The sequence below is a fragment of the Humulus lupulus genome, chromosome 3, assembly GCF_963169125.1.
Source record: "Humulus lupulus chromosome 3, drHumLupu1.1, whole genome shotgun sequence".
In the NCBI taxonomy this organism is placed as follows: Eukaryota; Viridiplantae; Streptophyta; class Magnoliopsida; order Rosales; family Cannabaceae; genus Humulus; species Humulus lupulus.
The window spans coordinates 80,887,145-80,959,233 of record NC_084795.1 but is presented as its reverse complement, the minus strand read 5'-3'; the positions used below and the strand labels follow the sequence as shown (position 1 = coordinate 80,959,233).

The following is a 72,089-nucleotide window of genomic DNA, read 5'->3' as shown; positions in this document are numbered from 1 at the left end:
AGAGAGAAAAGCATAAGGTGATTATCCACCAAAATTGTAATCCTCCCAAGGCTTGTGAAACTCAAGAACCCTAGTTCTTTGATCATATTATTAGGATTCAATATCAATAAGAACACTAAGTGGACGTTGGTCATTACCATCCAGTTGGGGCTGAACCACTATAAATCACTTGTGTCATTTTCTTTCCATTTGATTCTCTTCTTAATTTCCTTTTATTCTTTGTCGTTCATTTGACTCTGTGTCGTTGGCCAAATCAAGGGTCAATAGTATTACCTAAATCTAGGGGCAAAAGCCCCCTGGAGCAAAGAAGGCCACGACCTACGCTTGGTCCCATACTCCTCAAAAATGGCTGACCTAAAGGTTAAGGTGTTATTTGCAACAATAGTGCCTCTAGGGTAACTCATATAATGGCGCAACACTAAGTGATCCACGCACTGAAGCAAGGTAATGTTACAGTCTGGATTGTTAGGGTGGCAGTGGATGAGCTGATTTGGGTTAAATCTAACTAGCCTACAGTCGGTGACAGCCCTATCTAATTCCCTATAAGGGTATGGGTTACCTTGGCTAGAGGGGCCGGCTGCTGCCCCCGATGCAGCTCGTTCTAAATCAGGTTCTAGAGCAGCCTCAGGAACCCGCCTCTTCCGCACAAGAGGCACCCCATCTTCCTCTTGCTCCTCACCTTCAGCAGATTCTGAGTCTTCCTCTTGGGAAGGTGGGAGCTCGTGGACTACCGGAAGGGTAGCCAACGTCTAGCCTTTGCCGATCAACTTACATGCCAGCATCGTGACATCATTCATGAACTAGCGATAGTCCTTCTCGCTAGGTGGGAGCTCAGACAGTGTTTCATACTGACCCAAAGGGTCATTGACTTCTCCGTCCTTCCAAATATGGCTGCACAGAAAATAAACTCGATTAACGCATGCACAAGGAGTATGTCTTTTAAAAAGAAAAAGAATGATTTTACGAGCTGAGAAAAGAAAGAAGACTTACGAGGATGGTTGAAGTATCAATGCTCACAGTTTTGAAACCCATTCGACATAAAGAACTGATCCTTGTAGTCATTGGGGTGGCTTGGGAGCTCGATGACCGAAGTAGAGTTCAGGAATCTAGTGAGGTAGTAGAATCTGTCAACTCGCCCTTTTTTCTCTGGAATGGCCTTAAGGCAGAAGAAGTATAGAATATTTTCCGAAGAAGGGACCTCCCACTCATGCTTCAAAAAGAGATATTTCAGCCCTGCCAGAAGTCTGTATGAATTTGCGGGGAGCTGAAAAGATGCCAACTTCACGTAGTTCAGGAAGTCAACAAAGTATTGATCTAAAGGAAGTAAGGCTCCTGCCTTTAAATGCTCGTCACTCTAGGTCGCGAAGTCGTCCTGGAGAGGCACACAACTCCGTTCCCCTTTGAACGGAGGTCGGGCAACAAGGACTCTGGACCCGACCTCTGTATTATGGCTCAACATAATTTTGTTGACCCTTCCTTGGGTCGTAATCTTGGAGGTGATTGTCTCTGCCTCGAAGAACGTATTGGGATCAACCACAATCTCCCTCTCCACCACTAGGCCGAAGTGAGGAAGGGGAGATTCGGAGGCGATCTCTTTTCCCTTGTTCGCTTGTTGAGCAGATGAGCTAGATGCGTTCTTCTTTAATGCATTCTGCTTAGGTGCCATTAGATCGCCTAACAAACAAGAATGATGAGTTACTTAGTTGGCGACCTAAGATTTTGTAAAGGTTATGATGCAGATGTACGAGGGAGAATGATATCCCTGATATATGAGCTGAGTTAGTCTAAGCCCGGTGCATGATCCCATGCGCTACCCTACGCTACGCGCCCCGGTTTCCCCACAGACCCCTGATGTTTAGGGATCCAGGTGTCAGAAAATTCGGCCACTCCTGTCCTTGGGAGGCAATTTAGAGCAAAATCACCCAAGAAGCATGTTCCCTAAGTAGTCTGATTTCGAACCCTAACCTTTCATCTTCTATATCCCAAATGGGTATTTCCAAAAAATTTCCATAAGCTACCCAAACTTACCAAGAAATTACCCAATTCTATGAATATCATAGTTTTAAGAGATATTCTAAGACCTTCTAAGTAAATCCAAGTTGAAGCCTATTTGCCAAAAACATTGAGAAAACAACCTAATATCGACTACGGTGAAGCATGGATGAGCATGATAAATAAAACACAGAAATTAGTAAAGAAAAAGTTTCTTCGAAACGATAAGACTTATAGTGTGTTCGTCGATAGAAGAAGTAGATTTCGCAAGGGAGAGTTCCTGGAAGACTCCTGAGTAATTGAGCAACTGGGTTTCGGAGATATTTTGCAACAGATGGTTTTGGGGTTTTTCTCTAAGAAAGAAGAAGGGTTTGAAAACGCAAAAAAGAGAAGATGAAGAAAGATTTAGAATAAAAGGTGATGGACTATGGAAATTGTCTACCCTATTTATACGTAAATGGCATTGATCAATTTGAGCCATCTGATTTGGTCAGTACAAGATCTAAAGGCTATATTTCAGAGGACAGAAAGGCAGCAAAAAGTTGACAAGACAATTATTGCAGTCCTCGAAACCCGAACAGACGTCAATTGTAGTGTTCCACTTGTCCAGTACTCGAGTAGTGGGCAGGCATGGTTTATTGCAATAGAAGTCTAAAAGTCCCTACTATGTAGGTCAGAAGGTGACATCATAAACCAGGAGCAGGGACTTGGGGGGCAAATGTGTACCCTAATTTCAGCACAAGTCTTTCACTCAGATCGTGTACAGCTGGCAATTAAATGCATGGAAGAAATTGCCAAGGAGTCCGTGTATTCTTCACGAAGACAACACGATTTTCATGATGGTTGTACGAGTTAGAGGTGCATAAGTTGATAAGCACGAGCTTATAATATTTATAAGGCACGACCTCCATAGTATGAGCTAGACGGTATATCCAGCTCGTGGTAATTTGGAGATATGGCGTGTCCGTGGATCCCTGAAAACCTAAATACATTATACCATCGTTTATGGCCAGCCTGTGATATTTAATGTCCCAGATATTATGAGACTATTTATTTCATGATCAGATCATATCTGTAACGACCCAAATTCACTAATAAGGCTTAAGGGCCTTGATTAGTGTGCCTGGAAGGCATAATGGGAATTATGTGTGACTTTAATGATTAAGATGTATGATTATGATTTAAAGCATGTTATACGATTATTTGAATATTTGAGATGCATGACTATGTGTATTAGTATGCATATAGGCCCTGATTAGGTTAGAAGGGCATAATCGTAATTTTGGCCATTATGGGCATAACTGTACTGATATATGTGATAATTGTTGAGACCACATTATTATGTGGATATATCTGTGATCTGTGACTCGAGAAGATCCTAATGAGCAAAGTAGCAAAAAAGTCATAGTGGGGATTTATACCAGGCACGGGGTGAGCCCAGAGGTATAAATGGGAATTTAGCGAATATACTGGAGTCTATTCTGACATTGAGGAATATTATTGGTGACTAGTTAGGTATTGGGAATTAAGCGGGAAATATTAGAGACACTCGAGGAATTAGCGGGAATTGGGTAAAATGACTAAAATGCCCTTAAGTGGATTAAAGGGTTTAGACTTAATAGGGAGGGCATACTAGTCATTTGGCTTACAGAAGTTAAGTAATACCAAGGCTTTTTGTTAGTGGGATTTGTAGAATATTATAGAAGTCTGAAAAAGGAAGGAAGAGGAAGGGAAAAGAAAGAGAGAAAAACAGAGAGAGTTTCTCTCAGTCGGTTTACATTTCCTTCACCTATTTCTTGAGGATTTCTGGAGTAAAGCTCAGAGGAGAGCTGGGATAATTAAGCATCAAGGATCCTAGCCTAAGATTGAGAAATTGGCAGAGATTTAGCAAGGATTCATCAGCACTTGAGGTAAGACACTAGAGTTCTTCAATTTTTATTTCTGGTTTTTGAGCTATGGTGCTTAAGTTGAATTGGATGGAACCTTAGGGAATTCAAGCTTAAGGCTGAGGAGAAGCAAACCAAGAAGGTCTAGAGACAGCTTGTAGTCGAAATTCTATCAAAGGTATAAAGCCTAAACTCTAACTTTGTTGTTCAGCTGGTTTTTACTGAGTTTTAGAGCTTAGGAGTGGCTATGGTGAATTCTGAGTTTGTGGATGCATGTGCTTGAGTTCTAGGTGTTTGGGGTGGTTGGGATGAGTGGAGTATGGTCATGAGGTTGTTTTTTAGTTTGGGAAAGAGTTGGAAGAGTTTTGGTTGAGGTTGGTTCGAGAAAATCGCAGAGGAGAAAAATTGGTGCTGGTCTGTCTGTGACTAGCACTACAGCGCTAGCCTTTGGGCGCTGTAGCGCTAGGCCAGGATGCTGAAGGGAGTTTGGCTTCTGTCTGTAGCGCTGTAGTGCCCTTCCTTGAGCGCTGTAGCGCTACCCTGCATCCTGAAGGGGATTTTAGGGTTATTTGCAAGGGTTTTCGACCTAAGGTTTGGGGTTTGTTTCCACCACCTTGTTTGGTGGAACTAGGACTTCCTGGGGGCTCGGGATTGGCCCCGAGGCTAGGTTTTGAACTTGGGGGTTGATAATGACTTTGACCATGATTGTGATTAGGTGAGCGCTAGGGCTCGAGGGGGATCGCGCTCACGAAGTCGAGGGATCAAAGCTAGTGAATTGAAAGGTAAGAAAACTGCACCCGATTACATGTTTGTGATGGGACTAAGTGCTCCCGAGAATTGTATCGTGTCAATGATGGTATTACGTCACGGGACATGTGAAGCGGCCTAAGAGTTCCGTACATAGTATTTGCGCACAGAGTGCGGCTTGGCCACTGGTAGCCGAGAATATTCACTGAGCTCGGCCTAAGCGAGCCGGAGTCAGTGGGATAACGGAGGGAGCAGCCTGAGAGCGCTAGCCCTAGTTATCATTTGTGCAGTGATATATGATATGAATTGATATGTTTAACATGTTGGATACTTGATTGTGCTGAATGACTATATGGTTGAGATCATGTGATGCAATGTGAGATATCGATGTGTCTGTTGATTGCTTATGCTCTGTTGTTATGTTTTCTGGCTGGGCCTTGGCTCACAGGTTCTACGTGGTGCAGGTAAAGGCAAAGGCAAGCTGGACCAAGCCTGAGATGGAGAGCTCTGGGATGGAATGTACATAGCCAACCGTTCGATCAGCATGGTCGAGAAGTGGATTAGGACAGGGATTACCTAACCGCTTGTTTTGCCTTACCATGGCTAGTTATTGTATATGAATCTTATAACTTTTGTAAACGATCTTTGAACTTGTATTTTTGGGATCCCGTGTAAACATATAACGTTTCTTAATGTAAAAGTGGCTTTTGAGATCAAACCATTTTAAACCCTAGTTCCTTTACAGTCTCAGTAACACGATTTTTGTTTAACTGACTTGATTAGCAAGTCTGGCACTTTATAAACACACAGTGTAACGGTCTTGGTTATCCAGGGCGTTACAATATCCTAGTATAAATGGGAATAATTCATATTAAATGTAATATATATATATATGCAAATCCGTGATTGACTCGCACGGTTACCCAAACCTGTCCATGAAATTTCTCTATAAATACTGAGAATATTGGACAGAAAAATGGACAATTATTCTGTAATACCGAAACTCTGTCAAAATAGAGAGAGAAAAGCAGTAATAATATAGACTCGTGGACTAGGTAGATTTTAACCACTGAACCACATAAATATATCAGTGTTCTTGAGAGTTATTTTCTTATTTCATTTTATCATCAAGCACTAATTCAACCTTGTTATTTTCTTAATTCACTGTTGGCGAAAAATCGCGTCAACATATATATGTAAATCATTATATGTATATGTGTGATTTATATATATATATGTATATATGAATGGAAAAGCATAATAGTATGATAAATCACATGTGTTGACAATTGAGATATAGTCATGCTAATATTTACTAAATTAAAAGTATATTTATATGGGGATATACATGTGAATTATTATGGTGTGCTATATAATATGATAATTAAGGTGATAGAAATAGATTTTATCATACTATTGTTGGAATGTGATAAGTTACTATTTAATTGGTGAATAAAGATAATTATTTGCGAATTTAAATTTTATCATTTAAGTGTTGAGCATCTCAATGATGAGATAAGAAAATATGAACCTAAGGGGGTTACATCTTATGATGAGTGTGTCTTGCTATTGCAAGAATGAATCAAAGTGGATCCAAAATTATGGGATGACATATTGACCTATAGCCTTGGAGTCTAAAGTGTGATAAAAAAAAATTGAGAATTATTTAGTGACAACAATTCTTAAATATTCAATGTCTTAAAGAGGAGACATTACAAAATTGGAGAAGCAATTTTGAATCTTAAAACAAAAATAGTGAATGAATTGATGAGAATTTTGTTTATTTTGGTTAAAGATAGTGATATGTTTAAATTAATCTCAATGAGGAGATCATTTTAAACTAAAGCAAGAGAAAGTGTTAATTAAATCAATAAGGGTAAATTTTCATTGATTAAGTGTTTAAAATTGACATCTTCAAATTTGATTTTGATGAGAAAATCAATGGATGTCAAAGTGGTGTTTTCAAAAGAATCTCAAAGAGACTCTTAGAAAATGCACAAAAGTTGTTTAAGTAATTTTGAGATTATTTAGACAACTAAAACTAACTATTAGTGATTATTTGTTTGAGAAATTTTCACATTGTATTTGTGTTTACTTATTTCATCTTGTGAAATGTGAAAATAAAGCAAACCAAGTGAAGGTTACTTTCAAATGGATGTGTCTTGCTTTTTTGCAAGTAAATGAGTCAAAATAAATTAACATTGAGAGGTTGTTTACTTTGACTTATTGTGGTTTAAGGACACACGATGAATTTTGGGAATTATAAGTCTAGTATTATACTGAAGGATAATGTAAATGACTTAATAAAAATGAAGAGATTTCTATTTTAAAATGACATTTTATCATTTATGAGAAATGTGGGGATGATGCTCCAAAATTAGTCAATTTATTTTGAGAAATGATCATCTTATTAAAATGTATATATACAAGTTATATGATTTGAAATTCCACATTCTAAATCATTTTAAGCTTTATGTATATAATATGAGTGATCTAGACATGCTGGATGTCTAATATTAGTTTGTGAGTGTAGAAAATGGTGAATGAAATTGTGCATATTATTCATGTAAATAACATATATTTATACAACACTAGAGAAACTAAATTAGGAAAGTAGGAGAGAAAATAGGAAATAAAATAATTACAATTGACCCTAATTTCTAGCTAATATTCTAACACTCCCCCTCAAGCTGGAGCATAGATGTTAATCATGCCTAGCTTGTTACAAAGATAATCAACCTACACCCCATTCAAAGCCTTTGTGAAAATATCCCCTAATTGTTCTCCAATCTTCACATGTTCTGTGGAGATCAAGCCTTGTTGAATTTTCTCACAAACAAAATGACAATCAATCTCAATGTGATTAGTTCGCTCATGGAACACAGGATTTGAGGCAATATGAAGAGTAGCTTGATTATCACACCACAATCTTGCTAGTACTGAAGTCTTAAATCATACTTCAGTCAAAAGCTGATATATCCACATTATCTCACACACAGATTGTGCCATAGCCCTATACTCTGATTCTGCACTGTATTTAGACACAACATTTTGCTTCTTACTCTTCCAAGATACCAAATTGCCACCAACAAAGACACAATAACCTGAAGTGGATCCTCTATCAACCTTGGAACCAGCCCAATCTGCATCTGAGAAACACTCTGGGTGTGCCCATGATCTGTGTAAGCAATACCTCGTTCGGGTGCTCCTTTCAAGTAACACAAAATTTCCACTAATCCTACCCAATGATGAATTGTTGGAGATGACATAAATTGACTGACAACACTAACTGAGAATGCAATGTCTGAACGAGCCACAGTAAGATAATTCAACTTTCCAACTAATATGTGATACTTCTTAGGGTCTTCAAATGGTTCTCCATCACTCGTTAGGTGCACAACAGGATTCATTGGAGTACTACAAGGTTTTGCTCCCAATTTTCCTGTCTCAGTTAACAAATCAAGTACATACTTCCTTTGAGATAGAAAAATACCTTGTTTACTCTGAGTGACTTCAACTCCCAAGAAATACTTGAGCGCCCTCAAATCCTTCGTGTGAAACTGGGTATGAATGAACAATTTAAGGGATGAGATGCCTCTAGTATCATTTCCAGTAATAACAATGTCATCCACATACACAACCAACAAAATAATATCGGCAATTGATCTTTTATAGAACACAGAATGGTCGGACTTGCTTTTCAACATACCAAATTACTCAACAGCCTGACTAAATTTACCAACCAAGCACGAGGACTTTGTTTCAAACTATATAAAGATTTGTGAAGACGACAGACTCGCCCTGACTCCCCCTGAGCAACAAACCCAGGAGGTTTCTCCATATACACCTCTTCCTGAATATCTCCATGAAGAAAAGCATTTTTGATATCGAGCAGATGCAAAGGCCAATGATGAGTAGCTTCCATTGAAATGAACAGCCAAACAGATGTCAGTTTAGCAATAGGAGAAAAAGTATCATAATAGTCTACTCCATAGGTCTGAGCATAACCCTTAGCAACAAGACGGGACTTTATTCAAGCAATTGTGCCATCTGGATTAACTTTAACCGTGAATACCCATTTGCACCCGATAGACTGTTTTCCTGAAGGTAAATCAACCAAGTCCCAAGTACCATTCGCATCTAAAGCATTCATCTCTTCCATCATTGCATCATGCCAACCAGGATGAGATGTGGCTTCACGAACAGTTTTAGGAATCGAAATAGAATTAGGAGAAGCAATGAAGGAGCAAGAAGAAGAGGACAAATGATTATAAGAAATAAAAGAAGAAATAGGATAGGTACATTGGCGTTTACCTTTACATAGTGTAATGGGAAGATCATCACTGGGGTACGGATCTGATGACGAAGAAGCATGTGCAGGACATGAAACAGGAGATGGACGCCTATAGTACACTTTAATAGGAGGTGGAGGTGGTGTAGGCATGTCAGGAGCTATGACCGAGGCAGTTGGAGGAACATGAGACTCGTTAGAACATGTGTCAGGCGCAGAATATGTGATAGAATATATGTTTAACGCCTAAACGTGACTTCCACTTAGCGGTGGTTGTAGTATAGATCGGGCGGTCGATTCCACAAGGAGGCAAATGAATAAAGTTAATCAATAAATAAATGTTAGAGATAAATAATATGAAGAAAATAGAACAAGTGATATTTTTGTTGTTTTTGAAATTTAAAGATTAGAAATGAAAATAGAATAAAGTGTGATGTAACAATAGGTAACAAGTAGGAAGGATCAAGAGTCACCAATATGCATGCTTATTTATTTAGATATTTGATTCACAAAAGTTACACAAATGAGAAGTTCACATCCCAACTATTCATTTGGAAGATTTAACATTGAGGCACAAATATATTTTACAAAAATGTATTCAAGTGATTATTATTCTTTACTATGGAAGGATGAGATAAATCTTATGAGAAATCTAAAAATGACATTATACCATTGGCAATAATGCAATAAAAGATTGGACATAAAACATAACACAAATATTACTTTTACCATTTATAAAATACATAGAAAGAGCATGACTAACTCTATATAGATTTAGCAAAAGTAAATATATATGAATGAGATGGAGAAAATGATAAAGATATTATCTATATTATTTTTACTAATTTGATAATGCATAGAAAGTACTTGGCAAAATCTATATAATATTAGTAAACATAAATAGAGATGAAAGAAAATAAATCACTCAAATATAAAAACCTTAAGCACATGGTGAATCAAAAATACCAAACAAAGTCATAGTGCATATAGGATCATCCTAACCTTCCTAAGAAGGTTAGCCTATTATGCTAGACATCCTCATGAAATTCTAGAGAGAAAATATGAGAAATGAGACTAAAATTTGGTAAAGTTTTGCTACCTAAAAATTACATACAAAATGTGAAGAAAGTGTCCCTATTTATAGATGGAGAAAATGACTAAAAAGAAATTAAACAACAAGTTGGGATTTACAAAATAAATCTGAAATATTAATAATAAAATATGATTTTGAAAAATCAAATCTTATTATAAATATTAACCTAGTTATTTTGGTGTATGGTCAAATGCCATTTTTCTAAAGCACCAAAAAAGATGAGCTTTAAAGCTCAAAATGGCAATTTTGCAAGGCCCAATACCCACAAAATATGGGTTGAAGGTGGCTGGTGGCAGATGTGGGTTTTGACCCATTCCCAGCCAATGGGAAACTGCCACGTAGGTGACTGGCTGGGCTTGGAGGAGCTTCAGATGGGCCTGCGGATTGGGGTATTGATGCATTGGGCTGGCTGAAGGAGCTGGCTTTTCGTTGGGCTTCATCTACGGGCCGCTAGAGGAAGCTTGGCCTGCTGGGGTCTTTGGCAGGAGCGTGAGGCTGCTGGGAATGGGCCTTCGTTTGGCCACGTTGGGCCTGCTAGAAGATGCTTGGGAGAGGCTGGACATTGCTGCGTTGATGGAAGGAGATAAGGTTGCATGGCATGAAGAGCTACTGGAGCATTCGGACAGGTGGCGCGTGGAGAGGCCGCCAGGTGGCTGGGGAGAAAGGAGACTGGAGTGGGCTGCTGGAGAGAGAGGGAAAAGGCTGAGCTTGCTGGGCCGGATTCTGGGCCTATTTTTGGGCTTCAAAAATTCCATTTTTTAATTGATTTTCATATTCATCTCTTTATTTCTTCTTTCGTTTTATTTATGCCAAAATGCAACTTTAATTCCTACAAAATAACAATAAATTAAATTATAATCAAATATTTTCATTCATAAAATATATCATATTAATTAAATGAAAATAATAATTAAAACTTAATTTATTTTGACATTTAAGATCAATAAAGTTGCACTTTTCACCTCTAATCAATATACTAACAAATCGTCATCCTCCCCCTGACGAGTAGGAGTAGGTGAAGACGAAAAATAAGGTGTATTTTCCACAAAAGTAACATCAATAGAAACAAGAGATTTTCTTAAGATCAGGACAATAACACATATACCATTTCTGAAGACAAGAATAACCAAGAAGACACACTTTAATGACTTAGGATCTAATTTGGTGACATGTGGATGAACATCTTTAGCAAAACAAACACTGCCAAATATTCGAGGAGCAACTAGAAACAATGACTCACCAAGAAAAAGAATTGTATATGGGATCTCACCATTAAGTATAGAGGATGGCATGCAATTGATAAGAAAACATGCTGTGGAAACGACATCGGCCCAAAAAAATTTAGGAACTTGCATTTGGAACAAGAGGGCTCGTGCAGTTTCAAGAAGGTGTCTATTTTTACGTCCTGCTACACCATTTTGGGATGCAGTATCAACACAAGAAGTTTCATAAATCATGCCAAGATAGATCATATAAGATTGAAATTGAGCAGATGTATATCCTTTGGCATTACCACTTCGCAAAGTACGAACATAAACATTAAATTGATTTTGAATCTCAGCACAAAAGCACAAAATATAGAAAACAACTCAGAACGGTTTTTCATTAAATATAACCAAGTTACACGATAATAATCATCCACAAAAGCAACAAAATACATGAATCCAGGTTTAGAAAAAATAGGAGAAGGACCCCAAACATCATAATGAACTAACTCAAAAGGAACACTAGCACGTTTATTGACTCGAGGACTCAAACTAACACGATGATGTTTGGCAAACTGATACGACTCACAATCTAATGAAAACACCTTACTATATTGGGGACAAAGATTCTTGGGCAAAGGAAGGGATGGATGACCCAAATGACAATGAGCTTCAAAAGCGGAAGCGACACTCGGACAAGCAATAGAGGTTGGTGGCAGTGGATCAAGAACATATAGGCCGCCAGATTCATGTCCTTAACCAATAGCCTTCTTCGGCATAAGATCCTGAAATAAACAATGATTGGGAAAGAATGAGATGCAACAATTTAGATTACGAGTGAGTTGACTAACAGAAAGAAAATTAAAGGATAAATTAGGTAAATGTAAGACTGATGACAAAGTAAGCAGAGGTGTAGGAGCAACAGTGCCAGATCCAAGAACAGAAGATGGTGATCCATCAGCTAAGGTAACAATAGAAGTGGGACTATGAGACTGAAAAGTGAAAAAGAGACTGGAATTACCTGTCATGTGATCTGTGGCACTAGAATCAATGACCCATTTTGAGGATGTGGAAAGAAGGCATGCATTAGATTTACCTGAATCAGCAATCGCAGTGACAGAAGGAGATGAAGACTTAAGTGATTCCTGATACCTCGAGAACTTGGCAAATTCATCAGTAGAAATAAGGACCGATTTTTCAGATGCATCACTAGTGCTTGCAATATTAGCATAATGTTTTTGATGATTTTTGAATTGTAACCTCCTACACTCAAACTTGGTGTGGCTTGGTTTCTTACAAAAGTTGCACATAATGCTCCCAGAATCCGATGTTCGATTGTCAGGTCCTTGTGAATTACCTCCTTTGTATCCACTTGGAGTAGGGTTTTTCCATGGTGCATAATTGTTACGACTCACCAAGGCGCTATTAAGAGGAACCAAAGAGGTAGTTTCTGTGCGAAGAACACGGGTAAACACATCTTGTAAAGAGGAGACATCATAACCACAAAGAACCTGTGACTTTGTAGAGTCAAAATCAGATGAAAGTCCTGCTAGAAAGCTCATAATAGCCATCTGCTCTCGCTGGCTCTATTGAACCTTCACATCAGGACTAAATGGCAGCAACACATTAAGCTCTTCGTAGGTTTTCTTAAATGACATAGAGTAATTCATAAGAGATTGATCTTGTTTCTCCGCACGGTAAAAGGCTTTGCAAACATCATACATCCGAGACAGGTTGTCTTTTCCAGAATACAAAAACTCCAAGTAATCCATTAGTTCTTTAACCAATTCACAATGATTAATCAAACTAATTACCTCATTGTCCATAGAATTCCGAATTTGGAGAAACAAGTGAGCATCCTCCCGTAGCCACATCTTTCTTGAATCATCTTTTTCGTTTAGAGGATCATCACTCAAATGATCATCTTTGTTAATACTTCTTAGATAAAGTCAAACCGTCTTACTCCATTCTAAATAATTTGAACCAGTCAATTTATGGTCCGTAATTTTAGACATCACGGGAACCACATCAGATACAACAACTACTTTTGGATCTGATTTTGTCTCTTCTCAAATCCAAAACAAGACAAGTAAACAAAGCCAAGAAAACTCCCTAAACACAAGATCTGAAAAAAAAAAAAAAAAAAAACAGAGATGAAAATGGCCGGATAAGAACACAAACAGGGAAAAAACTGCTGAGGAAGACGTGGGAGTCGAACCAGAGTCAAAAGCACGGTGGAATAACAGTACCCGCGCTGGCGCATGGGGAATGGTGCAGCGGGATGTGGCGGTGCGTGGGCTCCACTTGCGGTTCTGGACCTCAGACGGCAGCGATTAGGTTGTCGGTAGGGGTGAACATTTGACCCGAAAAACCCGCAAACCCGGCCCGACCAACCCGAATTTTTGCAAAACCTGTCAAATTCGAGTGAAACTCGATCTGAACCCGAAAAGGTTCAGGTCGGGTTTGGATTTTGAAATTAAGGTCTCGAACACGAAAATAATTAAAAAATAATAATTTTCTAAAAAATTAATGCTTTTTTTAAAAAAAAAAATTACCAAGACCCAATTTGTAAAAAATCAACATTACCAAACTAACAACAAAGTTAAAAAAAAACATGTGAAAATTAAAAAAAAAAATCAAACAGTGAAAAAAAAATGGTATTTTAAAAAAAAATTTACTAAGGCCTATTTTCGCCCCAAAGCCCATTTTTGGAACAATTCCACCCGAAATCACCCCAAAACCCAAAAATTTCGGACCGGATTCGGTACCACTTTCATCCACCCGAAACCTGCAAAACCCAAACCCGATGCACCCGAAACTCGAAAACCCGACTCGTGTGCACCCCTAGTTGTCGGCGGTTGGGAAGTCCTTCTGTGACGGCAATGAGAACAAAAGATCACTCCAAATAAGGTTTCCAAAAAAGAAACCCTAAAAAAATGAAAGAAAATCAAACCCTAATTGCAAACCCCAATTTGTGATGAACCCTAATTTTGAATTTCGAATCCCAAACCCAAAATATGCTCTGATACCATGTAGAAAATGGTGGGTGAAATTGTGTATATTATTCATGTAAATAACATATATTTATACAACACTAGATAAACTAAATTAGGAAAGTAGGAGAGAAAATAGGAAATAAAATAATTACAATTGACCCTAATTTCTAGCTAATTTACAGCTAATATTCTAACAGTGATATTGGTTCAATAAAGAATCAATATATAACATAAAAGGTGTAATAGAAAAAAAAAAATTCTAGAATAAATATTCAAGAAAGTGTGTTTATCTTGAGTATTGAAGTGTAAAAAATAGTGGGGGTGTTGACTTAGGTGAAACTCACTGTTTTGATAAACTAAAGGTGTAAATATTTTATTCAAACTATAACTAGCATAAAGTTTGAATAAAATAATGAGAGAGTGATGACTCATTAAGTATCCATACATATGAAAAGAAAATGATTCAAAATGGAATCAAAATTTTGAGAAGTTAAGGAAAACATGACAAATGACTAAATCTTTTACAAAAGATTTAGTACATCTTGAGGGATGGGACTAAAACTCCCTAAAGAGATTCAGGGTTGATGGTAGTCTATATTAATACTAGTTACTCAAACCAGCGTTAGGTTCAATAGGAAATAACAAGTCAACTAAGTGAATGTGTATAGTACTTAAAATTACCCCTTCTAAGATATAAGTACTAAGTGTTACTAATTGGAGGTTTAAAACCAAAAGGTTTTTTAATGGAACTTAGTCTTGAGATGACAAGTATCTTAAGAGTAACAAGATACTATAAATGTTCCACCTATATGGACTTAGGGGTGGTGTCATCTCTCATGAGAACTGGAAGTTCATTATCAAGAAAAGTCCATTAATGGATTTATGCACACGGCCATTAACGGTGAAAAAGTGAGCCATGAGGTTCTCAAGTGAACATAGTAAAAGTGTGTGCATTATCACCGGTTTGCTATCAAAGAATAGTGGTTCAATGCTTCGGCAACCAAAATTTCAACAAACTTTGTGATAATTACACTAAGGTAAAATTCAAGTCGAAAGACATCTTACTGTATGCACTAATGCATTGGTTTCTATAGAGATTTGAATTATTTAATCAAGTGGGGGAATATTATATTATTCTATAATATAATGTTTGATTGATTAAATAAAAGTTACAAATTATCTGTCACTAGAGAAGTGTCATTTAATCAAGTGGGGGAATGTTATATTATTTTATATATAATATAATATTTTGATTAAATGAATTATGTGACAAATAAGTGTGACAAATATTATTTTGTCAAGTGTAACATATATTGTGGAGTTAAAATTTGAGAAATGATGATCATAATAAGTTTTGTAACATATAGAGTAAGTTACAATTCTTAAAAAATGATAATCATAAGTTTTGTAACTCTCACAAAAATTCATCAATTGATGTGTAAAAGGAGTTACACATCTTGAATTTGATTTTCATTAGCTATAATATATTACAGTTGTTGTGTGCATGTTTTCTAACTCCCAAATGCCCAAAGGGGTTTGATGGCATTAGATTATAATAATCATTATTCCGTAATTGATTCTAAAGTCTCAACCAAACAAAAGAATTCAATTCATTCTTATTATCATTACCATTACCATTCCATTTTTATTTTGCAACCAAACACCACCTTATTTTTTGACAAATATCCTTCTACTTTGATAAATTAAATTAAAGGACATTTTTCTAAGAAAAAGAAAGAAAGAAAAAAAAAAGATTACTCTCCCAAATGTTAATATAATAAGTTTTTTTTTGTTTTGTTTTTTTTATTAAAAAATTTCTTGTTTAGAGGAATGTAACTCAGCCTAGACAGTAGACACCCTGAAAACAACAAGGAGGCATTAACCCCAAAACAGAACAAAAAAAAGGGAATCTATTTACATTGAAACAGAAAAATAAAAACAACAAAAGCACAAACAGGTGTATTAAAATACAAGAAAATCCCTTATGGTCTCTTGCAACTTAGGGGATGTTTGTTTGACTAGTTGAGTTGCTTTAGAAAGTGTAGAGAGACTTAGGATGGGGTAATATTAAACTCTTGTATACAAAAGGGTTTACTTTACCCTTAAAATACATGTGAGGCTCACACAAATTATTAACTTTACCCAAAAAAAATTGAACCAAACATAGGAAGGGATTTAGATTCTCATTCCCACATTTACTTTACCCTATACCAAACACCCCCTTATATGTATACTAGATACAAGCAAACTAGTTTGTTATTGTCATATAAATTTTAAATAAATAAATAATATTATATATAAAAGAATGACATAAACATATTAAATGAAAAATTAAACAAAAATATTGTTTATGATTATTTTTAAAAAGTATATATACAATATGATAACTTTTTTTAAACATAAATGATAATTTTTTTAATAAAAATAAAAATTATAAATTATATATTATTATTATAATGATATTTTATAATATTTAAATTTATATTAATGTAAGTATTAAATATTTGGTCTTGTATTGAATATTATTATAATAATAATATTTTATAATATTTAAATTTACATTAAAAATTAAAATTATATATTATTATTATTATAATAATATTTTATATTAATATAATTATTAAATATTTTATATTATATATTATTATAATAATGATATTTTATAACATTTTAATTTATATTAATATAGTTAATAAATATTTATTTTAATTAATTTTAAAGGTATATTCTTTTAAATAGTTAGAATATTCGGTTATATAGAATATATATATATTTATATATTATTTTTTTTGGATCATACAATGTTTTGATTGATGCAAAGTTTAGTACTCAAATGCAGCCAAAATAGGTACCATGATATATACCTCCTGTGCTATTACTATTTCATTTTCTTTGGGACGGCTAATAAGCATAAAGGTTCATGCATAAGAGCCATAAAAGCTGGTTTCTTGTTTCCATCATCAGCTTGAAGTGTGCATAAGAGCCACAAAAGCTAGTTTCTTGTTTCCATCATCAGCTTGAAGTGTATAGTCATCTTTTGCTTTTGAATAAAAAGCATGAAACGTGAAATTACTTTGATAAAAATCAACCAGTGGGAAAGACAATAAAGGAAAATAGGAGTATTATAGGAGACATGGTAATAATTCTTGCATGGTTTCTTGGCCTATTTTTCCTGTTAGCTCTTGGAAAGGTGTATCACAAACTATGGTGGACTCCGACTCGCATACAGTACTTGATGGCTTCAAGAGGAATCAGAGGCCCTTCTTACAGATTCGTTCAGGGTAATGCCAAAGAGATGTGGATTATGAGGGAGGAAGCAATGAGAACACCTATGGGTTTATCACACAACATATACCATAAAGTTCAACCTAACTTTCACTCCTGGTTTAAACTGTATGGTAAGATATCTCATTAATTACGGTCCTTAAAATCTTGTTCAGAAGACAAAACTTTTCAGACAATTTCTTTTTCCATGCCAGGGAAGAATTTTCTGCAATGGCTTGGTACTCAACCTCAGATAGTCATATCAGAACTAGAGTTGATCAAAGAGGTACTTAACAATAAAAATAGAGCTTATCCCAAAGCTAGAGTTGAAGGCTATATCAAGAAGCTGTTCGGAGATGGGCTTGCTACAACTGAGGGTGAAAAATGGGCAAAATTGCGGAAACTGGCAAATTATGCCTTCCATGGAGAGAGCTTGAAAGTGAGCATTTATTAGTGCTTTACAGCTAATTCTACATTGATATATTGTTGGGTAGGTAATTTCTTGATGTTTTATCAACTTGCAGGGTATGGTTCCTGCAATGATCTCTAGTGTTGAGATATTGCTTGAAAGGTGGAAACACTATGAAGGAAAAGAGATTGAGGTGTTTGAAGAATTTAGGTTGTTGACTTCAGAAGTAATATCAAAAACAGCATTTGGAAGCAGTTACATTCAAGGAAAGAAAATCTTTGATATGTTGAGGAGATTGACCTCAATAGCAACTGCAAATTTTTTCAAAGTCAGACTTCCTGTCATGAGGTGGATATTTATTCTTGATAAGTATAGAGTTTGAAAAATAACCCTTGTCTTAACAACTCAACTAGTAATTCATTCATGTTGCAGCATGTTCTTCAAGACAAAAGACGAAATTGAATCAGAGATGCTTGAGAAAGAAATAATTAACAGCATAAAGGAGATGGTTAGCAAAAGAGAAGAGAAGGTAATGATAGGAGAAGAAGATAGCTATGGAAGTGATCTTCTAGGTGGACTAATAAAGGCTTACCATGATACCAATGAAACACAGAGGATTTCAATGGAAGATCTGATTGATGAATGCAGGACATTTTATTTTGCTGGACACGAAACCCTCAATAGCTTGCTTGCGTGGACGATGTTCCTTCTAGCAATGAATACAGATTGGCAAGAGGAAGTAAGAAAGGAGGTGCTCAACTTACTTGGCCAACAAAATCCAAATCCAGAAAGCATTGCCAAACTAAAAGCAGTAAGCCACACAAGCTCAAAAAAGAACATCCAGATTCCATGTCATCAAGAATTTTATGTGATTTGAGTACAAATTCTAAGATATTCTTACTGTTTTACATGTATGCAGATGAGCCTGGTGATTAATGAGTCTTTGAGATTATATACTCCTGTGATTGGCTTTTCAAGAAAAGTAGAAAGGGAACAAAGACTGGGAGATCTTATTGTTCCTGCTAATATGGATATCTTCATATCAAATCTTGCACTTCACCATGACCCTCAAATATGGGGAGAAGATGCACATAAGTTTAATCCAGAAAGATTCTCAGAAGGGATTGCTAAAGCTACCAATAACAACCCTGCAGCATTTCTCCCTTTTGGAATGGGGCCTCGAGTCTGTGTGGGCATGAACTTTGCTCTCATTGAAGCAAAGATTGCTCTTTCGATGATTTTACAACGTTACAGTTTCACTCTTTCCCCGGCCTATGTTCATTCCCCTTATCAGATTATCACACTTCATGCGCAGCAAGGAGTTCAAGTAATGCTGCATCCACTATCAGTCTAGACTTGGTTCCCTTGAAAACACTCGCTCCATGCCAGACACTACTTGAGCCTGTGATTATATGTGTAACTACATAAAATATATGATAAATTTATATATATGTTGAGATTAAAAATGCAAAAGAAATTAACACACACACACAAAATAAATAAAAAATCTGGTTTGTTTTATCTTTTTATTACTTTTGAAATAGGTGACTAAAATTGAAGATTTTTTTTCTACTAAAAAGTCTTTAAATTGCACTTTTATACTTGATGCAGTGCTAATATAATTAATTACTCTAGAACAAAATTGTGTTTGCTAACCATGTGGAGGGTAGATAAATATTAAAATTACAAAAACAATAAGAAGTATATGATTTCCTAAGCTATAAAAAGGTTTATTACTAATTAACTTGGCAATTTGGTAATATTTGGTCCTAAAAAATTCTTGACAAAACATTAGATTGAGGGATCTGACTTCATTACTGATGAGTGATATTGATGACTGGGATGATTTTCCTAATTTGCAAAATAAAATAAAATCTTACTTCGTTAAAAAAAAATCTAAAAAGGTCAATATACTTCTAGCTAAGTACTAACAGAATCTTACTGAAAGAATGTCTTGACCTCTTTAATAAATGTATTATGGGTAACTATAACTTTATTTTGTGTTTTTGCCGGAAAATATTTTTGTAAACTTAACTATGTGCAGTTACTCGTAGGGTCATAAGTACCTAGTATTTAAATTTTATTGTTATTAAGAGCAGTCACAATGGAAGAGTTAAAATACCTTAAACTTTAAAATGTAGCTAAAAAAGATTAAAATAAGCTTCCAATGATTAATGTAAATCATGAGCTAAAATATCTAAAGACAATCTTGATATGTAAAAATATTTACATCCTTAGGTGTTAGTGATATGTAAAAATAATTTAATATTTTTTTACCCACTTTTAGTGACTATTGCATTTATGTTTATTATAAATATATTATTTAAATAATATAAAGAAAAATATAGAGAGAATGTTTTTTTTTTGGTAAAAGTATCTACTTCTCTTAGCAACCGTTGATACTCACTCTAAAACATCTGTTAATTACTCATTCAGTATACATGTGTCACCTCCTCATTTGTCTAACTAATAAATATTTTTAAAATTTAATTAAATTAAAAATATAAAATCATATAAATTAATTTTGATGATAAAAAATTATTAGTAAAATTAAATAAACTAATTTGAACTTAAAATATATTAATTAGAATTTTGAAACTTAAAACTAAACATAATTAAAACAAAATCAATATTTAAAAAAGAAAAAGAAACAAACAAACTAAAGGAAGAAATGTTCTTCTTCTTCTTCCTCCGGTTGCAGGTCTTCCCCTCCGACGACTAGCTCTGACAATGACGATCCAGAAAATCCGAACTTGAGCCCCTTCTCTTACAAGCTCGGTGCAACCTCTCTGCTATACCCAATCCAAGCTCAGCCTCTTCCCCTCCGAGTGACCATGGTAGATCTGAACACAACTATGGTGGATCTGAGTACAACCATGGCAGATCTGGGTGGGCGAAAACCAAAGGAGAGCTCGACTCAAGCATATAAAAAATGGGTGAGTTTTTGAACCTTGGTTTGTTCTTATGGGTTTATGGGTTTAGGTTTGAGATTGATTTTTTTGAATATAGTGTAGAAAAAATATAATTTATATAATACTTAAATAAATGCAATATGATAACTACTATATACATAAATATTATAATTATAAATAATACAATATAAATAATTTATAATATATATCAATATAATATTATAATTATAAATAATACAATATAAATAACTTATAATATATATAACAATATTATAATTATAAATAACTTATAATATAAATAGCAATTATAATTCATTTACATAATAATTATAAAGAACAAAACTAAAAGCCGAGGCCTGTGTAATACACAATTTCCTTAAAAAAGATTCGCCGCCTTTATGAGGTTTCGACGTCTGTCTCCCAGGGTACAACGGTGAACGACAAGTAACTCAATTACTTCGCCTAACCAAATATACCCGAACTCTATCACACTAGAACAGATCTAAGAACTCTAAAGAGTAGAAAGGAAAAAACAATATTGAAAATATATATATCTCACTCTTCAAAGGAAGACAAATATATATAAGTATAAGTTTTTGGTGTAAAAGAAACTAAGACCTATGATCTCTATATATAGGCTATTCTTGAGAGGCATAACCACTCACAAAAAATGTGGGACAAACCCCAATTGTTTTTTCATTCAAAAATATCCAACAATCCCCCCACATGAATGAAAAAACTGACTCAAGAATAACCAACAAAAGAAATAGACCTAGGTGATAGAGTTCAACGGTAGAAACCTGCATAGGATAGGTAGGTGTTACCCTTTAAACCTTCCCTTGTGTAAGTATATTTACTTTACTGGCTGATCAGTAGACGCAATGTCTTTGAACTGTTCTGCCGTTTGTGTAAACGATGATATACCACACACAGGAATCTTTCCTGACATATATTGGTTCTCAAGATTATGTTCGTTTTGGCCCTGAACATTTCCCTGGTTCTGCAAGAGATATTCTAGGAATTGAGCCCTTATTCAATCCATATAGAAGCGGCCCATCTTCTCTCTCACATAGGTGATTTTCTTAATTAAGAGTAACTCGCATTACTCTACTCGACATTTCGACGCATAAGAAATCATTAAAAACATAGCTTAACCTTTTCCTTACGGTTATCACTGTTTCATCATAGGAATGGACAATGAGGATAACCCCCACAGTGATCCAACATAGTCTTTACAGTTTTAGTTGTCCCTTTGAACCTAGATCTTGGGATCTCCAGTCAACTAGGTGGGGTGTCTACTGTATTGACTTTATTCATTCATGGGCTTTAGACCCATCCCCTCGATGATTTTTCAACCAACTCTCTATTTAACCCTTTGGTTAGCGGATCCGCAATATTATCCTTTGACTTCACATAGTCAATAGAGATAACTCCAGTTGAGAGTAGTTGTTTGATGGTATTGTGTCTACGACGAATATGTCTAGACTTACCATTATACATATTATTATGTGCCCTACCAATTGCAGATTGACTATCGCAATGTAAGCCAATAGCCGGCACTGGTTTAGGCCATTTTGGAATATCTTCTAAAAATTGACGAAGCCATTCAGCTTCTTCGCCACACTTGTCTAAGGCAATAAACTCATATTCCATCGTGGATCTAGCTATTACCGTTTGTTTAGAAGATTTTCATGATACAGCTGCACCACCGAGTGTAAACACATATCCACTCGTAGACTTTGAGTCTCTCATATCAGATATCCAATTAGCATCACAATACCCTTCATGTACTGCTGGATATTTAGTATAGTGCAGCCCATAGCTACGAGTAAATCGCAAGTACCTAAGTACTTTTGTTATTCCTTTCCAGTGGTCAGACCCTGGATTACTCGTGTATCTACTCAGTTTACTAACTGCGTAGGCTATATCAGGTCTTGTATAACTCATTAAGTACATTAGACTTCCAATAATTCTAGAGTACTCTACCTGAGAGACACTCTCCCCTTTGTTCTTGAACAAATATAGACTCGAATCTATAGAGGTTCTAGATACACCAGAATCTTCTTTGTTGAATTTCTCAAGAATTTTGTCCACATAATGTGACTGACTTAGAATGATCTTATCAGATGTCCTTGAGATTTGAATCCCCAAAATGACATCTGCAAGACCCATATCTTTCATGTCAAATTTCGAGTTCAACATACTCTTGATAGATTTGATCATCTTATCACTGCTTCCAACAATGATGAGCATGTCATCTACGTAAAGACACAAAATGACATAGTCATTATCTGTTTCTTTAACATAAATACATTTATCGCATTCATTGTTTTTGAAGCCATTTGCTAACATAGTTTGGTCAAATTTCTCATGCCATTGTTTTGGTGCTTTCTTTAAACCATATAAAGATTTCACCAATTTGCATACTTTTCTTTCTTTTCCTGGGGAGGAAAAACTCTCAGGTTGTTCCATATAAATTTCTTCATTTAAATCCCCATTTAGAAAAGCAGTTTTCACATCCATTTGATGTACTTCAAGATTGCGTAACGCAGCAATAGCAAGTATCATCCTAATGGAATTTATTCTCGTCACAGGAGAATAAGTGTCAAAGTAATCAAGGCCTTCACGCTGCTTATAACCTTTAATTACAAGTCGTGCCCTGTACTTATCAATTGAACCATCAAATTTCATTTTCCTTTTGAAAATTCATTTGGCCCCTAAAGGCTTACATCCTGGAGGAAGATCTACTAACTCCCAGGTGTGATTTTGAAGTATGGATTCAATCTCACTATTAATAGCCTCTTTCCATAAAGAGCCTTCAGTGGAGTTCACAGCTTCATCAAAGCTTTGAGGTTCACCTTCTAGCAAATAGGTCAGAAAATCTGGACCAAAAGATTTTTCTGTTCTAATTCTTTTGCTACGTCTAGGTTCATCCTCACATTCTTGACTTTGATCCTGACTATTTTCAGCAATAGTCTCATGTGTTCGTTTCAACGAACTTGAATCCTCTTTTGATCTAAGAGGAAATACGTGTTCAAAGAACGACGCATTTCTGGATTCCATTATCGTGTTTTTGTGTATGTTAGATATTTTAGACTCATACACCAAAACCTATACGCACTACTCTTATGTGCATAACCAATGAAAATGCAATCAATAGTCTTTGGACCTATTTTTACCATTTTTGGTAAAGGTACAGCCACTTTGGCAAGACACCCCCACACTCTTAAGTATTTGAAGGAAGGTTTCGTTCCTTTCCATAACTCGTAAGGGGTCTTATCTTCTTTCTTTTTGGGTATCTTATTTAAAAGATAATTAGCTGATAAGATAGCTTCTCCCCACATGTTCTGAGGCAATCCAGAACTAATCAACATCGCATTCATCATCTCTTTCAATGTACGATTTTTCCGTTCAGCAACACCATTTTGCTGAGGTGAATAAGGTGCAGTGGTTTCATGGATGATTCCATTTTTTGCACAGAATTCACGAAATGGTGATTCATACTCACCACCTCGATCACTTCTCAACATCTTAATCTTTTTGTTTAGTTGAATCTCAACTTCGGTCTTATAGAGAACAAATTTCTCTATAGCCTCGTCTTTGCTTTTTAGCAAATACACATAGCAATATTTTGTACTATCATCGACAAAAGTAATAAAATACTTATTGCCTCCCCTTGTTTGAACAAATTTTAAATCACATACATCGCTATGGATTAAATTTAGGTGTTCATTATTCCTTTCAATCGTTTTGAAGGAAGACCTTGTTAGTTTTGCCTCAACACAGGTTTCACACTTATGATTTGAATCAATGTGGAATTTTGGTATGTGATTCAAGTTAATTAATCTCCGTAGAGTATCATAATTAACATGTCCTAGTCTACCATGCCAAACATTGGAAGACTCAAGCAAGTAAATAGAAGAGTTATTAACTTTATTGATAATTGGTTTAACAACCATTACACTAAGTTTAAACAACCCATCAGTTACATAACCCCTTCCCACATACATTCCACTTTTGGACAGAACAACTTTGTCTGACTCAAATACAATTCGGAATCCGTGTTTGTTCAACAGTGAACCAGACACTAGGTTTTTCCGGATCTCTGGTACGTACAGTACGTTGTTCAGAGTCAGCTCCTTTCCAGAAGTCATTTTTAGGATCACACTTCCTTGACCCGCAATTTTAGATGTGGCAGAATTTCCCATGAAAATCTTCTCGCGCATTATCTACCTGTTCAAAAGATTTGAACAGACTCTTGTCTGAGCATACATGCTGAGTGGCACCAGTATCAATCCACCACTCCATTGGGTTGGAATTGACCAGGTTTATGTCAGACACCATGACTGATAGATTTATTAAATCAAACTTAAAGAAAATTCTTAGGTTAGCCTGGAAGGGTAAAAAACCCAACCATTCGTGGTCTAGCCTCTCGTGGAATATTTCTTTGAGTATTTATCCAGCCTCAAATATCTCTACTAGATAATTTCCAAAGAATACTAGAAGAAGGGTCTAGCCCCTGCCTCAGCAGTCTAGTTTCTTTGAAAATATTCAGTTCCCAGAACTTCTCTAGTGAGATTTAAGTTCAAACGAACTTTTTGCAATAACAATATCTTTCAATATATAGATATAGAAATATCACTGATAGATATATTATAAAATATATCTAACATTAAAATATTATATTTAAACAATAATCTGTTTTAAGATTCTAGGAAAAACATAACTTATATAATACTTGAATAAACGCAATATGATAAATACAATATTTATATCTACTAAATTAAAGATACATAAATATTATAATTATAAATAATACAATATAAATAACTTATAATATATATAACAATATTATAATTATAAATAATATAATATAAATAACTTATAATATAAATAACAATTATAATTCATTTACACAATAATTATAAAGAACAAAATTAAAAGCCGAGGCCTGTGTAACACACAATTTCCTTAAAAAAGATTCGCCGCCTCTATGAGGTTTCGACGTCTATCTCCCAGGATACAACGGTGAATGACAAGTAACTCAATTACTTCGCCGAACCAAATATACACGAACTCTATCACACTAGAACAGATCTAAGAACTCTAAAGAGTAGAAAGGAAAAAACAATATTGAAAATATATATATCTCACTCTTCAAAGGAAGACAAATATATATAAGTATAAGTTTTTGGTGTAAAAGAAACTAAGACCTATGATCTCTATACATAGGCTATTCTTGAGAGGCATAACCACTCACAAAAAATGTGGGACAAACCCCAATTGTTTTTTCATTCAAAAATATCCAACATATAGGTTTATTCTCTTCTACCTATCTGGGTTTGGAATTGAAGCTTGGGCAACAACCAGGGGTTGGGACTTGGTTTGTGGGTGTTGATAGCGGCCAGGGTCAAGATCTGGGTTCGGAACTACTTCGTGGATGGTTGACGACGGCAAGGGATCGAACTTGGAGTCAGAAATGGATAATATGCAGGGATCAAACTCAAAATTTCTGGGTATTTTTAGTTGACGGTCAATGATGATGATACCTGTTGATGCGGTTCTTCGCCAACAGGTAATTAAGAAAAGAAGAGAAAGAGATTAGTGTTCAGGTTGAACCGAAATAGATAAATGATCTTAGAAATGAAATTGTGACTCAAAATACATTTTTTGAGTGGTTCAAAGGTTAAAATCCTTCTACTCCACTAGTCAGTATTATTGCTATATACTGGATATTTAATTACAGGGTATTTCTTACAATATATCATCCAACCTCTTATAACTCCCAGGGTCTCCATATTTATAGGAGAAGGCACCTGGGAGTTGGTAAGAAGATCATCCCGTGACCTTCTTACCTATCATGTCAACTCTGTGACATTCATGATTAATTCCTAAACCTAACACATAAGTGTGGTCAAATCAATAGGTAAGGGGATAATGGGCCGCACGGCCCAAACCAGTCGTGGGTGTCTGAATACGCACGTTCCTGCTGTGTGTCCGAGAAGTCAGGGGTATATCAGACACGTGATGTCTGATATATGCACGTTTACCTTGCGTGATTGACTTTATAAAAGGTCACAGCCTTCAACTCCAGCTCGTACCACGAGCTGGATGCTTCCCTCGACCTGTGGTATTCAGAGCCCAGGCTCAGTCCTTAAGCAATCTTGGCGAACCCTTAGGTTACCTCGAGCTAAGGAGATAGGACCTTACGATGGCAGCTCCGGTCTTGGGGATGTTCACATGGTAGTCGTGATTAGGCCGTATCTCAGCTCGCTAAACAGCCCGTGGGAGAATCAGGGCGTACATCTGCCCCCAAGCCCCTGCTCGTGGTATACGACGTCGTGTAGGGCCACAGTAGGGGCTTTTAGGCTTCCCCCTGAACTCTTCATATTCCACATTCTACGCAGGCGCCGAATACGTGGAACATCGTGGTTGGTGACGGTACGTCTTCCGAGAACCGCATTTAATGGCCTAGCCTATGCCCAGCCGTCATTTCGTATTTCGAGCGGAGGGCCTTGGATCCCACATCAAGGCAATCCAACGACCCTCTTCACGTGACCCTTCATGCATATAAAAAGGGGTGGCCACCTTACGCACGGGCCACCCGTTCATTTGAAATTTTTCAGAAATTTTCCTCTTCTTCTCTCTTCATCTTCAAGAGAAAAAACCCTCTTCTTCCCGACCGCCATTCCTAACGTTCAAGAAGTTCAGGCGCAAAGACTCCTTCGAAGCCTTGGAACCAACTGCTCTGACGAAGCTCCAACCCAGGCGATATCCTCATCCACTTCCCAGCCAAACACTCTGTAAGTCTCCTGACTGTGCATGTTTAGAAATTATTTTTTACTGTAGTTTAGGTAAATATTTACTGTAGCCACATGCAAGGGTTTGTTGGGTTTTGTGGGAATGAAGGGTGAAAGTGTTTTAGGTTAGGGTATCTTTGCAGTAGAAAACCGTTTAGGAGCATGGTTTACAGGATGCCTTTTCTGGGGAAAATTTCTGGGTAGGATTTTTGGTATGCTGGTTTAGAGTATTCGGTATTTTTGGGTGCAAAACCGGGTAGCTTAGGGGACACGCTTCACATTCGGTTTTGCCTTATTGCTTACTGAAATTTTCCTTCCAAGGCAAATTCTATCCTGACCCTCCTAACACACGAATTCCGAGTAATCGGGGATTTTTTGGGAGCACAGGCGCGTGTTCTTAGAACCGCGTGGTCTCACTCTCCACGGGCTGGGCTTACCTCAGCTTGTGTCAAAGAAACACATTCAGATTCTCTTCCACCTTAGGTCACCTTTTTCTAAAATTTCTTCTTTTTGTTCGCTAGGCGACCAGATGGGACCCAAGAAGAATGCTCCCAAGAAGCCTGTAGGAAGCTCGTCCTCCCGTCAAGACAAAGGAAATGAGGTGATGGCCGAATCCCCAATCCCCAACTTCGGGCCAACGGTGGAATAAGAGCTCGAGGTAGCTCCTGACGCGTTCTTTGAGGCAGAGAGGATCGTTTCAAAGATCACTGACCAGGCGAGGGTCAACAAAATATTCCTCTCCCATAACATCGGGCTAAGGAGAGGATCCGTGGTTGCCCGACCTCCCGCATAGGGCGAGCGGAGCTGCGCGCTGCTTGATGAGGCATTCTCGGCCTGGAGCGACGAGCATTTTAAGGCGAGGGCCTTCCTCGCGTTGGATCAGTATTTCGCTGATTTCCTCAATTACGTGAGGTTGCCCCCATTCCAGCTCCCCTCAACTCTTATCGGCTGTTGGCGGGGTTAAGATATTTATTTTTGAAACAGGAGTGGGAGGTTCCCACTCCTGCAGATATTTTGTACTTTTTCTGCCTCAAGGCCAGCCCGGAGCAACGGGGGCGAGGCGACGGGTTTTATTACTTAACTCGGTTCCCCAACACAGCTGCGATCATCGAGCTACCCAGCCACCCCCAACGACTTCAAAGATCAATTCTTTATGTCGACGGGGTTCCGAAACTGCGAGCTCCACTACTTCAATCGTCCCCGTAAGTGCTTTTCAACCTTAGCTCGTAAGTTAAGTATCGTTTAGCTCCTCCTGTATACCTTTCTGACTTAGATTAATCCTGCAGCTATCTTCACGAGGACAGAGAAATCTGTGACCCTCGGGGCCCAGTACGAGACACTGGTGGGCTTGCCCCCCAGTGAAAAGGATTACCGTGTGCTCGTGACAGACGAGATAATGGTGGCCTATAAGCTGATCTTCCCAAATCAGACTCTGAACCTAAGGAGGCTCCAAGCGCTTCCCCCAGCTCGCGATACTAGGCCTACCATCGTGGAGGGGGTCGCGGGGGACGAAGATGAGGAGGACGAGGTTCCCCTCATGAGGAACAGGAAGCGGGCATTGGAGGTCGCCCAGAGAACGGACGAGGAGAGGATCCGGTCCGGAGCAGCCGCGGGTCCTTCTGGCCAAGGTAACCCTTACATGTTTAGGAATTTAGATAGGGCCATTGCCGACCCCTGGCTAACTAGGTTCAATCCCAGACAGCTCGTCCAACGTCACCAAAGTGATCTGGACCTGGATACAACCCTGCTTCACTGTGTCGACCAGCTCGTGCTGGATTACCAAGATAGCCGACCTAGGGGTACCGTAGTCGTAGATAACACCCTAGCCTTTAGGTCGATCCTATTTGAGGAGTATGGGACCAACCTTCGGTCATGGCCATCACTCCAGAGGGGTGCCGTAGCTCCAAGACTTAGGCAATATGTAGAAGAATCTAGCCCGGAACCAGAGTTGGATCCAGAACTTGTGCCAGCTCGGGAAATAATCGACTTAGATTCTCTCGCAGGAGCTCCGGGGCCGATGGTCGTAACCATAGGTTCTTCTTCTAGCTCGGGGGGTAGGATCCCTTTTAGTATGTATATATATATACTTGAATTTCTCTTTTTTCCCCCTTTGTTTTTGTTTTTGAATGGCTGTTAACTTGTGTACTAACCATATCTTTGTTTTGACAGAAGAGATGTCTCAGCCCAGAGGGAGTCTTCGGGCTGCGTTCGCCGGGGGGAATCCCTCAGCTGGGGCCTCTGGGCCCAAAATGAAGAAGCCCCAGACTTTAAAGAAAACCGCCGGGACCCCGACCAAGTCTCCTGCAAAGGAGAAAGAGCCGCCTCCCGCCGCTCAGGTCGTGGGAACTGTTCCTCCTGCCGCAGGGGGGAGCAGCATGCCCCCACCCCCTCCGCGAGCTCCGGCCCTCGTCCGGGACACACGGGTGGAGCCCGGGACTTCGGCAATTTCAACCTCCGAGGTGCGCATCCCGGTTGATCCCCAGGACCTGGAGAAGATTCCAGAGGCCTTCCGGGGGACGGTGTATGAGTCGGCGAACTACGCCGTCAGCCACATATACAAGTTCAACGAGAAGGAGCTCAGGGCCATCGAAACCAAGAGCCTGGTGGGCGTGCTGGAGTCTTCACTGGGCATGGCCCTAACGGTAAGCTAACCTCAACCTTCTATGGTTTTTGACTATCATGCCTTGCCCTGTTTTTTCTTTCTCCCTTCTTTTTTTTTTTTCTAAGGCATGTGTCTCTCCGCTTTCGTAGAGCGTCATTGCCCTTCATTAGAGCATAGCCAGGACCAAGGCCCAGCTCGAGGAGATGAGGAGCGAGCACCAGGCGGTTGTGGCCAACCACCAGACCTCCTTGCAGGCGGCTACGGACGCTCTAGCGGCTGCGCAGGCCGAGTTGAAAGAGGCCCGTCCCAAGCTACAAGAGCTCGAGACCACCAAAGCCGCCCTCGCTGCCTCGCGGGCCGACCTAGACACTGCGAAGGCCGAGGCCAAGGCCGTCCTGGAGGCCGAGCAGGCAACTTCAGGCACCGCCATGGAGGACATGTTCTACCATTGCTGGGCCTATAATCAAGACGCCGACTTCTCCTTCCTGGCAGCGGACGTCTGGGAGCCCTTGCTGGAGAAGTTCAAAGCTCGCCTCTAGAAAGAAGCACCTTCCGAGGCCGGGGAAGTCTCTGGCACAGCTGAGCAGGGCGAGACGGCGACCTCCAAGGGGCCAACAGGTGGAACCTAGGGCCTTTCCATTCTGCCCCCACTCTTTCATTCTTATTATTATTATTTTTTTTTTGTAACCTTTTCATGAGGTGTTCCCACCTCGAGACAATTAATTTTTACCTTTGAATTGATTAACTCCCTTTTGCCTCTACACATTTTAGTTACAATTTTTTCAAAAACTTAGTTCGCGTTAACTTTTATCAATATCCCGTGCTCTTTAGGAAGAGCAACGATCAATAGATTTAAATCAACTTCTAAGTTTTTTGACCTGGTCATATCCAGGAACTTAATTTGAAAATTTAGTTCGTGTTAATTTTTATCAATATCTCGTGCTCTTTAGGAAGAACAACGATCAATAGATTTAAATCAACTTCTAAGTTTTATGACCTGGTTGTATCCAAGAACTTAATTTGAAAACTTAGTTCGTGTTAACTTTTATCAATATCTCGTGCTTTTTAAGAAAAGCAACAATCAATCAATTTAAGTCAACTTCTAAGTTTTATGAGGCGACCTGGTTAAATCCAGGATAGGACTTAGTTCGCGTTGATCCTTATCAATATCTCGCGTTTTTTAAGAAAAACAACGATCAATCGATATGAATCAACTTCTAAGTCATTAAGTTAACCTGGTTATATCCAGGTACCATATGCCCCCCAAGTAACTGGGAAAGAGTCTTTCGTGGTTACTTTAGATTACACTTGAAAACATGTACAAACATAAACAAAAAGTAAATTCTCATTGCTTAATACATAAAAAATGGCCTTTCAGGCCTTACAAGTGAATCATTGATAATATCTCTTCAAATGGATGGCGTTCCAAGTTCGTGGGACTGCCCCTCCATCTAGCCGAGCTAATTTATAAGTTCCTTCTCTAATGACCTCGATGACTTGATATGGCCCTTCCCAGTTCGGTCCCAAGACTCCATCTTTGGGATCCTTACTGGCCAGGAAAACTCTCCGAAGGACCAGGTCGCCAACGTTAAAGGCGCGATTTTTGACTTTTTAGTTGAAATAGCGAGTGATCTTCTGCTGATAATGGGCGAGCTGGAGTTGCGAATCCTCTCACCTTTCATCAACCAAGTCAAGGGAAGCGCAAAGTAGTTTGTCGTTGCGGTCTTGGTCATATGACTGGACCCTATGCGAAAGCACCTTAATCTCCACAGGGAGGACTACCTCACTCCCAAAGGTCAAGGAAAAAGGAGTATGACCCGTAGGAGTCCGATGCGAGGTCCGGTATGCCCAGAGAACCTGGGGGAGCTGTTCTGGCCAGACTCCCTTCGCCTCGTCTAGTTTCTTCTTGAGGCTCGCCTTTAACGTCTTGTTGACAGCCTTGACCTGGCCATTCGCCTGAGGATAGGCCACAGAGGAGAAACTTTTCACAATTCCGTACCTCTCACAAAACTCGGTGAACAGGTCGCTGTCGAACTGAGTCCCATTGTCGGAAACGATCTTCTTGGGCAGCTCGAATCGACAGATAATGCTCTTAACCACGAAGTCCAGGACTTTTTTGGAAGTTATCGTTGCCAAAGGTTCTACCTCAGCCCACTTCGTAAAGTAGTCGATGGCCACCATGGTGTAACGGACCCCGCCTTTTCCAGTAGGGAGGGCGCCAACCAAGTCGATCCCCCAAACTGCAAACGGCCATGGGGAAGAGAGCTTCTTCAGCTCGACTGGGGGAGCTCGGGCAACTGTGGCGAATCGCTGGCACTTGTCACACTTCTTCACGTATGAGATCGAGTCTTTGGACAGAGTTGGCCAGTAATAACCTTGCCTCAGGACCTTTAAGGCCAAGCTTTGCCCCCCAGTGTGATCTCCGCAAAAACCCTCATGCACCTCCTGTAGGATGGCCTGTGCTTCGCCTGGAAGAACACATCGTAGGAGAGGTAGGGAGTGTCCACGTCGGTATAACACCCCGTCTACTACCGTATACTGGGCAGCTTGATACAGCACCCACCGTGCATCATTACGTCCTTCAGGTAGCTTTCCCTCGGTGAGATACTCAAGGATGGGGGTCATCCAGGTCGACCTGGCGTCGATCATCTCGACCTCCGTCCTGACTTCTTCTATACTTGGTTTCTCCAAGAATTCTACTGGCACTAACCCCAAGGTCTCCGTCTCCCTAGAGGTGGCGAGCTTGGCAAGAGCATCTGCGTTGGCGTTCTGCTCCCGAGGTATCTGCTCGATCGAGCCTCGCCCAAACGCGGACAGCTCAACTTTTACCTTTGCTAGGTAGGCAGCCATCTTGGGTCCTCATGCTTGATACTCGCCTAGAACTTGGTTTACCACGAGCTGGGAGTCACTGAAGCACTGGACGGAGCTCGCCCTCAGCTCCTGGGCTATCCTTAGTCCGGCCAGGAAAGCTTCGTACTCGGCCTCGTTGTTGGAGGCCTTGAATCCGAACCTCAGCACCGAGTGGAATCTACGTCCTTTAGGGGATATCAAAATAATTCCAGCTCCAGGGCCGTTCTCATAGGATGAACCATCCACGAATATCTTCCACGATGCCTAGGGCGAGGTGACCTGGGGTGAGTCTTCTGCAGGATCCTCCCGGAATCCTGTGCACTCGGCTACAAAATCGGCCAGGGCCTGACTCTTTATAGCAGTTCGCGGAGTGTACAGAATCTCGAACTGGCTGAGTTCGATTGCCCACTTTAACAAGCGTCCCGATGCTTCAGGTTTTTGCAAAACCTGCCTTAAAGGCTGATCGGTCATGACGTGTATTGAGTGGGACTGGAAGTACGGCCTGAGCTTTCGCGAGGCCGTGATAAGGCAGAACGCCAATTTCTCCATCAACGGTTACCGGGATTCAGCTCCGAGAAATCTCTTGCTGATGTAATAGACTGGCTTCTGAATCCGGTCTTCTTCCCGGACTAATACGGCACTAGCTGCATCCTCTGTGACAGCTAGATAGAGTAAAAGAGGCTCTCTTGCTTTTGGTTTGGATAGTACGGGTGGCTCGGCCAGATGTGCCTTCAGATCGAGGAAAGCGCTTTCGCACTCTTCTGTCCATTCGAACTTCTTATTTCCTCGGAGTAGGTTGTAGAATGGCAAACACTTATCGGTGGACTTCGAAATAAACCGGTTGAGGGCTGCCACCCTTCCTGTCAGACCTTGGACATCTTTGCGTGACCTGGGTGAGGGAAGCTCGAGCAATGATCTGATCTTGTCAAGGTTCACCTCGATCCCCCGGGTATTGACGATGAAACCCAGGAATTTTCCCGATGCGACTCCAAAAGTGCACTTTTGTGGATTTAGCCTCATGCCATACTCCCGTAGTATCTTGAAGCATTCCCCCAGGTCGGAAACATGGTTATCGGCAGTATTTGACTTGACTAGCATGTCATCAACGTACACTTCCATGTTTTTTCCGATCTGGTCTGCAAACATTCTATTCACTAACCTTTGATACGTAGCTCCGGCGTTCTTCAACCCGAAGGGCATGACCTTGTAACAATAAACGTTAGTCGGGGTCATGAAACTGGTGTGCTCCTAGTCCGCCGGATTCATGGCGATCTGATTGTAGCCTGAGTACGCGTCCATAAAGGACATGAGCTCGTGCCCCGCCGTGGCATCCACCAACTGGTCAATCCTTGGCAATGGAAAACAATCCTTGGGGCAGGCTTTATTCAGGTCGGAGAAGTCGATGCAGGTTCGCCATTTCCCGTTGGGCTTCAGGACCAGCACGGGGTTGTCGACCCAAATCGTAAACTTGGCTTCACGGATAAAGCCGCATTTTTTGAGCCGGGCTATCTCTTCCTCTAAGGCTTCAGCCCGGGTTGTTCCTAGGCGTCTCTGCTTCTGGGACTTTGCAGGAACGCTTTTATCCAGATGAAGTGTGTGCATGATGACACTCAGGCTGATTCCCACCATGTCCTCGTGTGACCACGCAAACACATCCAGGTTATCCCGCAGAAATCTGATCAGCTCCGCCTTCCTCTCGCTGCAGAGGTTTTTTCCGAGCTTGACCATCCGTGATGGGTTCTGCGGATCAATGTTTACTTCCTCGAGCTCCTCAATAGCTTGGAGCTCGGATCTATCCTCGCCTATTCGGGGGTCAATATCCTCACTTAAGACGATATTTTCCCCTTCGGAACTTTGAGGTTTTTCAATCTCAGGACCAGCCAAGGGGTCCCGAGATTCCTCTTCACCACTTTGGATGGCCATTGCCAGCTGCCCGGGTTTCGATTTTCCCTTCATGGAAATGCTGTAGCATTCCCTGCAGCGAGCTGATCGCCACGGACAGTGCATGTTCCCGTGGAGGTAGGAAACTTCATCGCGAGGTGGCGAATGGACGTGGCGGCCTCAAAGGCTATGAGCGTGGGCCGTCCCAAAATTGCGTTGTACGCAGCGGAGCAGTCGATGACCACGAACTCGAGGAGTTTGGAGACTGTTCGAGATTCTTCCCCCAGGGTGTTCACCAGCTCGATAGACCTTATAGCCGTTGATCCTTCTCCCGAAAAACCATATAGCATCATGGAGGTCGCCTTCAGCTCGGCGACAGTCAAACCCATCTTCTCTAACGTGGACCGGAATAGGAGGTTCACTGAGCTCCCATTGTCGACCAGCACCCTCCTAACCCTCCGATTAGCGAGCTGAACTGCTACGACCAAAGGGTCATTGTGCGGGAACTGGACATGGCCCGCATCTTCTTCTGTAAAAATGATCGGCTGCTTCTCCAATCGCTGCTGCTTTGGCAGGCGCTGCTCTGGGATGAACTCTACTCCATTATGCGCCTTGAGTTTGTTCACGTACCTCTTCTGGGCACCCCTGCTCATGCTAGCCATATGCGGACCTCCAGAGATAGTGGATCTCTCCCCTCCTATCACGGGAGGAGGGACGTCCTGATCTACCCGAGACCCGGGCTGACTGGCCGGGACTTCTGGAGCAGGTCGACTTGTTGGAACCATGTTCCGTGCGTACTGGGCCAAGGGGCCGGCTCGGATGAGAGTCTCGATCTCATCTTTCAAATGCCTACAATCATCAGTATTGTGGCCAACATCGTTGTGAAAACGGCAAAACTTGGAGGTGTCTCTCTTCCCCTTTTGGTGCTTCAACGGCTCCGGCCTCTTCCAGGGGAGGCGAGTAGAGTTAGCTAGGAAGATATTCTCCCTAGACTGGGTGAGCTCAGTATAAGTCGCGTAGATGGGCTTGAACTTGTCCACGGACTTATTCTTCTTTGGGCCATGCTGGCTGTTTTCGCCATTCCCCTTTCTTTTGCCTCCGGCGAGCTGGTTGTTCTGTGTGACGTTTTGGGTCGCTGCCACGACCTCCGTCCCTACTCTAGTGGGCTGATCAGGGACCTGGCTGGTTCCTGCAGCTGAGGCTTCGACTTCCTCCAAGTTGATCCATTCTTGGGCTCTGTTGAGGAATTCGTTAACCAAGCTAACTCCCTTTCTTTGTATATCTTTCCAGAGTTCCCCTCCGACGAGGATTCCAGTTCTCATGGCCATGAGCTTGGAGCTATCATCCGCGTCTCTGGCCCGAGCAGCGACGTTTGCAAATCTGCTCAGGTAGGCCTTCAGAGTTTCGCCGGGCTGCTGCCTCACGTTAGCCAGAGAGTCGGCCTGGACGCGAGCAGCCTGGGAGGCTCGGAATGCCCTTTTGAAGTCAGCCGAGAAAGTTTTCCAGGAGCTGATTGACTATCTTTTGTCTTGCTTGAACCACTGCCTGGCTGGTCCAGTCAGTGTGGAAGGAAAGATTAAACACCTCAGCTCAGGGCCAATGTTGTGGCCCATCATCAGGGTGTTGAACATCCCCAGATGATCTGACGGATCTCCGTCTCCATTGAATTTAGACAGGTGCAGCATACGGAAACCAGGTGGGTAAGCCGTTGCTGCTATGCTGGGGGCGAAGAGCTCCATCTCGTCCCCTGAATCATATTCATCTTTTTCTTTCTCCGACAGGAGCTTCCTCATCAGCTCCTCCATCTGGGCCAAGCGCCCGAGGGTTTGGTCCTGATTTCCTTGGTTATTCCGGGGCTGTTCAATAGCTCCGGATCCATTGTACATATTTGGTGGGTTATTGCCCCTCCTATCTTGAGATAGGTTATTTGGGGCATTCCCTCTGTTACGTACTTCGGACAGGGCTCCCCCTGAGCGAGCATGGTTGTTTCCTCCTGCTGGCTCCCCTCTATGAGAGTTAAGGCGATCTCGCAGGTCGCCCCCCTGGGTGGCCTGTGGACTTTGTGCCGAGCTCAAACGCTGACGCAAGTCTCCGCCCGAAAGGTCACTCCGGCGACTGCCAGTCCAATAGCTCCTGCTAGAGAGGTCGGAGCTCGCCTTTGGTGGTGAGGATCTGGGCTTTCTCTCGGCGCCCTGCTACGTCGGGAAGGTCTGGCTGATGGCGGGTTTCTCCTGCTACTTCCATAGGCTGGAATATCTCGGAAGGGCCGAGGAGGAGATGGATATCTGATTGGAGACGGAGGATGCCTGACCGGAGAGACGATCCTAGTTCCGTCAAGATGGATCAAATTAGGTGGGGGCCTTTCGGCCCTGCCAACCTGCGGGTCCCGCGCCTGGCGGTCTGGACAAGGCGCAGGATGACTGTTGGGGACGGGCCGACGCTGCAATCCCTCCCCGGACCTCCTTCTGGAATTTCCTCGAGCTCTCCTGGGCGCGCTCGAGGCTGGTTGGGAGCTAGGAGTCGAAGTCCTGACCGAACGGCTGTACTGCTGTTGTTCGGCTCTAGGCATTTCTCCGAAGTTTGCCTCTCGACGGTGCGACGAGGGAGTGGAGTTGGCTGTCGGAAGTCTGTCCGCGCGGCTATGCCTGGACCGATTACCCCGGCGGGACTTAGGAGCCTCGCCTTGCCTCTCTCCGACGTTAACGTCGGTTGTGAGAGGGGGTAGTCGGGCCAGCACATCCTTGATTTGCTGATTAGCTATTGCTAGCTGGCTCCTCAGCTGAGCATTCTTCATTTCCATCGCAGTGTAATAACATGGGTTTGGATTAGGTGGCTGGGGCACCGAACTTCCAGTGTCATCTTGGCCCGCCGGCTATTTTCCTAGCCGCCGTTGGACTTCAGGAATTTGTTCGTCGGGGATGGCGACATGATGAGCCTCCTGCCCATCATGTTGTTCCGTCTCGTTACCGTGTCTGGATCGAGTAGTCACCATAGTTGGATGTTTGCGGCCGCACTAATCTGACTTGCTCTCAATGAAAGCACCAAACTGTTGACGCGGTTCTTCGCCAACAGGTAATTAAGAAAAGAAGAGAAAGGGATTAGTGCTCAGGTTGTACCGAAATAGATAAATGATCTTAGAAATGAAATGGTGACTCAAAATACGTTTTTTGAGTGGTTCAAAGGTTAAAATCCTTCTACTCCACTAGTCAATATTATTGCTATATACTGGATATTTAATTACAGGGTATTTCTTACAATATATCATCCAACCTCTTATAACTCCCAGGGTCTCCATATTTATAGGAGAAGGCACCTGGGAGTTGGTAAGAAGGTCATCCCTTGACCTTCTTACCTATCATGTCAACTCTATGACATTCATGATTAATTCATAAACCTGACACATAAGTGTGGTCAAATCAATAGGTAAGGGGATAATGGGCCGCACGGCCCAAACCAGTCGTGGGTGTCTGAATACGCACGTTCCTGCTCATGTCCGAGAAGTCAGGGGTATATCAGACACGTGATGTCTGATATATGCACGTTTACCTTGCGTGATTGACTTTATAAAAGGTCACAGCCTTCAACTCCAGCTCGTACCACGAGCTGGATGCTTCCCTCGACCTGTGGTCTTCAGAGCCCAGGCTCAGTCCTTAAGCAATCTTGGCGAACCCTTAGGTTACCTCGAGCTAAGGAGGTAGGACCTTACGATGGCAACTCCGGTCTTGGGGATGTTCACGTGGTAGTCGTGATTATGCCGTATCTCAGCTCGCTAATCAGCCCGTGGGAGAATCAGGGCGTACAATACCCAATTAAGTTTTTGGTGCTTCAATGGAAGCTTATTAAAATTATAAAATATTTATTTTTTCAATTTTTTTGTATAAAACCATTTTCTTTCAAAAAAATTTATATTAATTTATTAACTAAACACATTTTAATTTGATTTTTTAGTTTTTTATTTTGTTCAGATACGTTTTAAAACCTTTTAATTTAATTTAGTTTTTAAAGATTTTAGTAAATTTTTTAATTCTTTTAAAATTAAAATATATTTTGTATTAGTTAAAAATATTGGAAAAATCTCTTGTCCGGACCTCAAAAACGTCCCATACCGTGTGGACTTTTTTAAGAATGTCATTGGTGGCTTTTAGTGATGACCAGCTATTTTATGGTGCACATACGTGTATTGTATTTTTTTTTGTGTCAGATATTTTGGGATTGTTTGACATTGTTTTTTATTTTTTATTTTTAAAGTTGTGTTCTCATAAATAAAAACAGAAAACAGTTTTTGTAGTTCTTAAAAAACAAGAGGTGTTTGGTTAATGTTTTCTAAAACAATTAGTTTTATTTGAAAGAAAAAATGATGAAAAATAAGTGAAAAAGTAAATATAGAAAATTTGAAGAAATAGAATTTGAGAAGAGAGAAATTGATGGATGCAAGAAAAAATGAAAGAGAAGGTGATGAGAAAGAAAGTGAGTAGAGAGAGGAAATGGCAAGAGAGAAAAAAATGATGATAGAGAAAATGAAGATATATTAAGTGATGAGAGAGAAAGCGAGAATATAGTAAATGATGAAAGAGAAAATGATACATAATAAATTATGCAAGATAGAAAGTGGGAAAAGAGAAAGTAAAGAAAAGAGAGAAAAAAATGATGATAGAGAAAATGAAGATATATTAAGTGATGAGAGAGAAAACGAAGATATAGTAAATGATGATAGAGAAAATAATAACATAATAAATTATACAAGATAGAAAGTGAAGAAAGAGAGAGAAAGTGATAAATGAGAAAATGAGTTTATTGAAAATGAAGAGACAAACTAATAATAGAGAAAATAATATGACAATAAATAATATTTAATAATAATAATTAAAAAAATAATTTAGGATAAAAATAATAGAAAAAAAAAAATTGAGATCAACGTAAACTCAAAATTTTTAAGCCAATACTCCCAACTTTTTTTTAAAAAAAAGTCCTGTCTTTTATTTTTTATTTTTCTTGTGTAGTCTACATCTTCTTTCTTTTTTCCTTTTTGTCCCCGGTGAAGAGAAGACCGAAGAAGAGAAAGGTGTATCTATGGAATGAAGTTTATTTCTTGTAATTTTTGAGGTTATGTAAAGCTTCTGGGTTAATTATCAACTATATTGATATGTATTTTTTCTTTTCCTGATTCAGTTGTTGATAGTTTTAGTTGTCGTGGAATGAAATTTTGGGATAAGGGTACATGGGTATCTATGAAATGATGTGTATTTCCAGTCATTTTTGAGTTTATGGAAGCTATTGTGTGGTTACTAATTGTATCTTATTGTTTCATTCCTTCATTCCTCCTTAAATTCCAGATCCAGACAACCATGATTGGCAATCACACAGTAAACGCGTTTCTGTTATTTTGAGGGAGGGAGGAGATAATCAATTCTATTAGAGTTTCAAACATTCATAGGATACAGCAATACTGGAATCTTCTTCTCAACTTGTTTGTTGTATTCAGTATTATTCATTAAGGTTTAACAGTTTAACATAACATTATATTCATCAAGAGGCAAGCCAAACAAAGGCACATGACAAAATATGGTAAAGGGTTTTTCCAAGATTTATTCTAGACCAATAAAAAACACTCCGTAAACAAGTCACCCGGCACCAACAAAGACTATGATCTAAGGTGACTGATTTTATAAGAGAGAAAAAGAAAACTGACTAAGGACTATAGTGATTTAGAAATAAATAATAATAAAAAAAATCTCAATAATAAAGGAAGTGTTAAAAAAATTCTTTTAAACCAAAGCTGAAGAACTAAAGCTAAAGAAAAACATGCCAAAACTAAGTTAAAAAATCAAGACTATAAAGTGAATACCAGACCAATAATCAACCTCTGGCAACAATCTACAAAAAAGAGGAAATGAAATCAAAAGATTTTAGATAGGTAGCATTGTTCCTATATTTGGTCCAAGCTTAGGCGGTGTCATGGAGTGATGAAATGGATCAGTAAGGGAGAATAATTTTGACACAATGAACACCATTGATCTCCAACGCAAATCCCGGTGCCCTCTTTGTATGTTCCGACGAGTATTTGTAACATTTGCTGGCGGTGTACTTAAATTCTCCGAACGACGATCGTCGTTGTTCTTCACAGAAGAAGAAGATGATGAAGAGAATCGTTTCCATCAAATTCAATTCTTCTTTTATTTTTAAACTTTGGGACTTTCTTCCTTCTGGAACAAATTTGTACAGAGATAAGAAACTCTCTCTCTAACAAACCCTAAATTCAAATTTAAAAGTATAGAAACAAGAAATCATTTGTTGTGTTCGTGTACACTGTAACTAATCCATGTATACCAATCATAACCAATGTAAATATCTCCTACAATAAAAATGGCCCTCACTAGTGAGGCCTTTTTAAGGTTCCACAACATAAGTCTCTAAATATATTTTTTCATTAATTTATTTTTAAAAAATATTATGAAATGAACAGTTATATGTTTGCTAAATCAGCAGTGAACTGATTTTTTAGAGTGGATACGAAAGAATGCTAACAAAATCGACTTTGGATACTTTTGCTATATTGGCTATTTAATCACAATAAAATTTAAATATTGGTACTTTATGCCACCATTTACCTTTCTTTTTATCATGAGTTACTTATAAATTACTAAGGCAGTACATTAGAATATTTACGGGGCCTAACGCTTCACTCATATTGAAGGTTTTTTTTTCTTCCTTTTAAGTCTTATAAATAATTAAATAATTAAAAATATTAAAAGAAATAAACATTAACAGAATAGAAATGAAACTCCTTAACCATTTTTTTTTCTAATTTTGCTAAGATTAGTCAAGTATAAAATGACATATTACTTGTCCATTTATAAACATGATTATTTTGAAAAAAAATATATTTTTATTTCAATAATTAATGTTCCAATTAAATTATTATAATATTTTTTTGTAATTCTTTTATTAGATTTTGACAACAACAAAAAAAATCAATTTTTTAGTCGACCCTAGATATTAAACAAGTGAATTTGATATTAAAATGTCTTTATATATTTATCTTTTTGAGGAAAGAAAAATCGATCATTTTTAATTTCCTTTTTTTTTTTTGGCAAATACTGTTATATAATTTCAACATATACGGTAACTACAAAATTAAAATTAATAAATATAAAAAAGAACCATTTTTCTTGAAAGGAAACTTGATGAGAGACAGAAAGTCCTAAATATCCTTCTTTTTATATATAGCACAAGTTGCTTCATAAAATTTCCCGTACACATTCTTGCTTCGCTTGCATGCGAAGACTATCTCTTTCTCTTCAGCACACTTTCTCAGAAGAAGCTACCTGTTCTGTTTGGTTTGCCAGAAAATTTTACTCTCTCTCATATCTAGGGTTAAGTTTTCCAACTTTCTTCGTCTCTTCTTTCATTACAAAAAAATGATGCATTCTGCCGTAGTACCCAGTCGTTCACAAATGATTTCTTTGAAATCAAGAGTTAGCACAGCTCAGAAGATGAAAATACTTCAGGAACCGCAGATGGTTTCATTCAAATACTTGCCAAACCCTACATTAACCAAGTCGCAACTGCCGCTTCGTTGTTGTTCCCGTGACTTCTCTCACTTAAAGCCTCCTTCTCCATACTCACGCAAAAGAAACTTCAGCACTCGTGCGCTGGCGACTCTTGTACGCCCTGAAATTACCATCGCTGAAAGAATCATGACTGTCTTCACTACCCCTGGTACTCTTGGTGGCGAAGGTAATGGACTCGGAGGAAACAATGGGGGTGATATTGGCGGCGGCGGTGGAGGTGATGAAGATAACGGCGACGACGACGAAGACGACGATAGCGATGATGATGAAAAAGACGACGATGAATACATCGATGATGACGGTGGCGTTAATGGGGGTTTATTTCGGAAGCGAGTTTTAGTTCCGGAAGTGTTTGATGGAAAGACTATAAATGCGATCTTGAGTGATTGGAAAAAGACGATGGAACATTTACCATTAGGGTTGCAGCAAGCTTGTGAGATGGGAATATTGAGTTCAGCCAAATTAACGAGGTTCCTCTGGTTCAACACGCGTCCCTCGTTTACTCGGCTTTTCGCCCGCCATCTTCCACTAAATTTGTCCCTTGATTTTGCCGGAATGATTATGGCGGACCCGGCATTGCCGTATAAGCTCTTTTATGAGGCTGTTTTCTCTTTTGGGTGGTCTGTTTGGCTTGACATCAAGGAGTATCGTATGGTAGAGCGAAAGACGTTCAGACGTGAATGGCATTTGGTGCTTACCAATGCTGTCACAAACGCAGCTTGTAATGCCTTTGTGGTTTGGTCTTTGGCTCCTCGTGATGGGCTTATCAATTTGCCAAGGCTCCCGAGAAACGTCTACAATGTATTTGAGAAGAACCAAATACTTGGGAAATTTGGTTTGGACAAAAGGGTATCTTCGTTTTTTCGAAAAGTCGTTGTTTTCTTCGCTCTCGGCTCTGCTTCGAAATTGTCTGCCCAAATTCTGAGATTGGCAGCTCAGTCTTCTAATCAAGGAAAAGAGAAGAGAATATCAATAAGGAAATTTTCCCATTTAGGTAAAGAAGCATTTGCAGCTGGGCTCTCTATGGGGTTAGTTTCGAACATTCGTCATCAGTTGATGTGTGGTGTTGATAGAGGCTTGGACTTTTACTTTGATGTGCCAAAAGCTACGGTAGCTTTTGGGTTAGCAATGAGGTTTGTAAATGTGGCCATTGGAACTAAAGAATTGAGTTGGATTAGGTCTGAGGATATGGACAACTTTTCATCTACTCACTCCTTATTGTCCCCAGCGGAAGATGCTAATGGGTTTGATTTTCAAACTGCTGTTTCAACGGGGTTTGGCATTGTTGATAACTTTACTAAGACACAATCTGCTCCTCAGACCAAGAAAAGAGTGATAAGGAAGAAGATTGAAGCAAATTTATGTTAGTTGGCAGTTATGTTCCCTTTTTGGGGGTATGTTATTGAACAGGGGATTTGAATGGGTATATTTTGGTGGGCTTGTGAATCTGTTGCTTTTTTGTTTTTTCATTTTTTACTGAAGCCAGAAACGACTCTACTTTTGTTTTAAATATATTTGTAGTAAAATGGCAGTATTAGTTAATGTGTTCTGTCATTTATTAGTTTTATTTATATTTTGGGTTTTGTAAAAGCTTTTGGATGGCTAATATTTAAAAAAAGAAATATAGGGTTGAGATTAAAAGTTGAGATGAAGTGTGCTGGGCAAGTTTTGTTGATATTTTTGTATTAAAAAATAAATGTGATTAATGAGAATACAAACTGAAACGTTTGACTCCTTTTTTCTCTGCATTCCTTTTCCATTTTGTTGCTGAAAGTAGTTGTTTAATAGCATAAAAACCAATTTCCTTCTCTTATTTCTTTGCTGAAGCTACAGCCAATAGTTTGTGGAACTAGAGCTCCAGGTTAGAGACAAAATTACGGCACAAGAGAAAGAAGAAAATGAGGGTTTTTGAGATGAGAAATCCATAGCCAGGTCAAGTGGTGCGAATCAGAATGTCCAACAGCTATATAACTAGTTTTTGATAGTGAGAACTATGATTTCGGGTGTCTAAAGATGAAAACCTTAATTATAGTAGTTGATTGTGAGATATGGTGGACAATGGCTACAAAATATCTGAAAATGTGTTGGAAATGAGAAATTGATGCTTAAAATGGTAATGATATTATCTGAATATAATGTAATTTAATCTAATTGATTTTGGCAAATCACTTTGGTCAAAATTAAGATATCAGAATATTGTGTAAGTAATTCTGATTGACTGTTAGAAAATCACTTTGGTAACAACTGATATTACCAGAATAAGTATGATTAATTCTGATTGATTATCAGAAAATCACTTTGGGTAACTGTTGAAATTACCAGAATAAGAGTAATTAATTCTGATTGATTTTTTGATATTAAGATACCAGATTTGTTGGATATTTGGGCATTAATGCACTTGATTCACACATTTTTCAACTCTCCACGAAGCCTATAAAAGGAGGCTTCTCCTCTCATTCTAAGACACTGATATAGAATATCACACACTTAGTCTTTTTCTCTCTTTAGTCTCTGTAGTATTTTCTGGTGATAGAGGGAAGGTTTGTTTCGAGTTCGCCTAAGTAGACGCAGTGGTGCATTCGTCCTGCTTAATAGCTGTTGTATCCTGGGAAGTGGTTGCTCACGAATTCTCTAGCACCGTTCAAGTAGAGGGGGCAAATCTGCTTTAAGGAAAGCGTGTTTCGCGTGCCTCGACTTTGATTTATTCTTTCTATTGTATTTTTTTTCTTCATTTATGTTCTTCAATTAAATATATTAATATATATTTCGTTCTTCTCCGCTATATTATTTCTAACAATCTTAAAGCAGATTTAGACTCCTTCAGAAAAGACGATCAGATTGAAGGGCGGAAACCATTTCTGAATTTTTTGTGTTTAATCGCTGCTGATAATATCTTTATTATCTTTCTATGCTCTCAATTTTCTTTAAGATATATATATATATATGTTTTGATACGAAAGTTTCGTATATTTTTTATATGCTTAATTTCATTTTCTCGTTTATTAACGTATATATGTTAGTATATATATACTGTTTCGCTATATGTATATGATAATATATATTATGATAATTAATTTTATAACCATATAGTTATAATTATATGATATATAATTCCAACCCAAAAATAGGGTGTATATGTTCCGCTTATATGGATTTGACCTCACTTTTGTTGTATATATGTTATACAGTTCAATATACTAATAATTATATACATATATGTTAGTATATATGATCGTCGGTGTATTGTTTTGTGGAAATACTTGGAGTAATCATATTAGAATTATAATACAATATTATATATATAATTTAACGACATTTATCAGTAGGTAATTATATAATTTTTTGGTTCACATATATTATCTTTCTATTTATATTTGTATACTCATATTTACAATAAAGCATGTATATATATACATGAGAATTAATATATTGCATATACTGTCTGATACAAGTGTATACATGTATTCTCTGAGTATCACATAATATATGAGTTTAATTGTGTATGTGTTATCTTTCTAATGTTGTATTATTGCCTAATTATTTAAGTATTATGTAACCGTTCAGATATGGCTGAAAATATGAATGTTATTCCTACTGAAAGCACTAGTGGATCTCCCCGAACTTTAGCTTCGACCACAAAGAACCAATCCTCAAGGGACTAGCCTGTGCAAGTTTCGGTTCCAACAATTCTTGTGAGAGATAATGAGAAACCAGAAAAATTCACACATTGAATCTTGTGATATTCTTGAAAGAGGTTCCTCCCACTGTTGGAGAGGACGAAGTAGATGTGCAAACTCAACATGTAGTTGAGGCATGGAAGCATGTTGAATTCCTCTGTAGGAATTACATTCTGAATGGCTTGTCTGACTCGTGTTGAGTCTAGTTTTTGTCATGTTTAGGTGGTGTTTTAGGTAGTTTTTTATGTCATTTTTCTTTCATTTGGTGCGGGTTTATGTTTTTGTTTGTTTGTTTTTGTAGTTTTTGTGAATAACGGGAAGATTTGAGTACTTGGAGGAAAAATGTCCAAAAAGAGAAGAAATATCCAAGTTTTGATAATATTTTTGACAAAGGATGGATCTCAACATGATTTGGATGCGTTGGTGATTTTTCGGGCTTAAAAATGCAAGAATTGAGAAATGTCTTAAGGGCCGCGGCATGAGCACTGTAGAGCCGCGGCTAGCCCTTGAAACAGAACCTATGTTTCGGAGGAGAAACTTGAGTCGCGGCATAGAAGGGCCCAAAACCCAGAAATCAGAGACACGGGCCGTGGCATGGTACATGTAGAGCCGTGGCCCACCTCTTCAAAAACTGAAAAGATTAGGTTTTATGAGGAAGAAAAAATGAGAAAGATATATATGGATTTTTGGAGAGTCTTGGAGGCTGAGAAGGCTGGGAGAATTCAAAAACTGCATGTTTTCATCTATTTTCTTATGTTATTTTTAAATTTCTTTGTGATTAGAATTGCAATTATGAACTAATTTGCTGTTTAGGATTTTTAATTGAATCACTTGAATTCCTATTATGAATTAATGCAATTTCAATTTTCTTCTTCAATCTCTTTTCAATTCCTTATAGCTTTTTCTTATTGATTGATTATTGATTGGCCATCTATAGTCATTATCTATATGTTTTTGAATCAAAATTTGAGAAGTAAAATTTGAATTTGCTCTGGCTATATTGGACATAATTCTAATTTGGAACGAGAGTATCTAGATTAATTGTGTAACTATTTATTGAGTTGTTGAGATTAATGATATCTTTGTGATTAAATTTACCATAGAAATATAGGAAATTGTCACTTAGGTTGAGTTTATAATTCATAATATGATTATAAGCTGCTTTTTTCAACTCGTTAATTGAAATAGGCAGAAAGAAGAAGAATTTAGTATTTTGTATTAGGGAGTGATAGGGAGGATAGTTGATGAGAGTAAATATCCTAATTATTCTTTCATTGTTTAAATCCAAGGTTTTACTGTTGTTCGTTGTTTTATTTAATCTTTAATTATTGTTTCTTCATTTTATATTTTATTTTTCTTTGTCTCTAAGAATCGAAATTCTAATTGACCAAATAGAAAAAAAGATTAATTTACTGGCAATTGAGGATTCAGTCCTTGAGGACGATACTTGGTTTTACCAAGATTATTACTAAATTGCGATACGTGCACTTGCGTAGCATATAAAATTCGCAACAACTCGTTGTATAGTGTGTACAGTGTGAAGAAAACGGCTAAGGAATTGTGGGAGTCTTTGGACCACAAGTACAAAGCCGAAGATGCTGGAGCCAAGAAATTCTTGGTTGGCCAATTCTTGAACTTCAAGATGGTGGATTCCAAAAATGTGATAAGCCAAGTGCAAGATCTTTAGTTGATTATCCATGGAATACATGCTGAAGGGATGGTCTCGAGTGAGTCTTTCTAAGTAGCTGCTATTATAGAGAAGCTACCTCCTGCATGGCTAGACTTCAAAAATTATCTGAAGCACAAGCGAAAGGAAATGAGTGTTGAAAACCTCATTCGTAGACTTCGCATTGAAGAGGATAACAAAAGTGTTGAGAAGCGATCCTCAAATCCCAATGCTGCCAAGGCTAATATGGTGGAGCATGACAAAGGATCCAAGGGGAAGAAGCCTAAGGCCAAGCCATGGTCCAAACTAGGACCAAAAGGTGGAGTTTCAAAGAAGCCAAAATTCCAAGGGAAGTTCTTTAACTGCAACAAGATGGGACATAAATCGTCAGATTGTAGACTACCAAAAAAGAAAGGAAATGAGGCTAATGCTGTGGAAGCCATGTCCCAAGAGATCACTGACCTAGACCTATGTGCTATGGTCTCTGAAATAAACTTGGTGGATGCTAATCCAAAAGAATGGTGGCTCGATATGAGAGCTACTCGTCATGTATGTGCGAACAAGTCTGCCTTCTCCGACCTTACTTTGGTGGAAAATGGGGATAAGATCTACATGGGCAACTCGGCAACCTCTGAGATAAAGGGGCATGGTACTGTGTACTTGAAGATGACGTCTGGAAAGAGTGTTAAGCTACAGAATGTGTTGTATGTGCCTGACATTCGTAGAAATCTGATCTCTGGAACGCTGCTGAGCGTACACGGGTTCAAGATATTTTTTGAGTCCTAGAAAATTGTACTGACTATTGCTGGTGTTCCTATTGGGAAGGGTTATGTGAAAGAGGGAATGTGGAAGATGAATGTAATGGCTATTAAGCCAAAGACTATTAATAATAATAATACTACTACTTCTTCTGTTTACTTACTTGAGTCTTCAAATTTATGGCATGGTAGAGTAGGTCATGTTAATTATGATACTTTGCGTAGACTGATTAACTTGAATCACATACCCACGTTTAATATTGATTCCAAACATAAGTGTGAAACTTGTGTAGAGGCAAAACCAACCAGGTCATCGTTCCAAACGGTTGAAAGAAACACTGAACCCCTTGATTTAATTCACAGTGACATTTGTGATTTAAAGTTTGCTCAAACAAGAGGAGGTAACAAGTACTTTATTACTTTCATTGATGATAGTACAAAGTATTGTTATGTATACTTGCTAAAAAGTAAGGATGAAGCTATAGAGAAATTTACTCTCTATAAGCGAGATGTTGAGAATCAACTTAATAAGAAAATTAAGATGATAAGAAGTGACCGTGGTGGTGAATACGTACAACCTTTTGGTGAATTCTGTGCACAACACAGAATTATTCACGAGGTCATACCACCTTATTCTCCTCAATCCAATGGATTAGCAGAACGGAAAAATCGCACTCTAAAGGACATGATGAATGCTATGTTAATAAGTTTTGGATTGCCATAGAACATGTGGGGTGAAGCCGTTTTGTCGGCTAACTATCTTTTAAATAAGATTCCCAAAAATAAAGAACAAAAGACACCCTATGAACTTTGGAAAGGTAGGCTACCTTCTTACAAGTACTTAAAAGTGAGGGGGTATCTTTCAAAGGTTGTAGTACCATTTCCAAAGAAGATGAAAATAGGTCCTAAAATAATTGACTGTATTTTCATTGGCTATGCGCAAAATAGCAATGCATATCGATTCCTTGTACACGAGTCTAAAAACCCTGACATCCACAAGAATACAATAATGGAATCCAAAAATGCATCGTTCTTTGAACATATATTTCCTTGTAAACCTGATGGGGATGAACCAAGCTCTTCTAAACGAACATTTGAGACCATTGATGAGAATATCCATGAGCAAGAAATAGAAGAGGAGAGTGAAGAAGTTCAAGTAGAGCCAAGACAAAGCAAAAGGACAAGGATAGAAAATTCTTTTGGACCAGATTTTCTAACTTATATGGTAGAGGCAGAACCTCGTACATATAAAGAAGTTGTGAGCTCTACTGAGGGTCCTTTATGGAAGGAAGCCATAAGAATTGAAATTGATTCCATCATGCAAAATCACACTTGGGAACTTGTTGACCTCCCTCCCGGATGTAAACCTCTAGGGTCCAAGTAGATTTTCAAAAGGAAAATGAAAACAGATGGAACAATTGATAAGTATAAGGCTAGACTTGTAATAAAAGGTTACAAACAAAAAGAAGGTGTTGACCTAGATTTTGGTCAACTGACACGGAGTCGGAATATGCTTGATGTGAATGAATATGTTAAGAAGAATCAAATGAAGAAAAGTAATAAGAACACGATGTTTTATAGTGGTTCGGCCCCAGGATTTGGTAATGACCTACGTCCACTTAGACTGTTATTGATATAAGAATCAAAGGAGTGATCAAAGAACAAGGGTTCAATGAGTTTCACTAACCTCTAAAGAACAATACAATATTCGAAGGAGAATTACTCTAATCTTCAATAATTCCAAAGCCCAAAAGTCCCTTCCTTGAGCTCTCTTTTTTTATTTATAGGCTCAAGGGGAATTACATAAGATCGTTACAGATATTTTCTCCTGAATAATTGGATACTCAGGAGATTGTGTGAGTTAAATTCGGGATTTACAAAGATCTTCACAGTAGTGTTACATTACATGCGGAACCATCGACCAGACTGGTCGCAGGTAAGACTGGGCTGCTTAGTGCTTCTAATACGTCTTCTGGTCGATGCACTAGCAGAGTTCCTCCAGATGTCAGCCACGTGTCCAGGGATCAGTTGCCACGTCATCAATGCCAATTTTTTGGATAACATTTTCCCACCCAAGTTTATTTATTACGAGCAATAAATAAACTTTTGAGCGAACGACCCTTCGGTAACCCTGCCTTACGTGTCAGAACTCTTCGTGTGTTCTTGGAAAAAACAACCTACTCCTGTCTAATCATGACTTTTCGGTTCCCCAGTAATAATTCGGCGGCCATTCCTCTTCCCCATATTTCGAAAAAGGGAAACTGATGATTACACCTTTTTAATGCCACTGACAAACTTATACAATATCTTCGAAATCTTCCTTTTCTTTTTACGCACGCCACTACTCTTTCCAGAAACCATAAAACCAGAGCTCTCGTCTTCTCCCAGAAACCGTCCTTCTGCACCTTCCAAGTTCATCTTGAAAGCACCTCGACTTCCGAAGACTCTCTACCCTTCTCAACGATCTTTTTTCTGGTAAGTCTTCGAATTTTTATGCTTTTGTATGTCGACTGTTTGAGTTCATCTGTTTCTGGTTTGAGATGCTTGTGGGTAAAAAGGTTTACGAGTTAATTTGATAGTTAGGATCGTACTTTTAGGACGTAAAATCGAAGTAAAAATTCGATCTTTAGGCTAGTTGGAAAATGGTTTTTTCCCGCCCTAAGGGGAGTTGAAAAAGCTTTTTTGAAAAACTTTTTACTTTCACCCTTTGATCCGTTTTCAAACTGTTCGTGTGGAAAAATTTAGCTTTTTCTTAGAATGTTGTTGTATAAAAGTTTGGCTTTTATACTCGACCAGCGTTATTCTAAAAAGCCTTTAAAAATTCTCCATCCTCACCTCCCCATTCTTCTGTTTGCAGACATTGATGCCAAATTTGTGGGGAGGTGAACGACCCATCGACGACGATCTTCTCGCCCAGCTGCTCGAAGGCGAAGAACAATCGGCCGCCCGAATCCACGAGATTCCTTTTTCTCGATCCTCATCCAGACCTCGTCCTTCTCCTCCTCAAATGGCTCGTTCCAAATCCGTAGGCAAGAAAAGACCTGACTCCGATGATAGTCCAAACCTTCCTGCTCAGCCTGATTCGCAGGCTAGGGTTCCCTCGACCAGCGGTCGAAACAATCCTGTTCCTGACCCTAATATCCAAATTAGAGCCCGCCCTCGCCATCAGAATTTGCCTGATGTCGAGTGGTATATTTCCCCGACCAGCGTAATGACCCTTCGGATGGTTGCTAACTATTTCAGGAAGTATCCCCTCACAGGGGTTTCCATCAAAATTCCTGCCGCAGACCAAAGGGCTAACCTCCCCGGAGGTATATACAGCGCCTGGTCTCGGTATCACATAGAGGCGGGGGCTTTCCTCCCTCTACATCCTTTTTACCAGGGGGTGGCTAATTATTTCGATGTCGCCCCCTTCCAAATTACTCCAAACGGATATAGAATGCTGGCCGCACTCTATATCCTATACAAACTTAAAAAATGGCCAGAACCTACTCCCCACGAGGTCAATTATCTCTTCGACCTTAAATCCAACCCGCAACAATATGGGACGGGTTTCTTCCACCTCTGTCACCAGGAGACAAACCGGACGTTCCTGGATGACACTACGCACATTTCTAACGTGGGGCAGTACAGTAAGGAGTACTTCCTTACTCCGGACATAACCAACAACAACTTGGCCTTCACCCGAGGAGGTAAGTACCGTCTTTGACTGGTCGATACTTTTAATCAAGGAGTTTCCTTTCATTTTTCTCAAACTGTACTTTGTCTTTCAGGCCCATGGTTACGCCCGATCCCAACACCAAACATGGTGTTGAGGTCCAATAGACTGGCCAGGATGACAGACGCAGAAAAAAGCGTCAAGTCCTTGGTTTCTCTTGGCTGTCTGGCCTCTTGGCTCCTCGCCATGAAACAAGAGGGTCTGTGGTAGCTGATGCCACTGCCGAGGGGGTTCTCGAGCAGCAACCTCCTGCGTCCCCTCCTCGAAGGAGGCCAACGGGGGTTACAATCAGGGAGCCCACAGGAAATCCTTCCGCAGAAAGGCCTTTTGCTCCCCAAGGCAAGGGGAAACAAAAGGCCAAAGAGCCAGTTGTGGACCTGGGGGAATCCTCTGATGAAAATGGTAAAGTTATTTTGCTTTTAAATAGCTTTCCAATTCCCTGTCATTTGTTTGACGGGGAGGGCAACTTTACATATACTCCAAATCTAGGGCCAGACTTCTTCATGCCAGATAGTGAGTGTGTGACTAATAGAGTCAATAGTATAGCGACCAGTAGTTGTAGCTCGGGTACTAACTTTGTGACCTTCTTTTCCATTGAATAAATAGTTTTCATCTGCCTTTATCTTACCCTTTGTATGTTCTTACTTCTATGCAGATATGGCCACTCCCAACGTCTTCGACCTATACAATGCTGAGGAGGAAGAGGAAGTTCCTCAGCTCCGACGAAAGTCATCAAGGAGACAGGTCGGCGAAACAAGCCAGAGACTGGCCAAGAAGAGTCGAACAGAAGACGCTCCCAGGGACGTGCCAGCTGGGCAAACTTCTACTCATCCTCCGGCTCCTGCTGAGAAGCAGACTCCTCCTCCCCCGCCGAACCCTCCGGCTGCGCCCACCAGGGAACAAGACAAGCGGGAAGAAACTCTTGGGGCCAAACTCTCGAGCCATGCCTTACGAGCAGCTAAAGACCGCCTCGCGCACATCGCGAAGAATGACCGCGTCAAAAATGCACTGGTCGAGGCAGAGAGTATGGCAGTCGACCAAATCCTGAACAGGACTCTGAACGAAATAGCCAGCGTAAGTGCCTCTTTATCTCTTAGGCCTTAGTCTTTTATTCTTTGTAATAGGTTCTAACTTTATCTTCTGTCCTCAGGCTTTGTTGTCTGCAACTGCTGCTCGTACCCGCACCCAAGCCACCATTGAACAGGCTCGGGCAAAGGCCATCGAGAGGCACCAGGTGAAGGCAGCTGAGGAACTTTCGGCTGCAGAGGCCAAGCACGCAAAGGAGTTGGAGGCGCTGGCTCAGCAGAGGGATGCTGCGGTGACAAAGCTATTAGAGGCTGAAGCTACGAAGGCAGCTATAATAAAGCAGAGGGAGGAGTATCAAGATGCCAGCCGCACCCAGTATCGCGAAGTCAAGAGATTGGAAGAGGAGCATAAGTCCAAAGATGAGGCCATTGCTACTCTTGAGGGCAAAGTAAAGCAGCTGGAGCTTGACAACTCCAAGAATCTGGAAAGATATAAGAGGACGACGCTCTGGTGTTTTTACAATTTCTGGAAACACAATCAGGGTGCCGACTTCAGCTATCTTTCAGAAGATGTTAGGACTGCTGAGCTGGCTCGCTGCACCGTTCAACTGGCTGAAGAGGAGGCAAGAGCCAGGGTCCCTGCTTCCCCTAGCATTGCTGGCGTAGAGGAAGAAGGAGTTGCTAAGGATGCTGCCAACCAGAATGCTGATAAAGACCCTCCTGCTCCCAATGCCTCTTGAGCTTTTTTAATATTTTTTCTTTCTTTTGATTATACGACCCACGGGTCGTGATGTAAAGACAATTCCTTTTTTGAATTTGCTGCATGGGCAGCAAAGCTTTTCTTTTATTTGAACAGTTACATCCAAGTAATGATGCTTACGGTGTAAGAGATTACATCATGATGCTATAACATTTTCATTTAATATAACATTTGTTCGTATGATCGAACTTAGCATAGTACTTTGGCTTGATTTAACAAAATATAAATTTTGAAAAATACTCTAAGTACCTTAGCATGCTTTCACTCATTTTGTTCATGTGTTTACATACCTCATGGTATGCTTTGCTATCGATGTGCCTTATATGCCCCCCAAGTGAGCGAGGAGCTTTAGGTCCTTGGTCACTTGCCTTGACCACGACCTGTTCGAACATTTCTGCTCGGGAGAAAAAGTAATACTTATAATACAGCAAAACAACACACGTAATGAACAAATACTTGTAAATATAAATTCACAAAGGTTGGCAAGAATGACTGGCTGCGCACAGTCCCTTATAATCTCGTATTAATAATGGACTAAACATGTCTTTACGAGTGATTCTAAAATAGAATCTTATATATACGAGCGATTAGCCATACAGCATGGCTAACCCTCTTTGCTAAACTTGTAAAAAGTAAAATTTAATACAAGCCAGTCCTTTAAAAAGGACTGTTCACTGATAGTACTTGCGCAGGTGTTCTCCATTCCAATAACGTGGAACGAGATCTCCGTTCAAGCGTGCAAGTTTTTAGGTGCCCGGATGAAGGACTTCTTCAATTTGGTAAGGTCCTTCCCAATTAGGTCCGAGTACTCCAGCAGTGGGGTCGCGGGTGTTTAAGAAAACTCGTCGTAGCACCAAGTCTCCGACGTTGAATTTTCTTTCTTTAACTTTGGAGTTAAAGTACCGAGCGACTTTTTGCTGGTACGCAACAACTCGGAGTTGGGCTTTATCCCGTATCTCGTCAATCGAGTCTAGGGATTCCATCATCAGTTGGCTGTTCTAGTCTTGGTCGTATGTTAATCGTCGATGTGAGGGGGGATATAATTCGACAGGCAACATCGCCTCATATCCGTAGGCTAAGGAAAATGGGGTATGTCCTGTCGCTGTTCGGTGAGACGTTCTATACGACCAGAGGACTTCTGGCAGCTGCTCTGGCCACGCTCCCTTAGCTTCTTCAAGTCTCTTCTTCAGGGTATCTTTAAGAGTTTTATTCACGGCTTCGACCTGCCCATTCGCTTGGGGGTGTGCAACTGAAGAAAAGTTTTTGATAACTCCATGTCTTTCACAGAAATCGGTGAATAAGTCGCTGTCAAATTGGGTTCCGTTGTCTGAAACTATCTTTCTAGGCAAGCCATATCGACAGACAATGTTCTTGATAACAAAGTCAAGAACTTTCTTGGTCGTGATGGTAGCGAGCGGTCAGCTTCGGCCCATTTGGTGAAGTAATCGACTGCGTACTTTACTCCGCCCTTCCCTGTAGGTAGGGATCCAATCAAATCTATCCCCCATACTGCAAAAGGCCACGGACTTTGCATCTGTTTTAATTCGTTCGGAGCTGCTCGTGGAATCTTGGAGAACCTTTGACATTTATTGCATCTTCGTACAAACTCCACCGAATCCTCGTTCATAGTTGGCCAGAAGTAGCCTTGCCTTAGAATCTTATTTGCCAAACTCTGCCCCCCAGCGTGATCCCCGCAGAAGCCTTCATGCACCTCTTTCATGAGTTCCTTAGCTTTTTCCGGTGTAACGCATCTGAGTAGTGGCAAGGAATATCCTCTTCGATACATAACACCATCGACCAGTATGTACCTAGCAGCTCACCTTTGTAGAGTTATGGCTTTGTTTTTATCCGTTGGCAGCGTACCATTTGTCAGATACTCCAAATAAGGTGCCATCCATGTATCCTCCATTCGAATCTCCATACTGGATTCGACCGCTTGTATGCTTGGCTTACTCAGTCTTTCCACTGGCACAATGTTCAAAGTGTTAGCATCCTTCGCGCTCGCGAGTTTGGCTAAGGCATCTGCGTTTGAATTCTAATCCCGCGGAATTTGCTGAAGGGTGTACTCCGTGAATTGGGCTAGCAAGTCTTTTGTTTTATTCAAGTAGGCCACCATTTTTAAGCCTCGTGCTTGATATTCTCCTAGAACTTGATTCACCACCAGCTGTGAATCACTGTAAATATCAGGCGTCTTTATGCTCATATCTTTCGCCATCCTCAATCCAGCGAGGAGTGCTTCGTATTCGGCTTCATTATTTGACGCGGTGAAGTCGAACCTAATAGCGCAGTGAAATCGATGCCCTTCCGGCGTTATCAATATCACTCTCGCTCCTGCGTGGGATTCGTTAGACGATCCGTCCATGAATAATTTCCACGAAGGGGCTTTCTGTTGAGGCTCAGGCGCACTAGGCTGTTTGCACTGCTCGCTGTCTAGGAGTTCGGTGAACTCTGCAATAAGGTCGGCCGAAACTTGTCCCTTGACTACTGCTCGCGGTGAATAAGTTATATCGAACTGCCCCAGTTCGACTGCCCATTTTAATAATCATCCAGCCGCTTCTGGTTTTTGGAGGACTTGTCGAAGGGGCTGGTCGGTTAGAACTGTAATGGGATGGGCTTGAAAGTAGGGGCGCAACTTTCTAGAGGCCAGGATTAGGCAATATGCTAACCTCTCGATTGGTGGATATCTCAATTCTGCCCCGATCAGTCTCTTGCTGACATAATAGACTGCCTTTTGTACGCCTTTTTCCTCTCGCACTAGTACCGCGCTAGCAGCAACTTCACTAATTTCCAGGTAAATAAACAAAGTTTCTCCTTCGATCGGCTTTGATAAGATGGGAGGTTGTTCCATATGGGCTTTCAAGGCTTGGAATGCTTGCTCGCAATCTCCTGTCCATTCAAAGTTCTTATTTCCCTTAAGTAGATTGAAAAAAGGGACGCACTTGTCTGTTGATTTCGAAATAAATCTACTTAGGGCTACGATTCTCCCGGTTAAACTTTGTACATATTTGATCCTTTCTGGAAACTTCATATCAATCAGGGCTTTTATCTTGTCGGGGTTGGCCTCGATTCCTCTTGAATTTACAATAAACCCCCAAAACTTCCCTGATCCAACTCCGAAGGAACATTTAAGGGGATTTAACTTCATTTGGTATTTGTTCAATACATCAAAGCACTTTTGTAAATCCCTTACATGTCCTTCTCCTTTTTTAGACTTTACCAACATGTCGTCCACATATACCTCCATGTTTACTCCGATCAGCTCCTTAAACATGTGGTTGACTAGCCGTTGGTAAGTCGCACCTGCGTTTTTCAGTCCGAAGGGCATTACTTTGTAACAGTATAAACCCGTATCGGTCCGAAAGCTGGTGTAATCCTCGTCGGGGGGATGCATGTTAATCTGGTTGTAGCCCGAATACGCATCCATGAACGAGAGGATTTCGTGCCCTGCAGTTGCATCGACCAGCTGGTCGATTCTTGGGAGTGGGAAGCAGTCCTTTGGGCAGGCTTTATTGAGGTTTGTAAAATCCACGCAGGTTCGCCATTTGCCGTTTGGCTTGGGAACCAACACTGGATTGGAGACCCATGATGGATAAAACGCCACCCTGATGAACCCATTCTCCTTTAACCTTTCAACTTCCTCTTTTAAGGCTCTCGATCTATCCTTATCGAGCAGCCTTCTCTTTTGTTGCACGGGTGAAAAAATCTTGTCTATATTCAGGACATGGCTGATGACTGCAGGATCTATCCCAGCCATGTCTTTGTGCGACCAGGCGAAAACCTCTTGGTTCTTTCGCAAAAATTCCACCAGTGCATGCTTCGTGGTAGGTTCTAAGTTTTTTCCAACCTTCACGACTCTGGTCGGGTCTTTTTCGTCGAGTTGGACCTCCTCAAGGTCCTCGACGGGTCCAACGTTTTCTTCAAAATCCCCAAAGCGAGGATCTAAGTCTCTATCCTCACTTTGGGCAACACCCTAGTTGGTGACTTCATCACCGGATTGGGCTTGTGTATCAAATGTCATCTACAACCTATCGGAGGTAGTGCTCTTCGGCGTTCCATTCTTCGCCTTTGTGATTGAGGCGTTGTAGCACTCCCTGGCTTCTCTCTGGTTCCCCAACACACGTCCTACCCCCGCGTCTGTTGGGAACTTCATGGACAAGTGCCACATAGAGATGACGGCCCGTAGATCAACCAGTATAGGCCTCCCAATGACGTCATTGTACGCTGAAGGACAATCGACCACTACAAAAGTGGCAAGTAATTTCCTTGTTGTAGGCGCTGTACCCGTCGTCACTGGTAGTTTGATCAATCCGGCGGGGGCGAGTCCTTCTCCAGAGAAGCCGTATATCATTTGGTTGCAGGGCTCCAAGTCCTTAACGGACAATTTCATGCGTTCCAGTGTTGACTTATACAGGATATTGACTGAACTTCCTGTATCGACCAGCACTCTCTTTACCATCATGTTGGCCATCTGGATGTCCACGACCAGCGGATCGGAATGTGGGAAACGGACATGTTGGGCATCGCTGTCAGAGAAGCTTATTTCACCTTCCTCTGACCGAGCCTTTTTTGGTGCACGGTCTTCCACAATCATCATCTCGATGTCCTGGTCGTGGCGCAGAGTCTGAGCATATCGTTCCCTGGCCTTTCCGCTATTTCCCGCGAGGTGCGGGCCTCCACAGATGGTTAAGAGTGTGCCAGTCATGGGGGTAGGCTGTAAGGGTGGCGAGCGTTGGCGCGTGGGCGCCTGCTCGTTGCTACCCGGAGCTTCTCGTTGGGAATTTCCCGAGGCCCGTACGTATCTTCTCAAGTGTCCTTGTCTAATAAGGAACTCGATTTCGTCTGTCAACTGGTTGCATTCATTGGTGTCATGTCTGTAGTCGTTATGATAACGACAGAACTTGGTAGTGTCTCTCTTCGAAATATCCTTTCGAATGGGGCCAGGTATTTTGTAAGGCACACTAGAACTTGTGGCCTGATAAACCTCTCCCCGAGACTCAACGAGGGCAGTGTAGTTAGTGAACCGAGGTTCATAACGATTACCCTTGGCTCATTTATTGTTGGAGGTGGAAGGCTCATTATACGGCCGTTTTCCACCATTCTTGCCATTGCCGTTGCCGTTCCCGTTGCCTTTGCCGTTGCCATTAGGCTTGGACCCATTGGCGGCTTTGGCGGGTTCGGAAGCCTTCTTATCCTTGCCTGAGGGCTTGCCAATGTCGGCAATGGCTTCTTCGAGCTTGATGTAGCGATCAGCCCGGTCCAAAAATTCCTGGGTAGTTCTTACTCCTTCCTTTCGGAGACTTTTCCAGAGGGGAGAACGACGTTTAACCCCTGCGGTTATGGCCATCATTTTGCCTTCGTCCCCCACCATTTTCGCTCCAGCCGCCGCTCGCATAAAGTGCTGGATGTAGTCCTTCACTGATTCTCCATCCTGCTGGTGAATTTCAACCAGCTGGTTTGCTTCGGTTGGATGCACACGACCTGCATAGAATTGTCCGTAAAACTCCCTTACGAAAATTTCCCAGGAAACTATGCTTGCGGGAGGGAACTTAAAAAACCATTCTTGCGCGGCTTTAGAAAGTGTTGCAGGGAAGATCCTGCACCGAGCGTCTTCGGACACTTTCTGAATGTCCATTTGTATCTCAAATTTATTGGCATGAGATATTGGGTCTCCGTACCCGTCAAAATTTGGAAGTGTAGGCATTTTGAACTTGCTTGGAGTTTCTGCATTAGCTATTCTTTGTACAAAAGGAGTGCCTTTCCTCCTATCGTGGTCGATATACGACGTCCTTCCCCCGACCAGCTGCTGCACTGCTTGGTTGAGGGCATCTATTTGGGCCTGTACAGCGGCAGGAATCGTTGTGGCCTCTGTTGCTGTGGGGAGGTTATCGCCATGCCGCTCGCGGCAATCGTTGAGTACATCACGCAAGTCTTCGTCTCTTCTCCGCTGATCGCTACCCCCAAGCCGGTTGAAGACATTATTTTGCTTGGGCTGCCCCCCAGCGTCCCGCTATTGGGCTGGTAATCTTGAGGTATCTGGCTCCTGCCTTTACCTCTTTCTTCATTCCTTCGGCCAGCATTTCCCTTGCCTGAGTCGGCCTCATTATATCCATGGCCATCTCTGAACCTTGATTGGATATGGTGGGATTGACTGTTCCCTCGATTTCTGTCCCTGGCTGAAACGTCCCGAACGTTAGAGAGCGCTGGTCGTGGTGTCCCCGTTCATTATCATGCCGTGGGGGACCCCGAACCGCAGAGCCTAACTCTGAGTCCCTCCTATTACCAGGGGGATAATGACCTCTGTTCGGTAGGTTTGGCTCATCGCCCCTACGGCGTCTAGGACTACGAGGCTGATGCTCGACCCTATTCTGCCTTTGTGGCGGGGGATTGCCGCGACCAGCTTGGGATGGTGGCTGCGCCTCAGGGTCCAGTGGGACATCATCATGGGGCATCTGAGGCTGCTCGGGCCTTTGCGGACTCGAAGGCTGGATTGGTGGGCTGGGATTAGGACCCCTCTGGGGTGGCCCATTGACAAGTTGGTCAGGCTGCGAAACAGGTGCAACCTAATTCCTTGCCATTTGCAAGGCTGCCTCAAGGGCTGCCATGGCTTCGCTCTGGCGGCGGTCCATCTTCGCCTGCCTTTCGCTTAATTCCGCGCGCTGTCGTTCAATCTCTTGCTGCCGCCGCGCCACAACTTCGGCAGCAGTCTCTTGACTGGCTTTCAGACTAGCCAGCTCCTCCTGCAACGCCCCTAGGGTACTCTTCAGCATTGCATCATCCATCTCTTCCTCCTTAAAGTCCAGATGTGGCTCATCCTCTGCCACGCTCGCAGGGGGAGGAAGAGGTGGGTTTGATGGCGCCATTGATTTTCTCAACAATGATAAATCAAGCTCTCAATGAAAGCACCAGAATGTTGACCCAGATTTTGGTCAACTGACACGGAGTCGGAATATGCTTGATGTGAATGAATATGTTAAGAAGAATTAAATGACGAAAAGTAATAAGAACACGATGTTTTATAGTGGTTCGGCCCTAGGATTTGGTAATGACCTACGTCCACTTAGACTGTTATTGATATAAGAATCAAAGGAGTGATCAAAGAACAAGGGTTCAATGAGTTTCACTAACCTCTGAAGAACAATACAATATTCCAAGGAGAATTACTCTAATCTTCAATAATTCCAAAGCCCCAAAGTCCCTTCCTTGAGCTCTCTTTTTCTATTTATAGGCTTAAGGGGGATTACATAAGATCGTTACAGATATTCTCTCCTGAATAATCGGATACTCAGGAGATTGTGTGAGTTAAATTCAGGATCCAAAGATCTTCCCAGTAGTGTTACATTACATGCGGAACCATCGACCAGACTGGTCGCAGGTAAGACTGGGCTGCTTACTGCTTCTAATACGTCTTCTGGTCGATGCACTAGCAGAGTTCCTCCAGATGTCAGCCACGTGTCTAGGGATCAGTTGCCACGTCATCAATGCCAATTTTTTGGATAACAGAAGGCCATGACTACTTTGTCTCCTGTGACGAGAATAAATTCCATTAGGATGATTTTGGCAATTGCTGCATTGCGAAATCTTGAAGTCCACCAAATGGACGTAAAAATTGCCTTTCTAAATGGGGATCTTGATGAATAAATCTACATGGAACAACTCGAGGGTTTTGTAGCTTCATGAAAAGAAAGGAAAGTGTGAAAATTGGTAAAATCCTTATATGGACTTAAGCAAGCTCCAAAACAATGGCATGAGAAATTTGACAGTGTCATGATGACCAGTGGCTTCAAAATCAACGAGTGTGACAAATGTGTTTATAAAAAAAATACAAATGATGGATATATTATTCTTTGTTTGTATGTATATGATATACTCATTGTCGGAAGCAACCAACGAATGGTAAAATCTACCAAAAATATGTTGAACTCAAGGTTTGATATGAATGACATAGGACTGGCTGATGTAATTCTAGGAATAAAGATTACAAGGATGCCAGTTGGACTTAGTTTGAGTCAGTCACACTATGTGGACAAGATTCTTGACAAATTTGGTAAAAATGACTCAGGTGTGTCCAGAACACCAATTGACATAAGTCATCATCTGTCCAAGAATAAAGGCGATAGTGTCTTTCAAGCAAATTATGCTTGAGTGATAGGTAGTCTAATTTACTTGATGAGTTGTACAAGACCAAATATTACTTACACTGTAAGTACTTTAAGTCGATTCACGAGTAATCCAAGTATTGAACACTGGAAGGCAATTACAAGAGTACTTAGGTACTTGCGGTATACTCGTAACTATGGGTTGAACTATACTAGAGAACCAGCTGTTATTGAAGGATACACTAACGCAAGCTGGATATCTGACATCCAAGATTCGAAAGGTACTAGTGGATATGTGTTTACTCTAGGTGGCGCAGCTGTTTCATGGAAATCATCGAAACAAACTGTAATCACTAGATCCATGATGGAATCCGAGTTTGTAGCTCTGGATAAATGTAGTGAAGAAGTAGAATGGCTGCGTAATATTTTGGAGGATATTCCAGAATGGCCTAAACCTGTGCCTGCAATATGTATATATTGTGATAACCAAGCAACAATTGGTCGGGCACAAAATGTTTTGTATAACGGTAAGTCTAGACACATACGTCGATGACATAATACCATTAGACAACTAATCTCAACTAGAGTTATCTTGATTGATTATGTGAAATCAAAAGATAACATTGCGGATCCGCTAACCAAAGGGTTAAACAGAGATCAAGTTGAAAAGACATAAGAAGGAATGGGACTTAAGCCCAAAGGAAATTAAGGTCGATATAAAGGAAACCCAACCTAGTTGACTAGAGATCCCAAGATCTAGGTTCAATGGGACAACCTAGTTATTGAGACCAAGAAGGATCACTGTGGGGGATTACCCCTACCCATTCCAATGCTGAAACAGTGATGCCCATTGTAAAAGAGGTTAAGCTCAAGCTTTTAATGACCCTTACGCATCGGAAGTCTGAGCATAGTAATGCGGGATTGCTCTTAGATAAGAGGTCACCTATGTGAGAGAGAAGTGGGGCCGCTTTGAAGGAGAATTGTGGGGGCTCAATTCTCTAAAACCTCTCACAGAACCAGGCAGATGTTCACGACCAAAATGAACATAACCATGAGAACCAAAACTATGCCGGAAAGATATCTGTGTGAGATATATCATCGTTTACACAAATGACAGAACATTTTAAAGACATCGCGTCTACTGATCAGTTAGTAAAGTAAATATATTCTCACAAGGGAAGGTTCAAAGGCTAACACCCACCTATCCTATGCAGGTATCAATCAGAGAACTCTATCACCTTGTTGTGTCGAGTCATGTCGAGTCTTTGTTTCTTAATGTTGATCAATTTCATTCATGTGGGGGATTGTTGGAAAAAAATTGAGTGAATGAGAAATTGATGCCTAAAATGGTAATGATATTATCTGAATATTGTGTGATTTATTCTAATTGATTTTGGCAAATTACTTTGGTCAAAATTAAGATATCAGAATATTGTGTAATTAATTCTAATTGACTGTCAGAAAATCACTTTGGGTAACAACTGATATTACCAAAATAAGTGTGATTAATTCTGATTGATTATCCGAAAATCACTTTGGGTAACTACTGATATTACCAGAATAAGGGTAATTAATTCTGATTGATTTTCTGATATTAAGATACCAGATTTGTTGGATATTTGGGCATTAATGCACTTGATTCACATATTTTTCAACTCTCCATGAAGCCTATAAAAGGAGGCTTCTCCTCTCATTCTAAGACACTGATATAGAATATCACACACTTAGTCTTTTTCTCTCTTTAGTCTCTGTAGTACTTTCTGGTGATAGAGGGAAGGCTTGTTTCAAGTTCGCCTAAGTAGACGCAGTGGTGCATTCGTCCTACTTGATAGTTGTTGTATCCTGGGAAGTGGTTGCTCACAAATTCTCTAGCACCGTTCAGGTAGAGGGGGCAAATCTGCTTTAAGGAAAGCGTGTTTCGCGTGCCTCGGCTTTGGTTTATTCTTTCTATTGTATTTTTTTTCATTTATGTTCTTCAATTAAATATATTAATATATATTTCGTTCTTCTCCGCTATATTATTTCTAACAAAATGAATAAGGTTTGTTAGATGGAGAAAAGAAGAAGCTAAAGGAAGCTAGAAAAAATAGATGCAAATGCTTTTTCTATGATTCAAAGGGGAGTAACAGATTCATTCCTCCCCATAATCTTGAGAGAAACATCAGAAAAAGAAGTTTGGGAAACTTTAAAGAAATAACACCTTGAAGATGTGAAGGTAAGAGAGGTCAAACTTCAATCTTTAAGAATGAAATTTGAAAATACAAAAATGAGAGATAATGAAACTATTAGAGAGTTCTCTGATGGATTTACTGAGTTAGTTAATCAAATGAAAATCTATGGAGAAGAAAATTCTAACAAGAGAATTATTGAAAAAGAGTTGAATAATGTTCCTGAGAAATAGTGTTGTTGGTATAATAGAGGAACCAAAGGATTTGTCAAAGTTGAGTTTAGAAGAACTCATAGATTCATTAAAAGTTTCTTAGTAAAGATTGAATCGTCACTCTGAAAAATATATTGAGATTACATTTCAATCTAAGCTCAATATTGGACAAAAGAATTGTGAGAAACAATCCTCAAATAGTGAATCATCAAGTAGAGGAGGTAGATTTAGTAGAGGAAGAGGAAGAAATTCAAGAGGCCGAGGTAGAAGCAAGTTTAATAGAAATTACAGCAAAGAAGGGTCATCACAAAGATGCAAAATTTATAAAAGAAGCAATCACACTTTCAGGTGTATACTATGTTAGTTTTCTGCTTGCCTAAGGGGATTTGTGGCATTCTTGATACATTTATAAGGAATTTATGGTGGAATGGAGGTGTGGAGGGGGGACGATTTCGATCCCTCTTAGCTTGGGATGCTTTGTGCAAACCGAAGAAATATGGAGGTCTGGGTTTCAAGATGTTCGCAAATATTAATTTTTGTCTGATTGTTAAATTGGGATGGGTGTTAGCTTCTCAGAAAGAAACATCATGGATAGAGATTATGAAAAATAGATATTTCCTAAACACGTTGAATTGGAAGGAGAGGCTACCAACTGATTGCCAAAGCTATTTCAACATAATTGTAATATTATACATTATTGGCTTACATGTTTTGTGTATTTCTAAAAAAAATTGTAGCTAATGGCTACGCTCAACTACAATGCAATATGTAAATTTTGTGCTAAATTTGGCATACAAAATAACTTAATATTATATTTTGCTCAATATTTATAATTGTGCTCGAGATACAAATTAAGTAAAAAAATCTCAACAATTTATTTAATATTTATTGATAATATACAATTAATCTTTTTCCTTTTTATATTGTAAAAAAAGTAAATAATAAAAGTAATATGTAATCATTAATTATTAATTGATAAATTAGTGGTAATATAGTAAAAAAAAAAGTGATATTTATTCTTGTGCTAAATTTGACTCATGCTATATTTTGTGTTAAATTTGGTACAACTTTTAATATGTGTCAAATTTGACACACTTTTCAAAACACCGTTAAAGTGATGCTTTTATTTATTTATTTATTTTAAAGGAGAAAATTCATTCAATGGTTAACAGGACAAAGCCCTACATGTCAGGCGGAAACAAAGTCGCACAAATCTCACAAGGAGATGACTAAACAAACGACAAACCACGCTGATTACAATATGAGAGTACAATCAACAAAGAGAGAGTAACTAATTCCAACCAAGGAACAACCAATAGGAAAGGGTCATGAACCAATCAGCAAACCACGATCAAAGTAGGCACACCTTTGAAACATCTAACAATTAAGCAACGACGCTCCAACCCGTCTCGATGACCCCTCAATCGTGGAAGCAAAGCTAGGGCTAAACCAAACAAAAAATGTACAAACCAAAGTCATAAAGACATGGTGATACAACACCATTATTACAAGCAGAACACCAAACCAAACGAAACAACAAAACCAGAGACAAACAAAAGAAAAGAAATTAAAAACATAAAGACTAACACATGACAGCAACTCGACCTCAATACTCTACCCACCACTGGCTTCTGTAGCCAACCAACGAGGAAGCCAAAGAGAAAGATGACTACCACCCAAAACCAATAGCAATGAGTCTCCAACCCATTAGAAACACACCTAAACAAATCTAATGGAAAAAGAAACCCCTACATCGGCAGCAAGCCCCCCTCAATAGCTCTGACCAAAACCATGGAGGCCCTGACCTCCCACCCACGCCGACCAAGGATAGAAGCCCTACAAAGAAGCCATGCCCACCATACGTCGGCAACAAGAAGGGCACAATGCCGGAGAAGAGCACAGCGCTGAAGGCACCACCACCCAGCCACACCCCATCATCCCCTCTCAGCTAGAGAAGAGCACAACGCCGAAGAGAGGCAGTGTTGGCCTCTCCATCCGAGAGAAGGGCTTGAGTGCAAAGAGAACCCCTGACAGCTAAGGTTCCAGACCAGAGAAAAAAATGTCGCTTTTTAAAATTTTGACAATGGGAGTTTGTAAAGTTAAAATTGTCAATGATACTTCAACTTTAGTGTTACTTTTATTAAAATATGCTAAATATAATAATGCACAATTTTGGCACTAGAGATGCTCAATGTTTATTTGGAACTAGGAATTTGAACGAAAGACATCTCCATCATGAAAAGGGTAGTCATGAGTGAACCTATGGTTTTATCACATGACATATGCTGGAGTTAAGCCTCATGTGCACTTGTGGGTCAACATATGTAAGTTTTATAATGTGTGATTGCTAGTATATATTTATATCTTTTAATTTTTAAAATAATTATAAAAATAAAGTTTTTTATTTTTTTTTTAAAATTAATCTATTAAATGAGGTGAAAAATACATTCAACTATTTTTATTTTGTGATGATATAATATTAAATGAGAATTTAACTAATGATAGTATCACATATTTATTTATGTTAAATGTTTCTCTTTATACATATAGGTAAAAATAAACGTATAATATACGTTTACATAGTTTTAAAGTTATAAATATGTTTATTCAAACATGTATTTATTTTTATTATTTTTTAATTATCATATAAATAAACAATATCATAAAAATAAATAAAATATATTTAATATAATGTATGACATAAATGTATTAAATAAATTAGGGCAAAACATTGTCTATAATTTTAATAAAAACTGGTTTACTTTTTTTTCTTCAATATATAATAGAATGAATTACAGTTCTAAGTATATATATACATATTTATATCAATATTCTCTACATATATGACATCTAAATACAATGACATAGATATATATTTATATGGTTACTTGATATATATAAATTACAATAATATTTAAAAAGAAATTAATAATAGTATAAAACATTAATAGAAAAAGTCACAGTGTTGAGTAGTATACATGCATCAACTATTTTTAGTTTCCAATGTATCTCGCAATGTCCTTTCGTGAATTTGATGAAGAAAAAAAAAGCATCAATTTATAAGATAAAAAATGATATGTATGAATTTATTATTTTTAAATAAATATGATTTAATTATTTAAATTATCATAAAATATCTTAAAAATATCATATTTTAATTAATTAATTAATTTTTGTTTAAGTTTATGTTTATTGTAGTTTTTGAATTTGACAGTGACAACAAGAGGTTAAATATTATATGTTTAATATAATATTAATATTATACATGGATTTTAAATTTAAGTTTGTTGCTATTTTTTTTTAAAATTTGTTTCTAGTTAATAGTAGATTATATTATATTATATGTTTAATATGATTTTATTCTAATACATAAAGTTTAAGTTTAAATTTAATTAAATTTTACTTAAGTTGTATAACGTATGTTTTTTATTTAAGTTTATGTTTGTTCTAGTTTTTGAATTTGACAGTGACAACAAGAGATTACATATTATATGTTTAATATAATATTAATATTATACATGAATTTTAAATTTAAGCTTGTTGCTAGTTTTTATTTTAAAAGAAGTTTGTTTCTAGTGGATAGTAGATTATATTATGTTATAAGTTTAATATGATATTATTCTAATACGTGAAGCTTAAGTTTAATTAAATTTTACTTAAGTTGTATAACGTATAATTTTATTATTTTTAAATAATTATCATTGCAAAACATCTAAAAAATATCATATTTTAATTTGTATAATTATTTATTTATTTAAGTTTAAATCATGTTTACAATCTACCGTTAAATATAAGAATATTTTGTTATATATAAAAATATTTCGTTAAAGTTAATGAAAAAAATAAAAAAAACCGTTAAAATAAAAAAATTTCGTTATCTACACACTTATTATATAGAAGAGACTAGTAGAATTGCACATGCAAGGCATGTGCAGCCATTTATATATTTTAAAAAGTTTTAATACTAAAAATTATTTATTTTATTATTAATAATTACATGCTAAAAAAATGTTAGCCTCATTTATAAAATGATTAAATAAATTTATTTTTATTCAACATATTTTAAACTCATATAATATGTCATTCTCACTATGTTTTGTGGATTGCACCCGAATTTGATGGGTTTGCAAAAATTCAGGTTTGGTCGAGTTTGTAGGTTTTTCAGGTCAAATGTTCACCCCTAATATAATATAGCTAAAAAGAAGAAAATAGTAGAGAAAATGATTTGGAAGAATAAAAATAGATGTCAATTAACTAATAATTTAGTGTCATCTGTCTCGACCTAAAATAAGTATAAAATAGAAAATAATACCGAAGTCATATATAGTGTAATAGACAAATAAAAAATAACTAATAATGTACCCATATTTTTATAAGCTTATAAAAAGAAAAGAAAAAACATGGTACAAACTCCATTTTAATTAGGGCTGAATAAAAGTTTTTGCAAACTGCTCAAACCAAACAAAAAAACTGACAAACAATACAACCGAATAGCCTAACAAAAATTCAAACCACTTAATTATTATATTGGACGGTTTGGGAATTATACCAATACATCCAATAACCCGAATAAACCAATTAAGAGTTTTGTTTTATTTTTTATTTTATACATGCATATATTATTACATAAATTATATGTAATATTAAATATTATTTTTTAAATTTTAACAATAAATTTAGAATAATATTTTAAAGTTTGAATTTAAAATAATGTGTCTAAATTTGGAAGATATATACCATACTTATTGAATATAATTATTTGAACATATTGACTGGTTTTTTCGTTATCAACTTAATAAATAAACTTTAAAGAAAATAATGAAGATAAACACCAAGATTTTGCGTAGTTTAGGTTATAAAACAACCCTAATAAATGAATCTTTAGTATTAGTGTTCCTGAAGCTTGAGATGACAAGCTTTATGGAGGTTTTTTGCAAGCAGTGTTTACATTGCTCTGAGTGCAAAAGTTGTGAACCATTTTACAATGGTATCCAAGCCATACTTATAGGGGCCAAGGGTCATTAATATCATTAATTATAAATATTCCCCAATTATTTGGGGAGTTAATTGTTATTGAACCCATCTACATGTTTTGATAAAGATTGTGGGCTCCTGCGTATCGCAGGGGGCATAATCTGTAGGTTGTATCCCATCAACTTTACAGGAGACATGCCCCTGCCGCTATCAGGGTGCGGCTGCACGTTTTCCTGTGTTAGGAGACATTGTGGGAAATACCAATTGTTGAGAGTACGAACTTGGTGCCACTACTAGTGAGTGACACTTGGCGCTCTCCCCAGGCCCGAGGACAAAGCTTATAGACTTGGAGGACTAACATATCAAGAAGACGGGAGGACCTCCGCAGTGGTCCTTGGAACGTGGCTTCACTTGGAGACATCCACGCTCAAGAGAAACTCGTTCTGCTAGGGTGAATACTACACTCCGAGGAGCTTTGGACGAGCTCTGCAGAACTTTATTAGCTCTCGAGGAGCTTAATTACTTCTCTAATGAGTGCCGCGTGTCCAATGATGAAATCACAGATAACGTTTGCCCCCCAAGTCTTCACTTGTCTTCGGACAGTGGAGACTTAATCTGAGAGGAGCAATCTCAAGGGTCCTCGAGAGGTAGCTCTTGAGCTCTTCATGACGTCATATTCAAAAAAATGTGAAACCACATGTTGGATCCCCATTGTTGGGCCCATCAATCGGTGCAATTAACGAGGAGTCTGTTCCACTCCCAAGGTAAGGTTCATGAACTTCGGTGGTGTTTTTCGGCACCAATATGGTTGTTTTGAGGACACCCCAATCCCTTAGCATTCTTTCTCTTCCATTCCTCAAGCAGAAGTCTTAGGGTCTCTCAATTTGACCTGTCTTTCTTCTGGTCAAGGCATTAACTGCTTGGTTTTGTTTCAGATGTCTGAGGAGCTACATCACCTCCACCAACAAGGATTTTACTACTTCGACCACGAGATCTTAAAGATGAATCAGGATGCAAAATGACTCCCTGAGAACAGGAAGCAGAAGGTTACGGAGTAGAGCAGGGCCCTCGTAGAGAGGGAAGACAACACTTCGGCGGCACAGAGGCCTATCCGAGTTGGCCTCTCAGAGGAAGAGGCCAATATGGGTCCCCTGCTAGGGGATGGAATCTATACCACCGATGACTTCGAGGCAGATGAGCTCCCAAGAAAGTTGAGGCACTGGGGAGTTCTTAACAAGATCCTCTCCCACCATGGAGTGGATACACGGGATATGCCGATGCGCTTGTCCTGGGAGAGCAAGAGGGTGCACGAGAGTGTCCATGGGATTGGAGTGTGGAATGCCTCTCAACTCCAGACAGAAGCCACGCTACCGTTCCACTAGTACTATGCCAAATTTTTAAAGTTTGTCGGCATAGTTCCCCTCTAGATATTCCCGAATGGATATCGGGTGCTATCAGGGTTGTTTGTTATGTACAAGAAGCAAAATTGGCCCACCCCTTCTCTGGCATAGATCCTTTACGTCTACATCTTCTAAGCCTGCCCGAAGAGGGATAATCACGATGGGTACTATACTTTGAAGAAGTATATGTATGCGAGTTTTTCCTACAAGGCTCCGAGTGGCAATAAGAGCCACGCGCGAGACTACAAAGATCACTTCTTCTTGACAAATGGCTTACCCACTAAGACCAATCCCACCATACTCCTATACTTTGCTAGGGTTGGTAAGTTTCACCTCAAAGTTTGATAAGTTGTCCTCCCCTTGTGGCTGGTCCTTAGGCGTTGAGTTTTTTGCAGGTCCTTTTCGTTACATTCCTCACGTGGATGCCTACCACGAGAGGTTCCAAAAGATGCAAACCCTCCCTGATGAGGAGATGAGCCCTACCTTCCTCGTCACGGAGGCTCACCTGTACCAGTACGGGCTTCTGCATGAGGGTCAACGCATAAGCTCCATGAGCTAGTCCAGCTTCCGTGACTCGAAAAAATCCGTGGAGGACGTCAGGCTTCATACGGAGCACGTGGCGAGGCAGGATCTCCTCCAATACAAATAGAGAATGCGTGAGTGGTGTTTGGAAAGGTCATTTACCAAGAGGGATCCCCTGAACGGGATGCAGGGCCTTCTCGGAAGGGAAAGGAAATCCCTTCTTCTGATGTGTTTGGAGGTCTTCCAACTAGAATACCTCGCCTCATTATCTTCCCCGAACACTTCGAATGGGAAGAGCTGTAGAAGCACACAGGGGTGATTGAATACTTCAACGCTCGTATCGACGAGGGGAACGAGGACATCATAATCCTGGCGGAGTATCTGCGTGAAGACAGGCCGCAGACTTCACAGCCTCCTCTTAGCCGCGAGGAGCTGGATCCCCTCCTAACGGGGAGGGTCAGTGATCGGATGGCCCCACTGGCGGCAGAGCTTCTCCAGGGACTGGTGCGGTCCCTCTGCGAGATGCCATTTCCCAGCTTCACCCGCTGTGGCAGTTATAACAAAATATCACTCCTCGCCACCTGCCGTTTTGCAGCTCTACGAGTAAGCTACCT

General features: G+C 39.6%; 2 protein-coding genes across 2 annotated transcripts; both read left to right on the top strand.

Annotated features, from left to right (window-relative positions):
- The first annotated feature begins 17,037 nt into the window (after positions 1-17,037).
- On the top strand, positions 17,038-19,412 carry LOC133822876 (cytochrome P450 CYP749A22-like). The gene is made up of 5 exons (XM_062255337.1): positions 17,038-17,608; positions 17,690-17,913; positions 17,999-18,231; positions 18,316-18,694; positions 18,803-19,412. Exons 1-5 carry the CDS (start codon positions 17,344-17,346, stop codon positions 19,235-19,237), a joined length of 1,536 nt encoding a protein of 511 aa, XP_062111321.1. The 5' UTR covers positions 17,038-17,343; the 3' UTR covers positions 19,238-19,412.
- A 22,970-nt stretch (positions 19,413-42,382) lies between these two features.
- On the top strand, positions 42,383-43,867 carry LOC133824477 (uncharacterized). Its single transcript, XM_062257362.1, has one exon. It carries the CDS (start codon positions 42,383-42,385, stop codon positions 43,865-43,867), a length of 1,485 nt encoding a protein of 494 aa, XP_062113346.1.
- The last annotated feature ends 28,222 nt before the right edge of the window (positions 43,868-72,089 follow it).

What these genes read in the sequence shown, in the direction of transcription:
- LOC133824477 (XM_062257362.1), top strand. Translation starts at nt 42,383, where the DNA reads ATGATTTCTTTGAAATCAAGAGTTAGCACAGCTCAGAAGATGAAAATA.
- LOC133822876 (XM_062255337.1), top strand. Translation starts at nt 17,344, where the DNA reads ATGGTAATAATTCTTGCATGGTTTCTTGGCCTATTTTTCCTGTTAGCT. An exon ending in CTCCTGGTTTAAACTGTATG is followed by an intron (nt 17,609 to 17,689) that starts GTAAGATATCTC and finishes TTTCCATGCCAG; the next exon opens with GGAAGAATTTTCTGCAATGG. An exon ending in TCCATGGAGAGAGCTTGAAA is followed by an intron (nt 17,914 to 17,998) that starts GTGAGCATTTAT and finishes ATCAACTTGCAG; the next exon opens with GGTATGGTTCCTGCAATGAT.